This window comes from Mercenaria mercenaria, chromosome 9, assembly GCF_021730395.1.
Source record: "Mercenaria mercenaria strain notata chromosome 9, MADL_Memer_1, whole genome shotgun sequence".
NCBI classification, from domain to species: domain Eukaryota; kingdom Metazoa; phylum Mollusca; class Bivalvia; order Venerida; family Veneridae; genus Mercenaria; species Mercenaria mercenaria.
In genome coordinates, this window is record NC_069369.1 from 20,204,539 (window position 1) to 20,276,627 (window position 72,089).

The following is a 72,089-nucleotide window of genomic DNA, read 5'->3' on the forward strand; positions in this document are numbered from 1 at the left end:
AAACGGTCCCTTTTGGTTTTAACCAAGTTTTGGCCCTATAAAGCAACCAAATCCAAAATGAGGTCAAGTCAAGAAAAGGAGGTCGGTGTTTAAGATGGAATGGTCCGGGTTACTCTGCATTAGATCATCTTTTGTAAGGGATTTTGATGCTAACAAACGGCCCCCTTTTGGTTAACCTCGTACGGACGACGGACGAACAACGAACAGAAAAAGGGACGGCACAAAATCACTAATGCCCCGCTTCATAGTTTTGCCGGGGGCATAAACCCCTTCCCAAAAGGGTTGTCAAATACACCAAAATATCAGGTCCCATCCGTTGTACACGAAATGGTTGGGTTTTTCCCCCTGGGCCCCAAAAAAAAAAAATCAAATAGCCATTTATATAACATAAAAAAATTATTCTTTTTTTTTTATGAAAGTGAACAAAAAGGGATCTGCCAAAATAAAACACGGCAAAAAAAAATTTACCACACAAATCATATTGACTTTTAAACCCCTAGTGTGACCTTTCCTTAGGGAGTCATCAAAACGTGCGCTCTGCATGTCGTTTCGGAAGGGTAAATTTTTTTTCCAATTTTCTTTAAAATCCTTTAAAGGTTAAAGAGTTAAAGAGGGGACCCTGATTACCTTTAAATCCTGTCCCTTTGCCCTTGAAGTGAGTCCAAAAAACCTCTGCCACGTCCGGTGGGAATTTTTGGGAAAATTTTTTTTGAAACCCTTCAAGCAGTTAAGATTGAGCGGACAAAACAATTATTTTTAAAAGCATATTAGTTTTCCTCATTATGGTACAGTTTCGAGTGGTTTTCCGGGTTTTGAAATTTTAATAATTTTTGCTTTGAAATTTGGGTTTTTAAAACTATTAAAACAAACAGTTTCAACATCACCGTTTCGGTTCATTACATTCAATTTTATCGGGTTTTAATTCATTTTTTATTTCGAAAATTTAAAATCTTTTGAAATTTCTAAAACTGAGATGTCTAAATATTTTAAAAAAAAAAAGTTCGACTGATTGGCCCATCAGCAAGTTTTCACAAGCGAGCAAAGGGGGATTCTCAAAAAAAATTCGAAAAAATTTGCACAGGATGCCCCAATTTCCCCCAACAATGCCCCATTTGTTTTTTTTTAAACGCCTTTATTCACGTTTTCAGTCATTAACGCGAGCATTTTAACCAAACCACTTTTCTGGATTCTGTACCAGTAAAAACCTGTTTTCCGCAAGAATGCCAACTTTCCCACATAAATCAAGGTGGGGGGAAATGATTTCGACCAATTCGTTTTTTTATACAGTCACGGAAAACATACCCCCCCCGGGGTCGAATCCGTGTTTTTTTTTTCCGGGAAAAGGTTGGTCCGGATAATTGGGAAAAATGCGATTTTTTTTATTCAGTTTGGGAATTTTTTTATTATAATAAATCATTTAGAAGCTTTTTCCCTTTAAATTACAGGAAAATCTAAACCCTTTTTTAAAAAGGGTTTAATCAGGGTAAAGAAAGAAACAAGTTTCCTTCTCTATCTCAAAATGAAAATTAAAATTTTGGTCATTTGGGGAATTTTGGATGATTTTTGGGAAAAAGATTGCATTTTTAAATTGGGAGAAAGTCCTTTGGGGTTTTTTAAAAAAAGGAAAAAAATTTTTGCGAACTTACGACCCGCGCCCTTTAACCCGACGCTCACCTCTACTAAGCGGGGGGCCCTTGCCGAACAAGCCATATCAAAGCTGAACTGTTTGATTTTAACCACTACCTCAAAATTTTTAGATCACTGCGGGCATTAAACCTCATATGAATTTCATGATCCGGCCCGGGGGCTTTCCGAGTTATTGCCCGGGAAAAAAGTTTAAATGCCCTTTTGCCCTTTTGGGAACCCCAAAAATAATTACGGGTCTGCCAACCTCCCTTTAAATTTCGGATCCTGGGCCAAGCGTTGTAAAGTTTTTGTCCAAAAACCCGTTTATTTGGTCCTGATTTGACCCTAGACTGTGACCTCAAAATCATTAGGTCACCTGGGGGCAAAACCCAACCCCCTATAAATTTTTTATGATCCTGGGCCCCAACTTCTAAATTTTTCACCGGAAAACCGTTTAACTTTTCCGTCCTGTGCCCTTTGCCTTTTGACCACGCCCCCAAAGTCGCTTGATATTTTTTTTGATTTTAAAACCCCTGGTACCAAAAATTATGTCATAGGCCCAACGTTCCATTTCACCAAAATTGTTTAACTTTCGGGGCACTGGGGGTCACCTGAAAGAGTCAGTGAAAACCGTGTCTTAACACTATCTATCCCTCGGGCGGTAATAGTTCTTTTAAATTTAAGGGCTGCCCCCCTCGTAAAGTTTGACGCCCGCTATACCGCCCATATGAAAATAGGTTAAAACCTCTTTTGCTGTAATTTATTTTTTAAAAATTCTACATCAACCATACAGTCAATTTTGATTCAATTTTAAAAAATACACATATCAAATAACTAAATGTTTTTTCCCCGAAAAACGCGCTCAAATTTATTTCTAAGTCTTAAAATAGTCATTATATACAAAATTACAGCAACAATTCAGATAATAAAGAGGGCGAAAAGGAAAGTCTGTCCTTAAAATATTAAATGTTCCGTTTGATTTTAAATAATAAAATTAATAATTATCTTATTCTTTCACCAAATTATTCAATCAAGCTCTTTGAAACAGTAACTTTAATTTCAAAAAAAATCCTTGTTTTTCAATTAAAAACTGCAAAAAAAATTGTGCAAGAAAATTTTTTAAAAACACGTTAAACGTAGACATATTATGAAGCTTTAGAAAAAAAATTAATTCCATTAGTGGCAGCTTATAACAAAAAGTTTGTTTCGGGGAGTTCGTTTAGGTTTAACAGTAGAAAGATCTTTGTGTTCGGGAACGCGACTCATTTAAATGATTTTATGAGAAAACTGTAGTAATCTGAAATTTATAGGAAATCCCTTTTTTACATTTGTACATAGAAATAAAATTTGTTTCACCTTTTTTAAAAAGTTTAAATTTCTTAAAAGGGTGACAAATTTTCCCAACCTAAACACAAAAATAAATCACCTGCGTACTGTAAATTTAAGAATACCCCGTAATGCACTCGGCAATTTTTTATGTGATAGGGTAAACATCAAGGGGCCGACGCTCGACCCCAAACGATTTTGACGGTCTTTTCCAAAATATCGCTATAGGACCGCAAAAAGCTTTTCAAGGGCCCGGAAAATAAACTTTCCATTTTTTTGATTTGCCATTTTTTGTAAGTAAAAGCACTACCACTTCACACAAAAAACGTAACAGTAAAATCGCGGGATTTAAAAAAAATCAATTCAGGAAAAAAATCAAGTTTTTTTTTACTTAACCTTTGCGTATTTTGCCAGAAGTATAAAAAAACCCCAAATAACGACATCATTACATTAATAAAATAGTAACATTCTTTCTTTACCCTATTTGTTTTTCACACCGTGGGGCCTAAATGAAAGCATCAAATCGTTTTAGACTCGAAATTTGAAAACAACGGACTGCCGATCATTTCAAAACGTACGTAAATAAAAACTTTTTTTTGGAGTTGTTCATTTAGATTATTTCGTTTTTTAAAAATATTTTTTTAATTTGCAAACATTTATAGAAAAAGAGCTTCTTCAGACTGTCAGTGCTCGCTATTCGAAAAAATTTTCCCAAAGTAGAAAAATTTTCCCAATGTTAAAAAACTAAAGTTTAAAACCCGTACTGCATTTTGTGTTGGTAACTTTCTTTCAAAACTTTAAACCCGCTTTTAAATTCGAAAGGGGACATAAAAAGAATTGCCCTTGGGGTTTAATGATTGTTCTTTCCGAAAAACAAAAAGTTGTGCATCAATAAAATTCCCCACAATTTTTTTGGTTTGTTTAAATTAAAAAAAAAATGTTTAATTTTTGTTGATTTTTTTTTGCCCCCCAAGGGGATATTTAGATTAATTAACCCTTTTTCGGGCCCCTAAAAATTAAAAAAAACATGATTTGATTTAAAAGAAATTTTAAAGTATTTTTATTAACCCAATACCGCATTATTTAGCAATGTGACTTCTTTTCCTTTTTTTATTTAAGAAGGGTATGTCTTTTTTTTTGGGGTTGGGTAAAATTTTGGTAAATAATACAACAGAAACGATTAAATTTTTGTTTTTTTTTGTTAGTTCAAACAGAACATGTTGTGTAGAATTTTAATGCAAAATTTTATATAATGTTTAACCCCGGCCCCAAAATGAAAGGATTGGAAAAACGCGCAATAGGTTTCCAGAGACTTATCAAGGGAAAAGAAGCATTTTAAAACCTGTTTATTACACTAGGGAATCGTAACTAGGCAATCGAAAAATCTAAAATCGAAGTACTGGGGGGAAACCCGGGTTCAATCTTGACCAGACAGCGCTCCAGTGGTTTTTTATATTAGTTACCTTTACCGGGTACCGTCGATCCGCCCTTGTTTAAATTATTTTTATTTTATCTAAAAAAATAATAAAAAAGAATCTATATTTTAACCATTTAAATAGTCCCCTTTTTTTTAATCTGTTCTTACAAATTTCACATTGTTTTTCTTAAAAGCTTTTAAGCATACATTAACTGCGGATCAAACCATTTTGACTCACGAGCAAACCCCCGGGCTCAAGGCAAACCCTACCTTTCGATTTACTTACTTTCTTTTAAATTTTAAAAAAATTTCATATGTTTGTACGTCGTATTTTATAGACTAAGTAACGGGCATCGTGCATTAAGTCAAACTTAACTTAACAAACAGAACAGAAAAAAATTTTTTAAAAGTATCAATAATGTTTTTGTTTTTTTTTTGGGTTTAACGCCGTTTTTCAACAATACATGTACTTGTTAATACAACATGAAATTTTACTATAATACAAAACCTGAAAAGGGAAAATCACTTTTTTGGTTTTTGGGAATGAAAAATCTGATTTAACCATCGTAATCACAAGAATATCGACATATCACAAAGAAAAAAATATCAATTTGTTTTTCAGTATACAAAAAAAAATGCTAAAAATAATCTGCATTTACGAATTCAGAAATATGGTTTTTAATATAAACTGAATGGCAGATATTTAATTTTTTAATTAATGTCAACACAAACAAACTTTCAAACATTTCCAAAACACGATTTAAAATTTCCCTTTCAAAAAATTCTTTCTTTATTATAACTAATGTTTATATTTTCCAAATTTAAATAGAATAGATTATTACTTGACTGTAGCAATTCTAGATTTAAAAATACTTTTATGAGTATAGAAATAACTTTTTTGAGCTTTGCACTAACTTTACAAATTTAAACCCGGGTTTAAGAAAAAAATGAAAACCCCACGCATGCCCAAATTTTCCCAAAAGTGTCACGTATTTGATCTCTGGATAATTTTTTCGAAATTATACAGATCGCATTAATACGCCGTTCCATAATTAGCACTAAAAAACGTGCTCGTTGAAAACGACCCAAAAACGAATCGTGTAATTCACGTCATTATATCATACCTTACTTACTTTTCGGGAAACTAGTGCATTTACCCGGTTCTTGGGCCATTGACCCGGGGTTTTTCGGCGGTAGGCGTATATTGATTTTTTTAAAAACTGTTTTTTTTCGAATTAGAAAATGTTTTTTGAATTTTAACCAATGAAAATGAAAAGGGAATTTTGTTTTTTTTACTCGGAGCGTTCTATATAGCTCCGGAAAGGTAGGACTTTTGAATTTTTCTTTTCCCAGTTCTTTTTTTGGTGATTTTTATCAAAGTTTATTTTTTTTACCAAGACAATGACGCTCGGGGACTTATTCCGCCGGGGAAAAAAATGCCAGTTTGACTGATCGGAAAAAGCAAAAAACATTTTTTTCAGTCTGCTGTCCTTTAAAAAGTATTCAAAATGCGAGTATTTCCCTGGGCTTAACGCAACAATTAACACATCATTTACTATAACGATTCAAACTTATTAAAAAAATAAAAACTAAAAAAAAAAAACACAAGAATTTTTTAATATTAAAAACTTTGTTTTTAATTGGGAGTGCGACATTTATGTTGTTTTTTCACATTAACGGGGACAAAAAAGAATTTTTTTTTTTAAAAGAATTGGGAAAAATATGAACATTAACACTCTGTTGTATTTTGGATTAGAATGTTGTTTTATTTACAAAAATTGTGTACTATAGTCCTTCTTATTCCACATAGAAAATATGTCCCCCCATTCAGAACGGCTTCAGGGAAAATTCTTTGAATGAGACTGAGACCTTTGATGGGGAGTGGATGGGCAGATGAAAGACATAAGGTGGCAAAAAGGAAAATATGCAAGTTATACACATTGTTTTTGTTCCCCAATAACCCCTATTTTCTGTTCAATTAATTCAGATATTTTCTGAAAAATTTTTTGTACCGGTGTAAGAAAACAAAAATACCTTCAAAGATAAAAAGGTTTCCCGTTATTCCACAAAGGCTACATCAATCTTGGGTACTGGGTATTTTTCCACGCCCCAAAATGTAACTGTGACAAAGAAGTTTGGAAAGTCTGAAGTTGTTTTTTTTTTCTGTCTTTTTAATTAAAAATGTGTCAATACGTCCCCAGTTCGGTTTTTAGGTTTCTTTTTCAAAAAAAAAGACTATACAATCTTTAGAAAAATTCCTTTTGTATTCAAGTTTTTGCGGGGTAGGGTTTCAACTAAAATTTTTCCCCCCTTTTCCTAACAAAATTTTCCCCTTTATTTTTTTTTTAATCTGAAGATGCCGAGGAATTTTAATTTAACCCCAGTCCTGGGGGCCAAAAGGCAAAGAGGCGTGAGGGAAAAACACCCCCACCCCCCCCCATCCCCCAAGGAGTTTTAAAATAATTTGCTCTCTCAAACGGTTTACAACTTCTGACCGATTAAAAAATGCAACTTATTTTTCTGGATTTTTAACCCTTAAATATTCTAAAATCACAACGCGGGTTCATTTTTTTTAATTTTCGTATTCCCGAACATAGCCCCGATAAATTATGTTTATCCACAGTACTGGCCCCAAATTTTACGAAAAACTTAAATAAATACTTATTAAGTCGTTTTTTAAAAGCCGCCATTGCTTTTAATTATTGTTATTTAATGGATATTTTTCTACAAAAATGTATTTAAGAAATTAACTTGGTTTGTAGTATTTGTCTCAAAACTTATTTTGGTCTGCAAATAAATTTCTATTTAAACAAATATATTGAACTTAAGATTTGCTTAAATATATTCTTTTTCTTACCTTTTGTTTTAAGTAAATTCGAAAAGTTGTGTTTTGTTCTTTAAATATCAATACGGTCCCGTTAAGATGAAAAAATCAAAATTGAAAAAACATAAAGGGCAAAAAAAGCTTTGAAATACAGACTTGTTAAGCAAAAACTAAGTATTCGGAAATCGGCCTGTTAAATTTAATAACAATCAGGCTTGAAACCAAAAAAAAAGAAGGATAAAATTCAACCTATAAAATTTGTAACTGCGAAGTAATTTTTAGGCGAATGCAAACTTGTCCTTTCTTGATAAAAAAAAACAACAGTTTACAGACAGTAAATCCCCCCCCCTAGTACGAATGAAAGGGTAACCTTTGGGCCCTTTATGTGCCTTGACCTTAATGACATGGGGGACCCATAAAATTTGCACCGTTAGAGAGGTATCTTTGTCCAAATTTCATGAAATCCTAAAAGGGGGTTAGGGATACAGAGCAAAACCCTTTTACCTTTTTGACATGGCTGACTCATGAGTTCTTGTTAGGGGACAATTGACCCAAGTTTAAAGTAAAACCCTTCAGGGGTTTAGGAGATACAGAATAAAACCCAAAAAGGAAGGTTCAACCTTGACTCTAAGTTTTGACCTTGACCTTGACCCCGGCGGAGGACCATCAATTCTGCACTCGTCTTGATGGTGCATTTGACCAAGTTGAGAAATCCCTTTAAGGGGTTTAGGGGATACAGAGGGACACAAAATGGAAACTCAAACCTTTGACCTTGACCCTTTACCGACAGGTGACTCTTTAATTGCACATCGTCTTGATAGGTTATAATTTTAAACCCAAATTTTATAAATTCCTTCAAGGGTTTAAAATACGAGCGGACCGAAATGGTAGCCTAAACTTGAACTGATTTTGACCTTGACCTTGGGCCCAATGGCTGACCTGGTTTGCCACTCTTGATGAGGGATCATTTATTAAAAGTTTTGATTATCCTTTAAAGGGGTTTTTGGGATCGACGGGAAAGAAAGAAGGCCAACTTTGACCTTGATTGTGACCTTGCCTTGAGCCAACAGGCTGACTCGGGTTCTCACATTTTTATGAGGTGCATTTTACCCAAATTTCATGAAAATCCTTTAAGGGATTTAGGAGAACAGACGGACACGAAAGTTACGGAGGACGGACGGGAACCCTCCTTTAACCCCCCCAAATTGTGGGGGGGGATTAAATTTCGGACCCAGGGGTAAGGAGTTTTTGGGAAAAGCTAGGGGTTTTTTGAAGTGGAATATCGACAGTATAAATATAGCTGAAGTATTCAAAACTCTTTTTCGAGAATATTTTCGCAAATATCAAAAAACTACTCATTTTTCCCCTTATTTCTTTAAAAATCAAATTTTTTTTACGCGTCAAGGTCCAATTACCTTCAGAAATTTTAAATACGTTGCCATGTAGGGTAGACATTTTAAAAATCTTTTTTCTTTATCGTTTATAATTTTTTAAAAAGTGTGTCTGTAGCTAAATAATGTTAAAAAATTTGTTTGATATATGTGGCCCACGGAATGAAAAAAAACGATACTGTGGGATTTTCCCGCCAAAAAAAGCCGTCGATTATTTTTTTTTTTCGTTTTATATATCGACAAAATGTACAAACATGTCCAAAAAATTCATTTTCAATTCGGGCTTTTGAAATTCAATATATAATATGATGAATGTTATCATTTGAGCTATTTTTTTAGAGATAACGGACGCTTTTTCCGGGTTATAACGTCTACATCAGGAATATGTTTTGACAAAATGTGTTGGTTTATGAATTTTTCAACATTACATCAGGAATATAAAATACCTATTTTTATTTAGGGGCACAGCCTGTCAAAGAGAAAAACATCATTCGACCTTATTTTTTCAATGTTGAAGTATGAATTCTGTCTCATTAAATCCGTTTACTTGAGGCACCATAGAAAAAAATGATATTGACATTTTTATTTTGTGTTTTATAATTGTTTACCAATAGTTTGATGTTTCTTCTATTGAAATTAATGGTAAAATGTGTTCTCTGCAAACGTTTTGGATAGTGGCTATCACTTTGAAATTTGTCTCTACTTGAGCTTGAGGAGATACCATAAGTTATTCAAAATTTATAAAAAACGACATGGTAAAAGTTGTTTAAAATTTGCAAAATAGTGCAAAACACGGTTAACTTTCAGCATATACCAAGCAAAGGCCATTTTGTAAACATTACTATTAGTGACCAAATACCTTAAAGAATTATTGTTATAATAGTAAAATGTAATGTGATGACGTGGTCAACCTATCATACGAAGAAGCGAATTTTAATAAAATATGATAGTATTCCCCATATATTTCTAAACAATGATGCTCTATATTATAATTTGTATACAATGCTTTTAACACCCCTGTATTGTATTATGATAACCATTTTATGCTCGAAATTGAATATTGAATAAAAGTATTACAACTCTAGGATTTGCTGACTTCTTTTCCAGAGCAGATCTGTCTCTGTTACGTAATTAGTAGATGTGAGTAATTTGGGTACGACTTCACGGCATTAAATATGTGTATTAAGTGTAATGTTTATCATGCACACATCTATGCAATCACTGATAGTGGGTTTTTGTTCGAGGGGGAGGGGGGTTCTTTCTTCGAACGTAGCTTTTCTTTGAATAGTCGTTCTTGAGATTTCTATGTCTAGCCTCATGCTCTAAAAATACTCTTGAAAAGTATACTCTTTAGGACTGTCTAAGCATGACCTTTGTTACATGAGCATATGGCGCCTGTGTAGTAATTCATTTAACTACAACCTTTTGTACATGCGTTTTTGATTCCTATGGTTTGCCTTCTATATAAACTTACTAGAGCATTTTTGCGTTTTACATACCATGCCATTTTGTTGCCATTGCATTAGGAATTCAACCGGCAGGGATTCCTTTTATTTACATTTACCTGTAATGTCTGAACATGGTGCGAGTGGGAATGAGGTAAGGTGCGCACCACAAACCGGTTTAAGCTCCCCAGTGATGGTTTTGTCACTGACCGTTCCATGGCAATGCCCAACTGTGATCCTTTGCTATGTATGCGAGCGTGTGTGTGTATTTGTATATGTGTACTTGTCGCTTATGCGTCCACGTGCTGTTGGTAGGGAGGCAGCGTTCTTAGAACATGGCATTACCTTTTCGATATTCATCATTTGTTTCTTTCTAATTGCTAGACCTTTTTGCCTGAAAAATGTTGGTGATCATATTTGTTTAAATGACCCTATGAAAAAATTCTTTAAAAAGTTCTAAGAGAAAACCAATTAATATTAAAGATTCTTTTCGAGGATTTTAGGCTAAACTTTTATTAGAATTACGCCATTTTAACAATTTTTATTGGTTAGAATTCATGAGTTATGGAGCGAACAAAAATGAATGAAAATTCTGTGAAATGTTTGAACTGAAGTCAGATCATAGTATCTTCTTTCAAACTGACTTTATTTAGGAGTCTGTAGGATAAGACAATTATTGGAATAGTTATTGCGACTTAAGCAAATATTTTTGGAGTTTCTGGAAATAAGACCAGACTATTAATTTACTTTAATGCTGAGACCAGAATATCTATTTACCTTCTCTTTCACCCTGAAAATAAACAAACAACATGAACGATTTTTACATTCAACGAGTGCACCAAGACTAGCCGGACAGGGTGCAATCTGCCGATTCTGTGCAGTCAACCATAATTATGATACCAACCGATTTTCTAAGTAATAAAATCTGTAATTATTATCTTTATTTTCTTTCTTATCTTTAGCAAAAAAAAAAAAACAACAAAAAAAAGCCCAACAAAAACAACAACAACAACCGCCCCTAAACACACACACACACACACACACACACACACACACACACACACAGAGGCTCAGAGTGCTTCAGGGGCTGGCATATCTTTAACAACATACTGGGTTTGGTTTGGTTTCGGTGGTTTCAAACCGGTTCACAACAAACAGTTTGGTTTGATGTACAATTTTCATGAAATTTGAATAACAAGCTTCGTCGAACAAATCATTTATGCAGTGCACTGGTGGTGATTTGCTGCAAAATGAAAAAATACACACTTGAAATGTTATTGGGGAAGTAAATTAGAAAAGCAGGTAAGTATTTATCAAACATCCAACCACTTAACTTTGCAAACGCTTGCAGGATTGTTTGTTTAAGATGAACCAATGTGTTATTATTTTTATTTGCAATGTAATATTTATCAAATATCCAGCCACTCAGACTCAGACATGTTTGTCGAAGATGACTCTGCTTTTTTATTTGTTATCCACAATTGTATCTTCTACCATATATTATCAATTAAAGCATCAAACTATCCACAGAAGAAGAAAAAACGGAACATAAATTTAAGGATTTGAAAGCGAGTCCTGCTGTTATTGTGCCATTGATGGCTTCGGGTGTTAAAGGACGTGAGTTTGATCCCTGGCCGCGTAATACAAAAGACGTGAAAAGGGTATCAGAAGCCCCCTTACTTGGCACTCAACACTAAGTAGAAAACTGGCTTTTTTCTCGTATCCGCATGGTGATGTATTCTATCAGGAATGAGTTGTTGAATTTTAGAGGTATTGAGTGTGATTACAGATTGCAGAACTTGTTTACAGTCTCCTCAAAATAATATTAAGCACCAAGAAGTACTGTATAACTACATTGTATTTTTTAAAAAAATATCTGATATTGTATTGACAACAGATGTATACTTTGGTGTTTCAAGATTTATCTCTGGCCTTCCACTATTTTCTGTTAGTTGATTAAACAAAAATAAAAGAAATAAGAAACTTGCCGTGTTTAGAATACATCCTACTAACCACAGCTTATATGTGCTTATAGTATTCTGTGCATGATATTATCTGTATAGCTGACTCTTTATTTAAGAATTATATGAAAACTCCACTAGTCCTGCAGTAAATTAATGTCCACACATATTTTTATTATCATGAAGTAAGTTTCACAAGTTATTTTTATTGACGAAACCACGAGTGATACAACTGTCATTATTAATCGGTCTAACTAACCCCACATAACCTAGTCAGCGTTGTTAATTGATGTATGGAGCTTATGTTACAAAACAATATCACATGTGTGAATTTAACTTTAATAAAAAACGGGAGCAGTCTGTAATTTATAAATATATTAAGAATCGAAAATGCGACAGGCAATCTTTTCGAGATTTTATCAAAATTTATATTCAAAAGGAAGTTATTCAATAAAGATTAAATTACATACTTTAAATTGATATTATAAATAATATTATAAAAATTTATAAATTAAATTATGCGATCGCGGGTCTTCCCCAGTCCGAACAGTAGGGTACCGGTTCCCCTCCAAGAGCCACCGACCGTGGTTCCCGATGCGACGGCCTTGAGGACGGAAGACGTGACAGGCGATTCCGGTTTAAAGAGATTTCAAATGTAACATAAATCTAAACCTACATGTACTCTGGTTCTAAATTTAACTTTATAAACAGTAGGCTCAACTTACGTACCTTATGCGAAAGTGAATATAGATTTAAGTCCATTTTCTGAATGGACGAATCGGGGAATCCGGTCTTACGAACCAGTGGTAACGGGAAGTCAAAACCGATTTAAATCTGGATTTAAACTCTTTGGAACGAGAATATTACCATTCAAGACCCGCCACAAAATAACTATTCTCTTGTGTCTCAATGATGGTAACAATATATAATTTGCATCTAAAGATGGAGAAATGAAATAACCAGGGCCTGCATATATTCATCAACGTTTAAAGTTTTAAATTTAGACTTGCACTCTGAAATGCCATAATTTTCATTTTGCTCTGTCGTTGTTGAGTTATAACATATTGTAATGGAACTTTGCACGAATGAGCATTTTGAATACACAAGCTGCGAAATTACATTAGTATACATTCTTATGATAAAATCAATATTTATTACTTATTTCAGACTTTAAACATTGACTGATACGGGCCCAGTTTGTTTTTACAGCGACATTTATTAAAATGCAAAAGGAAAATGTGCAATGAAAGAACCATATTATATAATCAATAGTATTTCCAAAATGACACACAATGTATGCAGGCATATTGTCAAACAATTTAAGGTATATTGTTAAAGGCTGAACACCACTAAATCCAGCTGTTCTTTATTTCATATAAAATCCACTCACTTCATAACGGTGTTTTGACATTTTCTAGCATATCAGATTTTCAGACACTTATATTCCCATAAAGAACTAGATCGCTACTTTAGAAAAACAAAAAGAAAAGCGGGTGTTAACTTTTATATAAGAAAACTACAGTTCGTTAAATACAACCCGCTGAATTTACTACTTTTCGCTTCTTTCAATTTCTCTTTTCGTGACATTAAATTCTTACGCCGCCATTTTTATCTAGCATGCGATAGGAACATGCCGATTTCATTAGAATGCAAAGTGATACATACTGAAACGCGGTAGGGTAAAAGTAAGCACGTTGCTGCCGAGAAAATGCACTAGGAAAGGAAAAAAGATTAATACTATTTATATTTGGACTACTTGTGACTAGACCTGCGGAGGCTTACATTCTATTTGGTAGTGATCAGCCTATTAGAGAAAACTTTTGTTTGATTTTTCCATGAATTTGCATTCATTCTCAAGGTACACCTATTTCACAATGATTCTGCTTTGTTTTGGTGCAAAATATTGAGAAAATATAGAGAAATGACAATTCATTACAGGTCACCCCCATCCTCAAAAATATGCAAAATTTAGCCCTGTGCAAGCAATATTTCAATAAATTTTACCTTATTCGTGGAATTTACATTTAACATCCATTTAATCGTTACGATGTTTGTCATTTTCATTCAGAAACATGCTAATTTCAATATTATTTAGACAACTGAAGTGCTAAAATGCGAGAAAAGACATTTACTAGGTCCTAAAACGAACCAAAATAGTGCCACCTGGTCGAAAATTCGATCTAAATTCCAAAAACACAAGAAATTTAAGCGTTTTCAGCCATTTGTTACCGTTTTACATCATAAAGAATAGATTAATGGCATTTCCATTCATTTTCGAGAGGTTTCAGAAAATAACATGTATTGCCCCTTATAGGCTGAACACCACTAAATCCAGCTGTTCTTTATTTCATATAAAATCCACTCACTTCATAACGGTGTTTTGACATTTTCTAGCATATCAGATTTTCAGACACTTATATTCCCATAAAGAACTAGATCGCTACTTTAGAAAAACAAAAAGAAAAGCGGGTGTCAACTTTTATATAAGAAAACTACAGTTCGTTAAATACAACTCGCTGAATTTACTACTTTTCGCTTCTTTCAATTTCTCTTTTCGTGACATTAAATTCTTACGCCGCCATTTTTATCTAGCATGCGATAGAAACATGCCGATTTCATTAGAATGCAAAGTGATACATACTGAAACGCAGTAGGGTAAAAGTAAGCACGTTGCTGCCGAGAAAATGCACTAGGAAAGGAAAAAAGATTAGTACTTTTTATATTTGGACTACTTGTGACTAGACCTGCGGAGGCTTACATTCTATTTGGTAGTGATCAGCCTAAACAATTTACTGCACCGATTATCCGATAAGGGGAGGTAACACTGTGTTTGAATCCTACTGAAGGAGATTTAAGGGGAACAACCCTTAATTGACAATAGACTCCAGCCAACATAAAAAGTGATGGACCCTTTCCAAACACAAAATATGATCTAAATTCATTTAATACTCTTTTGGCCAACTTTACAATTCAGCTCAGGTTTGGTCAAGATCTGGTGCCAAGAGAACTGGTGCACTCGTGAATATGACTAAGTTTGTCAAACGTTGTCTGACATACATGTATGTCATTGTAAATGTCTGCGAATACTAATATCGATAATAAATTTCTTTTACATGTTGGCACAGGAAATTCAAAAGTAGCTTTGACCTAAACGTCTTATGCTATACTTGTCCCTGCCCTACACCATGACCGAGACAAGTTGATTCCATAATAAATTTCACTTTTGGCAAGATTAACTGTCAACTGTCAACTTCGAGCCAGTAACCCGGTCGAAGAATGTCCTTGCTACCTATGGATGATTGTTCCATGCACCGGAGTATATGACGGCAACGCTAATGTATGCATTTCAGTCGTCTAGACGAGATATCAACATCTTTATAAGCCGCTTAACGTAGCTTACTCCTCATAAAATAAACAAACGTGTTTGTAAGCATGGACGGTTTCAAACTGAAGGGGAAGAAGCATTACATCACCGATCCATGCTAAAAACTAATACAATACATATCGAATATCCATAGCCCTGACCAACCTGTAAACCGTACCAGTTTATTTTACAAGTACAACATCACTGTTTGCCCATTTAAACGAGGAGAAGTTATAATGACATAACTTTCTATTGATATAAGCAATCGGGCGTAACTAAGACTATTGTCAGTACGTGGAACGTGAATCCTTTTAGAAGATCACATATTGTCACGTAGTTTGTTTTTCCAATCTTAATACATTTATTGTGAAAAAGTCTGTTTTTTTGGTCACTGAGTTCACTCTACGATAATTGCACACATTTTGTTTTGGCGCAAGAATACCAGGTAAACTGAGACACAGTTGGTTTAAAAGATTCGTTCGGGATTAATGTTTTTAATCTGGTTAAGAGTCTTCTACAGTAACACTTTTGAAAATTTTATCAATCCTTGTGGAATATCAGGAAATAAATGCTAATACTTGAACATCAACTATTTCATTTTTCCGTTTTTGATGATTCCAGGTGGTCTAGTTTTCAGAATGTCAAAATTTTAAACCTTTGATGGACCAGGATGAGACTTTTCAATGTTGCATAGTCTGACTCATCGTGTGGACCAGAATTAAGAAATATCAATAGTTTACACAAAAACTTAAACTTATATCTGTCAAAACACATTTTTGTTATGTAAATATGACACACAATTGTGTTTCTGCTTACGTCTCCCAGGAGTATTTATAACATAATTCAAATCACCTTCTTTTATGTCAATGGTAAAGTGTCGTGCCAGTAGTGTCTATACAGGTATAGGAAAAAGATAAAGGACCATTCATCCAGGTTTAAAACTTCCTCATTACCTTGATTAGAACGAACTACCTCGCACGCATTTGACAACTTACATCTGAAGTAACGCACGTACTTAAGTAAATTTGAATAACTAATCGTCACACAAAAAAATCTCTTTAAGAAGTTTTAAAGGTCCTCTTACAGACTGTCACAACACTGATTCAAGTGGGCTGAAATTCCGTGATAGATATATGCCTAGTGACCTAGTGAGGCTACTTCTCTGACTGTTTCTGTTTCAAACAATAATGTTATGATCTTATCATATTTTCAAATAACTTGCGAACTCTTTCTAAGGCACCTTGACTCTCTCCGAGACAGGCAGAAGACCTTATAGTGTTAGCTCACCGGAGCACGAAGTGCTCAAGAGTGAGCTTTTGTGGCCAGTGATTGTTCGGCGTGCGTCGTCCGTCGTTCGTCAACACCTCCCAGCCTAAACCACCAGTCCACTTTTGATGAAACTTTACAAGATTGGTCCTTGCATAACACCTCATTAAAATTAGTCAAAGAAATGAATTCCATACAGAAAGGAAAAACTTAAAAAATCTTCTTGTCCAAAACCGCAGTAGCTAGGGCTTTGATATTTTGTTTATAACATCATCTAAAGGTCCTCTACCAAGATTGTTGAAATAAGGGTTAAATATGACTCCGCCCCGGGGGTCACATAGTTTATATAGACCTATATAGGGATTTTTTTTTCAAAAAAATATCTTCTTGTCCAAAATCTGTTTGGTATTTAGCAACATTTAATAGTCCTCTACAAGTCTGTTCGAATTACCCCCTAGGGCCAAATCTGGCCCCTCCCTGGAGGTCACATGGTTAATATAGACTTATATAGGGAAAATCTTCTTGTCTTTGATATTTTGTATGTGGCATTGTCAAGTGATCCTCTACCAATATTGTTCAAAATATTCCCCTAGGGTCAAATATGGCCCCGCCCAGGCCCGGGTCACATGGTTTATATAGACTAGTAGAGAAAAACTTTAAAAATCTTCTTGTCTGAAACTGTAAGGCCCACGCTTTTCATATTTGGTATGTTGCATTGCCTAGAGGTCTTCTACCAAGCTTATTCAAATAATGCCCCTTAGTTGAAAAGAGGCTCCGCCTAGGGGGTCCCAAGTTTATCATGGACTTATATAGGATTTTAAAAAAAAACAACTCTTATTTGAATGTTCGAGGTCTAGGCCTTTGATATTTGGTATGCATCATTTCCTAGTTGCTCTCTAACAAGATTGTTCGAATTATAGGGTGAAATGAGGACCGCCCAGGGCGTCATTTGTTATATGTATAATTCACAAGTTATTTACGAAAAATACTTAAAAATATCAGATCATATTTCCTAGACTGTTTCATTATATTTACCTGATGATCCCAAGTAATTAGAGGTCACTTTACCTTGACCTATTGACCTATTTTCTATTTTTTAAAATACAGGCTTGAAATCTGGATGACATGTACATTTTTGTACACCGATTTTAAACTTACTTTCAGTGACCATGAATGTGACCTACTGACCTACTTTCTTGTTTTTTTCTAAGATACGGCCATGAAATTTGGAAGGCATGTACAATTATGCACACCGATCTGAAAACTGATTTTCAGTGACGTCGAATGTGTCCTACTGACCCACTTCCTTGTTTTTTAAGATACAGCTTTGAAATTGTTTAAGATACAGCTTTGAAATTTGGTTGACGTGTACAGTTTTGCACACAGATCTTAATACTGACTTTCAGCGATCATGAATGTGACCTACTGAGCAACTTCCTTGTTTTTGAAGCTTTAGCAAAAACATTAGTTCAAGCAAGCAACTAAACTCAGGTGAGCGATTTAGGGTCATCATGGCCCTCTTGTTTAATCCCTGACTAACATGCTTGAAATGCCAAAGATAAAATTTGAACTTTAATCAGACTGGACTGATTTTGTAAACAAATGTGAAGAATGTCACATGAGCTTTAATGATAATTTTGGCCTTTATATTCCTTAAAGCATTGACTTCTCGGAAGCGTATCGCAGTACACATGAATACCAAAGGGTACACAGAAACTGATTAAGTTCGAGGTAAAGGACCAACGCAGTCTATAATGATCGCACTAAAAGCTTTCTCAAAAGCAAGGCTAGGCTGTTAACAAGTTTTACGTATTGTCTGGTAGTTTTCCCTTCTATCTGACAAGTACGTCCAGATTAATTATTCCTAGAAACATCTGCCTAAAGGTCATTCCAGCAAAATTGATAAGTACTTTATGAAAGAGTTTTTACCACTTAAATATCCTATCATGACATGTGCGTTTCGTCGAATAAAATGAGTATTTCTTGGTGAAACGATTTTGAGACCAAATGTTTGATGTTCAGTCCTTCTCTGAATGTGAGAAGGAATTTCAGGCGGTGTAAATCACGTTCTTTTCTTAGTTTCGGACTTGGCATTGAAAAAGGATAGAAATCTTAGAATTATTTTGTTGATCCTGGATAAGCTGTAACCTTGACAACATATCATCACCTTGACTTTGTGATCTTTGTGTAGAATTGTCATACTGGATTTCATTTAGATGAGATGAAAGATACAGCATGAGTTTTGTTGAAAGAGTCCTCTTACAATAACAATAGAATAACAGTAAAGGTGAGTATATCCGTGCAAAACAGTCTTTTAAAGGTCATACGTTTAAATATAGGGTTTTCGAGGCCATGCACTTGCAAGTGAAAAAATTATATCGACTGTTCCTTTTTATGCACTTCCCAGTATATGAGAGACATTTGTGAATAAAAAACAAGGCATACAAGTATTCATAGCTAACAATTCGGATACTACTGCTTCTGTTTTAGATTTACATCTCGCTGTTTATGACAATATTATTCATACCCTTTATAACAAGAGAGATGATTTTAACTTTAGTAAAAGATGTTAATTTCCCTCGTTTGGACGGGAATGTACCCAAGGCAACATCTTATTTAATATATATTTCTCTATTTATCCGGTGCACCAAAGCGTGTAGTCCTGAGGATTTCATCATTTCAGAGAACAAAATCTGTATATTACAATAACACGTCTTCAACAAGGCTATATCTTTATCATAAATTACGAAATATTTTGCAACATTTAACTATGGCAATTCAGATGCTTTTAAAATTCATTAGTAAATTATTTTACGACACTTCAGCAAGGCGGTACATCAAAACCGACACAATTCAATAGTCATATGGTGACTTTCCAGCTTTGATGGTGGAGAAGGACTCCCGGTGCCCCTACATGCATTATTTCATCACGGGCGGGCGCCTTGGTAGAATCACCGACCTGCCGTAAGCCAGCTGGATGGCTTCCTCACATGAAGAATTCAACGCCCTGAGTGAGGCTAGAACCCCACATCGGTGAGGGGCAAGTGAATCAAAGTTACCGATCTTAACCACACGGGAGAGGACTCTATGGTAGGTATTTTTTAAGTCCCACCGCCCAAGTTATTCGCCCACAGTTTGGGTGAAATTTTTCAACATGTTTTTTCCATAAAATTTGAAATAACATGTATATATGACGGGTGGAAATGAAAGTTGGTAAAAATGCAAGAAGAGCGTAAATTTAAAGTGTTACAACGGTTTACTACCTTCTGCACAATATTTTTGGTCATTTATAAGAATATCTTGCAAACATCTTATTAGGCAGTTAGCTAACAGGGAAAAGAGGCTTGGATAATAAATCCGTAGACATTGTTTAGTACAATATGGTATCATACCTCAAAACGTTTGTTATTGTTTCTTCTATTCAACCAGGGTGGAAACCAGGCTCAACATTCCATTTTTATTTTTTTTTGAAAGGCCCCTAAAGGGGACAATTAGTTCTTTTTTCTCCATTTTAAGGCAAATTAAAGAAAATTGTCATTTTTATCATTATTTGATGAAATGTATATCTGCTTTAGATTAAATCTATTGTAATATGAATAACCAAGTTCGTCACACTAATTAATTTTGAAATTGAGACCCCTACATGTTTTTTTTTTTTTAAAAATATTTTGGAATTTTAGATAGGTAACGCATAATTTATAACTATATTGTTTTAACACTATTTTTGAAATCTCCACGGTAAAAAGGTTGGGTATTTAAGGTTCAGGTGAGTAACAGGCGTTCTTCTGCACAATATAATAGAAAATGCATCACTATGGGGACATGTTTTTATAGAATAATTGATTAGAAAATTTTTAAGTCTGTCGCAAATTTTTGGTAAATTGCCTTCTTTTTTTCATATGTAATAAATCATAAAATATACCAGCTAGAATAGTTTTTTCGGCAATTAAATATTTCTACTTACTAGGTAGTTATTTCTACGAAAGAAAAACTATTTTGAGGTTCCAAATGGGGTTAAATTACATATTTTTCATGAACATTTAAATGAAAAAGTACGTGTAGTTATTAGTGAACCGAATCATTGCCGAAATAGATTTTAATTAGTATATGACGATTTATGAGTCATCATTTTATACATACTGGGATATTCGCATCTTTTTAATCAGGTGTAAGGGGAACATTAATTGATAATGTCATAGTATGAATATTGTTCAATGACCAGACTAATCTTAAATGTGTCTCTTCTTGATATAGGAAGTTTATAGTCATAGCAATCACACCTATCACCACCAAGCTCTTGTAACATTTCATTGGAATATACCCTAGGCAGCAATCAGATCAATTGAGAAGTTATTTCTTTTTAATCAAATTAAATAAGTTATTTGGTATCAGGGGAGCGGTTGTCAAGTATTTAAGGTTTCTTTCGCCTATCCTTGAGGTCAGCTGATTTTAAAACCACATCTCATATGACACCAGTACTGTGGTATGGTGTGTCCTCTTCAGTAAATATCACAGTGACATTGCACATCTGATACGTACATAATATTATTACTTGAAAATAATCACTAATGTTCATTTGATCACGTAGCGCCTATTTTCCCAACCAGTTACGTTTTTTGGCAGATGGAGGTAATGAAGGATAGAAAATTATAATACTTTCAAAAACGATGTAGGCAGCAGTATGCTTCATTTTGGGTCTTGCAGCAACAGATAAAATGTAAATATCGGCTCTTCTACAATAAAAAAAGACAGTTTTGATCCGAACAATTTTGTTAATAGAATAAGTATTTTACTATTTCATTTTGTCATTCGTTATCAATAATGATTATACTTATAAGGATTCCTGAGAATAAGATTTTTTAGGTAAAAATAAATGTGTGGAATTTCCCTGGTCCCTAAGTCAAGGCATTAAAGTCAACCTGAGGCCCCTCCACTTAGGTTAAGCTTAACTTTTAAAAGAACGCAATTAGTCATTGTGTTTTCATTTTTAGGCTTATTTTGCTCTGGTTAAAAGAATTGAGTACATGTATTTATACTTGTTAGGCTTATTACTTTGTATATAAATTTACAGAAACATTTTGTATTGTACATTTTTGCAACTCTGAAAAATAGGAGGAAGGTTTACTACACTTTTAAATGGTTTTATTTCCCCAGTGGTGTTTTTGCAACTGACGATTCCAAATGTGTGTTCCTTTTTGTGTGTCCGTTCCTTCCTCGTTGTCTATATATTTTACTTTGTTTATGTATAATGCCCCATATTTTGTTGCATAATTCTTATAACTCATATTAAATAATGTGTAGTTAATACTCATATGTCACAGAACATATAAGTTACAATTTCAATTACTTTATACAATTTTCAATTATATATTTATAATTTTTAATTGTTGTATAAAGTTTTTTTCATTTCATCATTTAAAAATGTAGAAAAAAATGTATAAAAAACCATAATAATAAATCTATAGCATTTCTGTGTTTCAACAACATTTTAGTTGTTTGTATGAAGATATATTTTTCAAACGTTGGATTATGACACTTTGTACTAAGCTGTACTACTTATAATTTTGAATGTAAAGCTAAATTAAGAAATCAAACTAAGTATTTGACTTTCAAAACTGTCTAGCACCTTTTTGTCTAGAGCATATGCTTTATGACAGCTCTTATTAAAATGCATTTAAGAAAGCATACATTTTAAAGAAGTTTGTTAACAACAGAAGAAAAATTAAACGTAAATGAAACTACAAATAGCTTTATAATAGCTGTATCAATAACCCTGACATTATGTTATTCTTAAATGTACCAACGTAGATATTTAGGACAGTCTGTAAACAATTGTTCCATCTCTTGTTCACTGTAAATAGACTGTTTTAAAGTTTCAAATGGCACTGCTTAAGTACTTTTATGTCTAATTCCTAGAATTTAGATAATAATGATAGAATGTTTAATTAATGATAATACCGGTAATAGTAAATAAGAGTATGTTTTAAAATTACGTCTGGCTTTTTATAGTAGAAGTCAATTTTATCTGTTGCACTCTTATAATTCATATATGAATGACATTGTACATTGTATTAATGTTTTTATGATCTATGTTGTATATTGATGTACAGTGAAGAGACTATAATAAAGAATAAAGTGTATGAAAACATACAAATTGATAGCTTGTGAATAAAATGTGTGTCATCAAGGTGTTTGCAGAACAACTGCAAATGTCCTCTTATTGGTGACAAATTTTTAGCTGCTTCAAAAGAATATTTGTTTTCAAGATTTTAGCACCTAATCCCTGAGATTCTTATTTTTGCATATAAAAGTTAAGCAAACATAGAGTCTCGATAGCCTAGTGGTAGAGCGTCCGCTTCGAGTGCGGGAGGTCGTGGGTTCGATCCCCGGCCGCGTCATACCAAAGACGTGAAAAATGGTACCAGTAGCTCCCTTGCTTGGCGCTCAGCATTAAAAGGGAAACTGGCCTCTTCTCTCATACCCTCGTGGCGATGGATTCCATCAGGAATGAGGTGTCGAGAGTGATTAATATAAGTTGTAGAACTTCCTCTACAATCGACCTAAAATAAATTATGTATAAACTAAACCTAGAGCCCAGCATTACTCATTTGATATGCTCGAAATTGACTTGTTAGTAAAAGTATTACAACTCTAGGATTTCTGACTTCTTTTCCATATATGTTGAATTAAAATTATTATTGTCATTTCTAATTCTTTTCCATGAATGTTGTAAGAAAATATACAGTTTCAGTTGGTATCAACTCTTTATGTTATTTAAAAGAAAATGCTTACACTATTATTAGAAATTAAGTAAAATCAGTTCAGATGAATTGCCATTACTAGTTATTGTAGATGTCATGCTCTCAAAAAGTATGACTGCAACACCCATTCTTTAGGACAGTCTAAGCATGACCTTTGTTACATGAGCATATGGCGCCTGTGTTGTAATTCATTTAACTACAGATCAGCTCACGCGGAAAACCCACTTTCCGTTTTTCCTCGAAGGAAAAATCTTACATAGCGAGGAATTTCTCCGAGTACTGCCTAATTCTGACTCGGAGTACCGACTGTTATAGTTTTATTACTTTAGCGGAATTTCGTCGAGTCACTCCGAGAAATCACTTGACGGAACTCCGAGTCGAAAATATACAGGTAACACGTAATGATTTCCGGTATTTTATGGCCACTCCGCGCGACTCCGAGTCTGTAATAAACAATAAATCGGTCATTTCGAGTGCCGCGAGATGATTTGACGAAACTTCGAGGCAGTATTTCCTTACTTACGGATTGTTTTTACATAATTAGCTTGTTTCTTTTTCTTTTATTTGAATGTATGAAACTGTTGTGAATTTTGATATTGAAATAGTTTCTGACCATGCGAATTAGATTAAGAAGTTTATTTATTTATGATAAACTAAATTATTAATCATACGAAATTAAACAAACTTTGAAATCATCGCCGTTAAAGGAATGTGTTTTTATTTTTTTAATTTTGATATTTAAATAATTTCTGACTTAAATTTAGAAAAAAAGTCGTTTATAATTTATGCACTAAATTAAAAATAATTTATAACTAGATAAACTTAAGAATAATACCCGCTGAAAGTAAATTGTTTAGTATGATATTGAAATACATGCGAATTAGATTTAGAAGTAATTTTATGTAGAACGGAATAAATTATTAACGAAATATAATTAAACAAATTTCCAAATGAGTGCCGTGAAAGGAAACTGCTTTTTTGTATGATGATATAGAAATAATTTCTGACATTGCGAATTGAATTTTGAAATAAAGTAATAAAAATGCACTAAATTATGAATACCTTATAACTAGATAAACTTTAAAATTACGCCCGCTAGAAAAGTAAATTAAAAGTAAACAAAATTTCAAATAACTGCCGTTAACGAATAGTGATTTGTTAAATATAATATTGAAATGGTTTCTGACAGTACAAATTAAATTTAGAAATAAATTGATGTAAAATGGAATAAATTAGAAACTATATGATACTAGACAAACGTTAAGATAATGACCGTGAAAGAAAAGTGACTTTTATTAATTAATGAAAATTATAGGAACAATGATTAATTTCAATCATGCAAGTGGTCTTTCTTTTATTCATTTGGAAAGAATTTTAAATAGGATAAAAATACTACTGCCGTATCTACTCAAAAAGAAATAAAATATCATAAGTAAACAGAACAAATTTGGTTTATCTTAAAGTAAGATACATACTTCAGTATTATTTTTATTTACAATTCAATATTATTTTTACTCGAAGGCTCATTTAAATTTGTATAGGTAATTAATTATTCGTCTCGGAGTCACTCGAAGGAATTCCGTCAAGTGACTCGGAAACAAAAGAAACCAATATACAAATGTATGTGTGTATTCCACTAATTGGATTTCATCTCGAGTCACTTCGAGGATTTCCTTCGAGTTACTTCGCATTAATCCTCGGAGTCAGATAGCGAAATTCCTTGACGGAAAATGGCTGACTCGAAGAAACTTCGAGTCTGAGCCTTGGTACTCGTTTTGGCCATCCTCCGAGGATCGAGTAGAATGGGTTTTCCGCGTGAGCTGATCTGTACAACCTTTTGTACATACAGTTTTGATTCATATGCTTTGTCTTCTATATAAACTTACTAGAGCATTTGTGCATTTTACATACCATGCCATTTTGTTGCCATTGCATTAAGGATTCAACTGGTAGGGATTCCTTAGATTTACACTTACCTGTTACGTCTGAACATGGTGCGAGTGGGAATGAGGTTAGGTGCGCACCATAAACCGGTTTAAGCTCCCCAAGGTGATGCCCAGCTGTGTTCCTTTGCTTACTATGCGAGCGTGCGTGTGTGTCTGTATATGTGTGCTTGTCGCGTACACGTTCACGGGCTGTTGGTACGGAAGCTGCGTTCTAGGAACGTGACATTACCTGTTCGATATTCATCATTGTCTTTTTTAACTGCTAGACCTTTTTGCCTGAAATAATGTTGGTTGTCATATTTGTTTAAATGATCCTTAGAACCTTAAGTATGAAAAAAATTCTAGAATGAATTCTAAGAGCAAACCAATAAATATTAAAGATTCTTTTCGAGGATTTTAGGATAAACTTTTTGGTACTGACGCCATTATAATGTATTGGTTAGTGTTTGTGGGATATGGAACAAACAAAAATGAATGACAATTCTATGACATATTTTAACTGAAAAAAGATAATAGGTAAGGGTAGATTTCTCGGAAGCACAGAGCACCAAAAACACAGCCCCAGAGCCACGCATTTGCCAACAACAAAAATAAGCTGTAATGGAAAAATATTTCAGACGGGTTGCTTTAAACATCCAACAAGTACATATTAATTCAGGCTAAATATTGATGGAGGGGAGGGAAATGGTAAAAGGCGAAAAGGGGTCGTGGGGGGGGGGGGGGGGAGGGGGAGTGTTTTGGAGGAACCGGAAGGGGAAAGTTGAACATAGACTCATAGACTCACAAGCATACAAACGCACAAGTAGGAAAAAACAATGAAGTACCGTCTTAGGATTCGGCTGTCAAAACAAAGGGGAGCCACGAAAACTTACTAAAGGGGGAGGGGATGCAAAAAGTAGCGTAAATGCTAGGGAAAGGAGCGGGCAATAAGGGGAGTGAGGCGGAGGAAAAACGCTTACAAGAAACATACGCAACAGACAATACAACACAGACAAAACAACCAGTTGAAAATAGGGGCACCGCCTTGGAACGGTCAGTAATCTAAAAAAGGAAACTGGGGGTTTAAACGCTTTTAGGGCATGCCAACCTCGCACTTACCCTTTTTTCAACAAGTTATGCAAGACAATGTTAATTAAATGCTAACAATAAACAATATTACATACTCAACACAAAATACAACACGGACAGTTAAATGCAAGCATCAAACAAGACAACATACGCAATATAAAATATCAGACAGAGTGAAAACAAGTTGGAAATAGGGGCACCGTCTTGGAACGGTCAGTTACCTATATAAAAGTAACTGGAGGTTTAAACGCGTTTAGGACATGCCAACCTCGCATTTACCCTCGCACTTACCCTATTTTCAACAAGTTAAACAACACAATGTTAATAAAATCCCCGCAGAGAAAGGCTCTAACATTAGTGTAAAAATAACAGATAAATAAAGCTAAACATAAAATTAAGGTAAATTTAAGGTATATTTACACCAATGTACTCAACAACTTGTCTGAAGTCAGAGCAACAAGAGCCTAACTTTTTAGGGCACGACTAAGAAAACTGTAAGACAAAAATCATTTCCCTCTGTCCGTTGTATGTAGGAGAAAAATCATAATATCTTCTTTCAAACTCACTTTATTTAGGAGACTGTAGGATATGACAATTATTGACCTTTGCAAATATTTTTGAAGTTTCTACGGTGCCATTTCTGGAAATAAGACCAGACCATTTGTTTACTTTAATGCTGAGGTCAGAATATTTATTTACTTTCTCTTCCTGCCTGAAAATAAGCCAAGCCCATAAACGATTTTTACTGTGAGTGCATCAAAATCAATCGGACAGGATGCAATCTGCCGATCCTCTGCAGTCAACCATAGTTTTGATACCATCCGACTTTCTAAGTAATAAAATCTGTAATTATTATCTTTATTTTCTTATCTTTGGCAAAAAATTGAGAGGCTCAGTATGCCTCAGGGGCTGGCATATCTTTAGCAACACACCAGGTTTGGTTTGGTATTTGGTGGTTTCAAACCGGTTCAGAAACAGTTTGATGTACAATTTTCCTGAAATACGAATAATATGGTGGCATATTTCTGCATACGATAACCAGATAAGTTTCGCGAAAATGTATCGAGTTTTCAAGAAAAACATAAAAAAATTCGCGAAAACATATAAGCTTTTCGCGAAAACATAAAAGCTTTTCTCGAAAGGAACTGCAAATATTAAGTAGATAAATTTGTGTTAGTGTCCACTTCTGCATAAGAAAACCAGATAAGTTTCGCGAAAATGGACCAAATTTCCATGAAAAACGATAAAGTTTTCTCGAAAATAAAATATTATTTTCGCGAAAACATTTTATTTTCACGAAAACTTTACCGTTTTTCGTGAAAGTTTAGTCCATTTTTGCGAAACTTATCTGGTTTTCCTATGCAGTAGTGGGCACTAACGCAATCTTTTTCCATTTAATATTTGCAGTTCTTTTCGTGAAAAGCTTTTATGTTTTCACGAACAAATTTCTGTTTTTCGTGAAAACTCGATATATTTTCGCGAAACTTATCTGGCTATCGTATGCAGAAATATGCCACCATAGAATAACAAGCTACATCGAACAAATCATTTATATACTGCACCGGTGGTGTTTTGCTGCCGAATGAAAAGTGACATACTTGAAAGGTTGTTATCACACCGTCAACTTTGATCAATAACTTCCACAGAAAAGCTGGTCAGTATCTATCAAATATCCAGTCACTGAACTTAGCAAACGCTTGCAGGATTGTTTGTTTAAGATGAATCAATGTGTTATTATTTTTATTTGCAATGTAATATTTATCAAATATGCAGCCACTCAACTAACTTTGCAAATGATGGCAGACATGTTTGCCGAAAAGGACTCACTGCTTTTTTTGTTATTCGCAATGTGTTCAATTATCAAACTATCGACAGAAGAAAAAACAAACGGAACGTAGATTTAATGATTTGAAAGTGATTTCTGATAATATTTGTGTCATTGATGGCTCGTGGTGTTGGAAGCCGTGATTTTGATCACTAGCCGCGTAATACAAAACACGTGACAAGGATATCAGTAACTCCCTTACTTGTCACTTAACATTAAATGGGAAACTTGCGTCTATTCTATGGTGATGTATTCTATCAGAAATGAGTTGTCGAATTTTAGATTAGAGGTGTCGAATGTGATTTATACAAGTTGCAGAACTTGTTCACAATCGACTCGGAATATATTAGTATAAACTAACAGCATGACTCTAGAGTCTTGAAGACATCCAGTTTGCACCCTCTTTACAAAAGTAACAAAGACAAACAAAATGCATCTGATAGGAGATGGGGCGTATTCCCTGTAGACTGCGATTTGTTTCTACTCAGATGGTGAAAACGCGGCTTTCATGAAATATGTTTAGGAGATGATGATATATATGTTTAAGACGCTATTTGCAACATGCAGTTAACAATTGCCACTGTATTTTTTGAGAAAGCAGGAACGCTGAAAGCATCATCGGCTTGTTGGCAAATTATATGCACCAGTTTACAATATTCTATGTCATGTTTTAGTTGATAAAATGCTTTTCCGTTGATTCTCAAACTTGACTAGCATTTTATCAATTTAAAACAATTCAAAAGGCGACGGCCTTCTGGAGGGACGACGGGACAGGCGATTCCGGTTTAATTTTGTTTGTTTTGGGTTTAACGCCGTTTTTCAACAGTATTTCAGTCATGTAACGGCGGGCAGTTAACCTAACCAGTATTCCTGGATTCTGTACCAGTACAAACCTGTTCTCCGCAAGTAACTGCCAACTTCCCCACATGAATCAGAGGTGGAGGACTAATGATTTCAGACACAATGTCGTTTATCAAATAGTCACGGAGAACATACGCCCAGCCCGAGGATCGAACTCGCGACCCCGAGATCCGTAGACCAACGCTCTTACCTACTGAGCTAAGCGGGCGGGCTTATTCCGGTTTAAAGAGATAAAAACAACACCGTTATAGAGTAAACACTTTTCAAATGTAACATAAATCTAAACCTACTCTGGTTCTAAATTCAACTGTATTAACAGCATTTTAGGCTCAACTTACGTACCTTACGCGAAAGTGAATTTAGATTTAAGTCCATTTTCTGAGTTGACGATCTGGGGAATACGGTCTTTAATATGAAAAAGTGGTAAAGGAAAAGTCAAGATCGAGTTAAATCTGGATTTAAACTCTTTGCAACGAGAAATTTACTATGTTAAAATGCAAAAGGAGAATATGCAGAACCGAATTGTATATACAATAGTACTTCAAAAATGAAACGCGATCTTTAGCAACCTCCATGCAGGAATATTGTCAAACAATTTACTGTACCGATTCCTACTATAGAAGATGTAAGGGGAACAACTCCTAATTGACACTAGACTCAAGTCAACATAAAAGTAAAGGCCCTTTTCCAAACACAAAAATATGATTCATTTAAATCTCTTACATCTTAACTCAGGTTTTGTCAAAATCTGATGCCAAGAGAATAATCGATAATAAATTTGTTTTACATGTTGGCAGTAGCTTTGACCTAAACTTCTGTATGCTGTACTTAAACCTGTCCCACACCACGGCCGAAACAAGTTAATCCCATGACAAAATTCACTTTAAAGCAAGATTTACTGTCAACTTTGAGTCAGTGAGTCGGTCGAAGAATGTCCTTGCTACCTATGGATGATTGTTCCATATGACGGCCATGCTAATGTATACATTAAAGCCGACTAGACCAGATAATATACCAGATATCAACATCTTTATAAACCGCTTAACGTAGCTAACTAGTTATTTGTCCAACATGGCATAACTTTGCATTGGTATAAGCAATCGGGCGTAACTAAAGCTATTGTCTGTTTCGCATTGTCAGTACGTGGAACGTGCAGAATCCTTTTAGAAGATCAAATTTCGTCACATAGTTTACTTTTCGAATCTTGTCTATACATTCATTTGAAAAAGGTTTGCTTTTGGTCACAGAGTTCACTCTACGATATTTGTGCACATTTTGTTTTGGCGCAAGAATACCCGATGAACTGTAATTACTCTGGCTTGGTTCAACAAACTTATTGTCTAACAAATATTTCACTTCATCGCTGAGACAAAGTTGGTTTAAAAGATTCGTTCGAGATGAATGTTGTTCAACTGGTTAAGAGTCTTCTACAGTAACACTTCTGAAAATTTTATCAATCCTTGTGGAATATCAAGTGTTTCATTTTTCCGTTTTTTGATGGTTCCAGGTGGTCTAGTGTTTCAGAATGTCAAAGTTTTAAACCTTTGATGGACCAGGATAAGACTTTTCAATGTTGCATAGTCTGACTCATCGTGTGGACCAGAATGAAGAAATATCACTGGTTTAGACAAATACTTATCTCTGTCAAAACACATTTTTGTTATGTAAATATGACACATATGTTTCTGCTTACGTCTCCCAGGAGTATTTATAACATAATTCAAATCGCCTTCTTTTATGTCAATGGTAAAGTGTCGTGTCTGTAGAGGCTATCTAGGGATATGAAAAAGAGAAATGACCGTTTATCCAGGTTTAAAAATTTTTCATTACCTTGATTAAAACGAACTACCTCGCGCGCATTTGACAACTCACTTCTGAAGTAACGCACGTACTTACGTAAATTTGAATAAGTGTAATCGTCACAAAAAATCTCTTTAAGAAGTTTTAATGGTCCTCTAACAGACTGTCCAAACACTAACTCAAGTGGGTTGAAATTAAGAGACTCATGAACAGATTCTCTGACATCAAAACAGCAATAGATGTATGCCTATTGGCCTAGTGAGGCTACTTCTGTGACAGTTTCTGTGTCAAAGCAATAATACATGTATTATGACCTTATCTTATTTAACAATATCTTGCGAACTCTTTCCAAGGCATCTTGACTCTCTTGGTGATAGACCTTATATTGTTTAATCCCTGAATAGTTCCATTAAATGAGAAATCTGGTTGCCATGGTACACGAAAGAATAATATGTTTAAAAATTTTCATGTGTGAAACAGAAAGGCCTAAAAATTATATATATGATGTGTGGCATTACCTAGCGGTCTTCTAGTACTAGAAGTATTCAAATTATGCCACTGGATTCAAAATTGATCCCATCCGAGGGACAATGCTTTCAACGGACTTATAAAAAGGAAAACCTTTTTAATATCTTTTTAGCCAGTGCTTTAGCAACAGGCTATTGCTCTCAATCAACTACCAAGTTTCACATCGCCTCGTTTGAGTTTTCCTTCTATTTCTATGTGACACACAAATATTCTGGACGTGTAAAATTAGTACCATATTTATCTTTTCATAATCTTGATATTGTGTGAGCAACTAATAACTACTATTTTAAATAACAAAAGCAGAAAAAAAAGGTAACGAATTCTAGAATAATTAGGAACTTTATATTAACTCCGAATCACTCCGCCCTAGGGTTAGTTTTATTTCAGGTTGATTGTGAAACAAGTTCTACAACTTATAGTAATCACTCTCGACACCTCATTCTTGATGGAATCCATCGTTCGGTATGAGAGAAGAGGCCAGTTTCCTTTTACATGCTGAGCGCCAAGCAAGGGAGCAACTGGTACTATTTTTCGAGCATATCAAATGAGTAATGCTGGGCTCTAGGTTTAGTTTATACATAATTTATTTTAGGTCGATTGTAGAGGAAGTTCTACAACTTATATTAATCACTCTCGACACCTCATTCCTGATGGAATCCATCGCCACGAGGTTATGAGAGAAGAGGCCAGTTTCCCTTTTAATGCTGAGCGCCAAGCAAGGGAGCTACTGGTACCATTTTTCACGTCTTTGGTATGACGCGGCCGGGGATCGAACCCTCGACTTCCCGCACTCGAAGCGGACGCTCTACCACTAGGCTATCGAGGCGGTTATGGGTTTAAGGTTAGGATAAGGGTTGAAATTGGCCCAAACCTGTTTTACATAGAGTTGTAGAGGGAAAACCTTTAAATATCTTCTTGTCCTGAACCAAAATGCACAGAGCTTAGATATTTGGCATGTAGCATTGTCTAGTGGATCTCTACCAATATTGTTCAAATCATGACAGGTCTATGCACAATGAAATGCTGATTCTTCAGGTGTATCGGTTGAAATATCACTCAATAAGCTCTGGCAATCAGTCCTTTCATGGCTTTGATTCTCTTAAAGTATACTATAATCTACTATATTCATTCAAATTATACCTTTGGAGTCTGCCTTCGGAGTCAAATGTAACTCATCCATAATCATTATACTTCATTATGTCCAATCTCGGTAATTCGAGATTGTTTTAAAAAATAGAAAAAAAATGCCGAAAAGGACTTCACACTTTAAATTTCACACTTCAGACTTCACACTTTAAACTTCAGACTTCACACTTAAGACTTCACACTTCACATTTCAAACTTCACACTTCAAATTTCCGACTTCATACTTCACACATCAAACTTCACATTCCAAATTTCACACTTCAAACTTCAGACCTCAAACTTTACACTTCAGACCACAGGTGGCAGTAACATACGGAAGAGCATTAGTACTAGGTGTATGTTATTTATTAACTCGAATTTTCGAGTTAATTATCATGAAATTTTGAGTTACTAAGTCGAAATTTTGAGTTAATTTCTCGAAATTTCGAGTTACGTATCTTGAAATTTCGAGATACTTAGTCGAAATTTCGAGTTACTAATTACAATTGTTTACGTTGATGTATAGGTCCAGGCCAAGATTAAGTACCTGGTGTATCTATTGGGTAGCCCTACAGGGTCATATGGCAGAGTTTGCTCATAGAAAATAGTTTTATTTAAACCATGAATTTGTTGGGTGTAACGTTGCACCGACACAGGCGACTTCTCAGCTTTTATGTTTGAGGTAGACCTCGGGTGCCTAAACCATGCTTAAGTCTGGAAGGTTTTCGACCTAGTTTGAGCCCATATGTCAATGAAATATAGACATACCTAAATGAAAGTGTAGTTATGAATCTAACAAAGATTTGGTACCGGGACATATCTAGATTTTGAGGAGAGGTCATAGAAGGGGACCGGGAAGTATTCAAACTTAGAATATTACACTATTTTGACCATATCTGGAAGGTTTTCGACCTAGTTCGAGCCCCTAACACATGAACATATTATACATGTAAATGAGGGTATATATCCTGGATACAGTTTGAAATCTGGAGTAGCTCTAGAGGCTATGGTAGGTCATACATTGATGTATGGTAGTATATGTTCAAGTCCCTACATGTTCGGTACAATATATAGATGTGTATATAGATGATTCCACTTTGAAGAGTCAAAAGTCGTCCATTACATTTTTGGCCTTTGACAGACGGACGGACGTTCAAATTTTGCGAATAAAGGGCAAGATAGTAACTCGAAATTTCGAGTTACGCAAGTCGATAATTCGAGTTAGTAACTAGAAATTTCGAGTTAATAAGTCCAAATTTCGGGCTAGTAACTCGAAAATTCGACTTACGTAACTTAGGTAATTTCGAGATCTACGTTAGTCGAAATTTCGAGTTAATACAAAAACGCACCTGGCACTAATGCTCTTCCATAGTAACGTACCTAAGATACAGCATGGGTCCATGAGCCATTTACACTTCAATATAATACAATTATAATGTTTTCTCAGAAAAAAAAACTAAAAGAAAGTTATTTTGAAAATATTTTGCCCCTGTGACCATGAGCCATTAGAAAGGTGTTTATGAGCATTTTGACATGTGCATTGTTACGCTATTTTTAACTGGCACGGTGTACTTGATGTGTTTTAGGGGGAAGACGTTTGTGCAAAAAATGTGTGAGATCTATCCAGGTAGAGCGAAAACTACCATTTGTACGCCGTTGATCGCTCGTTGTGCGTAAACGGTTTGGAACTGGGTTATGAAGTAAGATTTTTCTGAAAGAATATTCACTTGCCTAAATGACGGCCAAACATTGATACAGAAATATTTTGGAAAAAAAAATAACGGACTTGGAAGCAATGCACATGTCCAATTGCTCATAAATACCTTTCTAATGGCTCATTGCCACAGGGGCAAAAAAAATTTAAAATTATTTTTTGGCATTTTTTTTTCTAAGAAAACATTATACATGTAATTGTAATATATTGAAGTGTGTATGGCTCATGGACCCATACTGTATCCTAGGTACGATACTGCCACCTATGCTTCAGACTTCACACTTTCCTATTATTTGTATGTGTATTAAGCATTGTATCCTCGTTCACCCGCGATTCGCGACCATAAGACTTTGTCTCCATAAAAAGGAATAAAATATAATGTAGGAACTTATATGTGTACTTACCAATGAAAATCAATCCATTTTCCACTGATTTGTTATAAGATTTATCAAACTTATGGCTTCATAATCAATAAGTATGTCAATTGTTTACTGGTATCACAGGTGGCCGCCATTTTTTCCTTACTATCATTCATTTCGAGGCTTACATCTACCCATAATTCCTTGCTAAAAGTTACAGTTAGGCCATATCAAAAGTCTATTAATAGGTTCTGGTGCACTGTAAGTCAAATTTACTTAAGATAAGAACATGAGAAAGTTTATAAAAACAAGTAACAGTCTAAAAAGTTGAACTCCATAACTTATGTACAATTGTTTTAAATGTTTATTCATTTTTCTTCCTTGTAATGTGGGTAAAGGAACTTATATCCTCTTCTGACCACACTTACTTCTGTGCAGAAGGCAAGATGAGTCCAGTGCAGACATGGCCTTCCGTTAATCATACCATCACACTGGGCCCACTTAGTGAAAATAAGAGATGTGGCACCAGACACTTCCTTTGGTGTGAATAAGTTGCAAACACAACACTCGTCACTTTCATCATCATCTTCATCTGAAGAGGTAGAACTACTACTGGCAAGATTTATATGGGAAGGGCCAGGTTATGGTTCTATAGTTGGTTTCACAGTCTGTGCAGTAAGTTTCATTTTTTTTTCCAGTGGCACTTGACTTTTTTGCAGGTTTTGGCATAGATTTTTCATTTTCATATGCAGCTAATTTTGCATGAACAGTGCTGTCAGTAATTTCTTTGCCAGCTACAATGTTACTTACATTTCTCCTGTTAGTTTTCTTTGCAGTAGACTTTGCTTTGTTCATTTTAAGGTCATTTTCCTTACCTGCAAACATGCTATACCCATCTGCTACATCCACACAAATACCACCTTCAACAGTTGCATCAGAGTCAGTATCACTAGTGTAAAGTTCTGCTGGAATCAAGTCCTGTCTTGGTACAGCTTCCTTATTAAGTGGATAAATACCAGCACGCTTAAAGCCAGACTGCAAATTTTCTGGTTTCAAGGCCTGGTGATATACCTTACAAGCAATTGCACAAATATTGTATCTTGTAATAGCTGCAGCTGTTTCGCGCATTAACTTGTGACATGCATAATTGTAAATATGCTGAAAAGAGCCATAACAAGCTAAATCCAAGGGTTGTAGCAGGTGGCTTGTGTGTGCAGGGAGTATGAAAAGAATAATATTGTTATCTTTAGCCCAGTCAACCAATCCTACTGATATATGAGAACGGTGGCCATCCAATGTAAGTAGGACCTTCTCATCCGAACGACCTGGAATATATTTCAGAGAGTGATTTTCCATAAAATCTCGGAAAATTGCAGAATTGGACCAACCGGTCTCGCTCATAGTTCCTGTTGCCCCCGGACTGCTGCCTTCAAGTAAGTCTGGAAGAAGTCTTTTACCTGGGAAGATAAGGTATGGTGGCAAAGCATAACCGCTAGCACTGCCACATCCAATAAGCGTGACAGTCTGAATTTTGCCAGATGTGACAGCTGGAGGGTAATGGTCTGCCCTTGCAATAACAGGAGGGGGCTTATGATCACAGGTAAGGCCTTTCTCGTTCACATTAAAAATAAGATGTGGCTTGTCGAGCAGGTCATGTTTCCTTAAACACTGCTCTAAGTTGTCGAAGTAGTTATTCACAACAGATTCTTTTGCCATTTAAGCCCGTGCATATTCTAATGACCTGGGATTCAGCTTTTTCATTTCTGGCCACCTACTTCTAAAACCCTCTAACCAATGAAATGATAACGTCTGAGTCTTGGTCCTTTTGCCAAGGGTTACTGCAAAGTCACTTGCAATATCAATACATTCTTGACAAGTGTAGCCATATCCATATTCAGCCATGGTTTGAAAGTGTTTTACCAAAAAGGCCTCCTCAAGCTGGCTAAACAAAGGATTGGAACCCGTTACAAAATTTTCAGGATCAATTTTTCCTACAACTCTGTCCCTTAAAGTATTTTCTGGCACACCATATATTTTTGAGGCTCTTAATACTGATACACCTTCCTCCCGAACACATTTGTAGGCATTGGTCAAAGCTGTTGGTGAATATAGCCTGTATTTTTTCCTAACTGGCTGTGGGGTGGCCTTAAAATAGAAAAAAAAATCAATAAGAATTGATAAAAATATAGGGATTGAAAATTTAACAATAGAAATTTGCTTGGCCTAATTCATTATAGGTGGCGCCACTGTAAGTAGGTCAGTTTTACTACGAATGCAGACGAAGGAGAATAGTGGGAGAATCTTGATTTTTTAGCTTTAAAATGGATTTTAAAAATAAGGAAATTTTGGGAATAAGGAAATAAGGTAATTTTATAGAAAAAATAGTTTTTTTACTCTTACCTGCTTAAACCGCATGATTTTTGTCAATATTTATGCCGTCACAGTAGAGTAACCTCTAACCAAAACATTCCCACGGTCGCGCATGTGCAAACAACGATTACTTTGGAGATCACGTGAAATTAAAGATGGCCGCGAATCGATGATAGTCGCAAACTGCGGGGAGTTGACGATATGTGAAGTATGAAGTTCGAAGTCACCACCGGTCTTTCGTAACTTATAGGTGAAGATATTATTTTTTCATATTAAATCAGATTTTGTTTAAGCCATTTTGATACTGATCAGTTCCTGAAACAAGAGAACGTGCATTTAAACTTTCTGTGTACACGAATCTTTAATCCTTAAACTGAAAACAAAAAAACCCCAAAAAATCAGCATGTTGGCCCACATTTTCCCGTACTTTGAAACCATATTACCGTGAAGAACGACCGTTTTGATATTTATCTTCAAAGTAGCTGTATGTATTTTACATGCAGTGACAAATAGATGTACCTAATTAACTATAAAAAGCCAAGACATTGACGAATAATAAATCTTAAATTACCTCAACCAGAGAATATAATATGCAAACAGTGCATTGTTATTCTCTGCCTTTTCTGCACTTTGAAATATAGACTATTCCTGTTTATGGGGGTGTTCTGTAACGTAAGAAAAATGCATTAAGGAGGAAGTATACCTAGTTACCAGGGTAAATTCAAATTAGTTGAACGTAGCATTTTATTTATTTCGTATAACCTAATGTTTTAGCTGCTACAGTCTCAAGTTCGTTTATCTCTGTCCCTTCAAGAACAATTTCATCCAGGTTTGGAGTAATAACTCTCCAAAGGTATTCTATATTGAAAGAAGAAGGGAAATACGGATAAAGAGTTTAAATTGCGGCTGCCACATTTTCAGTTCTGAACATAAAATACATCGATTTCTTATTAATGTTAAATCCTATTACTTTATTTAATATTTGTCAAAGGTTTGAATATTGCTGAATATACTAGAATGTTTTATTGAGTCTATTGTTTTTATTACCTCCCCTTATAACAGTTCATTTACAATATGAAAAGTTGCGCCTTTCTATTCATGTAAGTATGCACAATATCTATTTGGAAAGCTGCTTCATCTGCTTTATATATAAAAAGAAATTAAGCAATGTAGACCTTTAACACTTTTCAATGTATTATCAATTTGTTATCAGTCTCCATGGCAACATTAATTTAATTAAAACATCACAATTTAAGAATATAGTTTTCTAAGTACCAAATTATCAATGGAAACGGAAAAATAGATATTACAAATCAAACTGCGCAATTTTTATTTGAAAATGTTCGGAATAAGTAACCTTTCACCATACTATATTCCCAATAACGTCAGTTACCATCAACCATTTTCTTACATTCCGCATAATGGTTTCAATACAGCTACATAAAAGCCGCAAAATATTGATCATTATTCAAAACGAAAGAGTCATTAAAAAATTTCGGCAAATAATCGCTGTTTAAAAATAGTTCAAATAAAAAAAATGCTCAGAATTACGTACATTCAAAATAAAATCTGTTAACTTTGCGCGGTAACCACGACGTCGTTTTTAGCGTGTCGGCGGTAATTTAATCGCGAGTGGTATAATAATACGCATTTTAACGACAAACAATGATTTTATGCATGGTTATATCACTGTTTTAGATATATTAATTCGGTTCTAATACGTTATCTAGGCATAGGAAATAGAGATCAATATAATTGCACCTTTACTAATCCTACCAGGTGTTCTGTATTACAAAAGTGGATCTATTGTGACATTTTGATACAAGCAAAACTGTATTATCTGCACTATTATTTACCTACTGGTACTTCGTTTTATTATTGGCTTGTTAAAAGTTAATTTTTTACCATATGTAAGTTGACAGAATCATAGGAACCATGTCTTGAGGGGTAAATCAAACACAAATTAAATAAATCCGTAATGATTTTGTTGTGCAAAAAAGTATGATATTGTGTCTTAAACAGTTTTCATTTTCCACTCAATTGTGTAATTGCAAGGGAAGTAAACTAATAGATCTCTACTTATAAGTACTAGCCTAAGGCAAGAGTTGTCATTCTTTGCGGATCACAACTTTAAATTAAAAATTAAAACTTCTGTTATTGATATTAACAAAACTATCATAAACTTCACATTTGTGAAATCATTTTTGGTTATTTCAAGGACTTGGAAATTAATTTCTAGACTTTATTTAATGTAATTCTATCATTGAAAATTTTAGGGCCTATCTCTACGTTATCAGGGATTTGTATGTACGTCCTTGACGATATCGATCAAATATGTGCTTGATTTCTGGTGATATCTTTTCCAGCGCACCGTTATGCCGTCTAGCGTCAGTCATGGGAACATGGGACCGAAACAATTTATCCCGAGTACCTTTAGCAAAAAAACAAAGACAAATGAAGGCCAAAGACTGTTTAAAGGATGCATTTATCTATTAATATATCCAGCCCTTTATTTGAATAAGCACTTAGCATTAAGCAACCGGCATTAATTGTTTCGCATTTCGCAATTAGCAATTAGCTTTTATTATTTGACAATACTCTTTTTGCAGTCAATATTTTACTTTAAGCGTTAAGCAAATATCATTTTGCATTTAGCATGGCGCACCGGCCTTCCATAGCTTATTCAATAAATACCGTGCTATCCCTCCAAAAATAAACTTGTCCAAGGTCGGGGACTAACTATAACTGAAATTGCGAGTGTGGGACAAACACTGCAGGAATAAAGATCAAATTATGGGTAAGTTTGTTTTGTTTTTATTACAAACTGAAAACAAAAATACAAATTTAAAATAAGTTTATGTTCATAACAATTTAATGAATAAAACGAAATTTTGTATTCAGATTACTTTAATTCATTGCAAACAAGGACCAAAACATTAACAATGAAACTTGTTTTTTTGTAAGTGGTACAGCTTGTACAGAATAAACCTGTTCATATAATGTTTATTTCCCCGATGTCGAAGACCTGGGAAGCATACAGTGTTTGAACCGTCCGTCCGCCCGTCTGTCCTGTCCATCAAAGACTATATAATGATTCTTAAAAAGTCCTAATAATGTGGGATGGAGTTACTGATGTTTGCATTGTTATTAAAAACACAGAGGAGACTATTTGTTCATATTTTTGGTTGAATTAAGCATCATCATTGTCAGTTGTGAGTTCATAATAAATTTTTATAAATGATTAATGAGAAATCAAACTATTTCGTTAAAAATATTATTTAAGCTGTTACATAACATTAAATCTTAACTAACTTACTAAGCGAACACACTGTTCATTAATTTTGAATGACAATTTTTTAACTCGTAGGGCCAAACCAGACTATGTTTGGTTCCTGGTCCCTTTGTCGAAAAATTACATTACAGTCAGTAGGTAGGCCAATCAGAATAAATCAAAGCGGTCACCTGGTTATTATTGTGACTGTTAATGTATGCATTATGATCAAAATGAAATTTGTTATTTTCTAGTCTGTCTTTTACACGTAATTAGCATTTTCGGGATTGCTGTCACCATAATGAAAAGAAGGTAAAAATCCGGGGCATTAGATTTTAATCATGTTAGAACTTTTTCAACAAGTTTTTGTTTCTTTATTCAATAATTGTTAATATGTTGGTATGTTTTCAAATGTTTTTATTTACAAACATATACGGTATACCAGCAAAATCATTTTTTAACTTTTACCGAAGTGCCATGTTACTAAAAATAGTAACCGATCGGTTTGTTAAAAAATTTGTTTGATTTCACTAAGGCGAAACACCTTATTTTACGCCAAAATTTTCTTTGGATCATTAAAAATGCATTTCAGTTGGTAATTTTCTTATTGTTTTGGGTACTTTTTTCTTGGAATTGTGAAAATAGAGTCAATATAGCATTGGTAACAGAGCCGATATTTGGTCCCGTGGGACAGCTAGAAGAACCCCGGTCGACGATTTTTCTTTCTTGTTTACGGACTAGATATGTCGCTAAGCAATGTAAAGAAACGGAAAACATGGTTTAAATACCGTCATTTCGGATTTTGTGGCTAGGTATAATTTTCGTTCAAAAATTTCGATCGTCACCAAACAAAAATTTAACTAAGGTAGGTCGGGAGACTGGAAACATACCTACTTATTTTTGTGCCTTCCAGCTAGTATCTATTTCTTACGGCGTAATTTCTTTTATCTTCCTGGTGCGCGCGCGCAATTATTGATTGGAGTGTAAAAACATGTCTCGTATTTCAAGTCAATTTACTATTATTTTATTTATTGTAAATTTAAAGCCATTTATGCACTGTAGGAGGAAGGTAAAATGCTTAAAGAGACATTAACAACATTTGTAGCTGAAGATAAGGCTGACTTTTTCACCAGATACAGATACTACCATCAAAGTGTTAAACTTTTTACATTTTTATACATTTCTTGAATGTATAATGCCTCATTAGTCACTTCGGAATTTTCAACTTTGATTAAAAAATGCCACATTACTAGTATAATAAATAGCACTGAATTCTGCCTTTAAGCAAATTACAAATTTATCAATCTTGTTGCATTTCTAATCACCTGAGCACGCTGTGTCCGTCATGCGTGCGTGCGTGCGTCCTTTCGTCGTCAATAATTTCTTTAAACGACATCTCAACCGAAACCACTAAATGCATTTTAATCAGATTTTGGCTGGATATTCCTTGTGTGGTTCTCTATCAAAGTTGTTCCAACGGTACCACCTGGCTGAACATAGGGGCCACCAGAGCTAAAAATAGAAGAATCTTCAAACGACATCTCCTCCTAAACCGCTGGTTTGGTTTTGAAATAATTTCACACAGATGGTCCTTATGTAACCTACTACCAAGATTCTTCAAATTATTTCGATTTGTCAAAAGACATGGCCGCCAGGAGGCGTGGTCATTTTTCCTTATATATATAAGTAGTCATAACTTAAAAGAATTCTTGTGTGATACACAAACGGTCCTTGTGCGACCAAGATTGTTCAAATTATTCCGATTTATTTAACAAGAGGGTCATGATGACCCTGGAACGCTCACCTGAGTAATATGAGCTACATGTTTCAAATGTCAAACTGATGCTAAAATATTTAAAAAATAGGTCAGTAGGTCACATGAATGGTCACCGAAAGCCACATTTTAAACAAAGGCATTATGAGCCTTTATATATAATACGGCTTCAGTATATCTTACCAAACTAAACGACCGTATAATTTGCTGGATAAGAAATGTCTTTAAAGGGAAATATTAAAGAGATGAAATAGTAGCCATTAATGTATGAGAGTTAACTGTCAATCGTTTTTAGTTTCTGTTGTTTTTTTTTTGTTGGGTGACATGGGGTGGGAGAGAAGGGGACACATGCATACCGGCACATGCATATACCTGCAAAAGCCTTTGTCCCACTGATGGTGTAGTGATGTTTACTGTTTACATAGTACATTTGTAGAAGATACTCTAACTTTATTTTTTATTTTATTTTTTTATGATATGACATACCAATTTATAGATGCGAAACTTCTTGCTATCATGCAAATACACGTAATATCATCTTGGCTATAGATGTATGTTTACTATTTTGTCATTGTTTCACAGACCTACGCATAGAAAAGTATGTCGAAGGACATTTAACGAGATCTGATATTGTGAGATGTCTAAAAAATTGTTTGATATTAGGTCCAAGGAAGACAGCTAAAATGTTCAGACACCACAACAACAATTTAAAGTAGAGCATTATAAGTTTGTTACTGTCAGAGGTTTGAAACTGTATATGTTCATTCTCGTTTTGTGCAGTCAGATAGGGTTTCGTCCTTGAATACAGGTTGCAAAACTTTAAATGAATTGTGATACCAAAACATATCATTTTAGATATGAATTTTATAAACATTTAAATTTTGAAAACAGAACAATTACATACTTGTGCGTACAATGATGCTTTTTTCCAGTTCATTTTCTGTGACTCTCCATCTCGGAAACATTGTATGTGTAACATCTAATAGGAAGCCATCCTGATACAAATAAATTGTTACATCCCAAATCCCCAACTTGCACGAAAATAGAGCATGTTTAATTTAATAAGGACTAAAAGCAGCATTTAAATGGTATCATTTAAACGTAATTTAAGAAATTCGTTTTAAAATGGCACCATCTTGATAAAACTAGAAATCTCTTGAAACAAATTGTTAACGTGGTTTAATCAAAAAATGAGATGATTTCTTTTGCAGCAATAAATATTTGGACAGCTGTATCTCATCCGTACTTATTTTGGATGACAATTTTGAAAATGACGGCTATTTATATCAGAGTTATGTGAATAACCAAGTGCTTCATTTCTTTGAAATGTAACTTATTAAAATAAATATCATTTGACTTTTTTACAATAATGAATAAAATATAGCTGTAGCTCATCAACACTTGTAATATATATATAATATATATATATATATCCTGTAATCAAAGATAATTTTTAAATCCACTATGTTTATGTAAATCCTTCAATTATCATATGTCCAAACTGGTAATAATTTATTATACAGGGATTTTTTTTTTCAATAAGATCTATCTGTAGGTTCTACCCTGTTCTCAGGGAGCTTCATATTTAAAGCATCATTGGAGGTTCCTGCACTTTCATGTTAAACCAAGAACAAATAGAAGAGTCTGGAAATCCACAATAACCCAGACTTTAAAATAGTGTAATCACCCTGTTTATGGAACCGTATAGAGGGACATATGTTTGGGTAATCATTATATTGTCTCTTGATGATTAACTCGTGTCAGTTATACTGACTTTAATTTTGCTTTATACAGTCAACACCATGCTCAATTTTGAACCGATATTAAATTTAAATTTTGTAAGCCGACCTTCACACATCTCTTTGAAATCATCCCTTTGGGCTGACCTTACATGTCAAGTTACATAATTTTGTCTTATTATTATTAAATATGTTTTAAAAAAACTTGGTTAAAGTGTTTCATGCAAGTAGATTTCTCAAAAGCTACTGGACAAAATGCTTTCATACTTCACACAAGTCATATTTGTTGCATCAAGAGAATCCCTCTCAACAAGTTAATTCTAGTTTTTATTTTGGCAAAATTTGTCCCTTTTTAACAGATATATGAGCGTTTTGTTGCAGATGAGTAAGTTACTCAGAAACTACTAGACTAATATTAACACTTTCAAATTCTACACACATCTTTGGCATCATTAGATGCAGGTTTAATAAATCGGGGTAACATTTTAGCAATATTAAATCCCGTTTTCGCGCAAAAAGGTGAAAATAAAACAAGTATGCAAATTTTCCTGAAACTACGGTATTAAATACATGTGTACTTTAAAACTATCCATAAGTCTTCGTTATCATGAAGTAACTATTTTGAGCCAGGTTTACTATTATAAGGTGGAATTGCTTCAAATAACCGAGCGCGCTGTCATTAGACAGCTAATTATTTATTTCTGCTTATATTTTTGTAAAAACGGTATGCAGGAAAATAATTTATCGCCGGATGTAATTCTGGGTGGAAATTACTGACTCTCGTGTAACTGTTTTGCGGTAACTCAGCAAAGCATCGTTACCGCTCCACGGCACCTACGAGCAGTGAAAAAATTAAATCCTAACATAAACAGCGTTAACTTTCATATTCCATGAAAATATTTGCATATTGTTGTGGTAAGTGAACAACGTTAATTTACATATTCCATGCTGCTGCGGTTAGGGATCAGAATTAACTTTAGTATTCCATGTTGCTGTGATAAGGGACCAGCGTTAACTTTCACATTCCATGTGCCGTGGTTAGGGATCAGCGTTAACTTTCATATTCCATGCGCCGTGGTTAGGGACCAGCGATAACTTTCACATTCCATGTGCCGTGGTTAGGGACCAGCGTTAACTTTCATATTCCATGTGCCGTGGTTAGGGATCAGCGTTAACTTTCATATTCCATGTTGCTGTTGTTAGGGACTTGCGTTTACTTTCATATTCCATGTTGCTGTGATAAGGGACCAGAGTTAACTTTCATATTCCATGCGCCGTGGTTAGGGACCAGCGATAACTTTCACATTCCATGTGCCGTGGTTAGGGACCAGCGTTAACTTTCATATTCCATGTGCCGTGGTTAGGGATCAGCGTTAACTTTCAAATTCCATGTTGCTGTTGTTAGGGACTAGCGTTTACTTTCATATTCCATGTTGCTGTGATAAGGGACCAGAGTTAACTTTCATATTCCATTTGCCGTGGTTAGGGACCAGCGTTAACTTTCATACCCCATGTTCTTGTGATTAGGGACCACCGTTAACTTTCATACCCCATGTTCTTGTGATTAGGGACCAGCGTTAACTTTCATATTCCATGTTGCTGTTGTTAGGGACCAGCGTTAACTTTCATATTCCATGTTGCTGTGATAAGGGACCAGCGTTAACTTTCATATTCCATGTTGCTGTGGTTAGGGACCAGCGTTAAGTTTCATATTCCATGTTGCTGTGATAAGGGACCAGCGTTAACTTTCATATTCCATGTTGCTGTGGTTAGGGATCAGCGTTAACTTTCATATTCCATGTTGCTGTGGTTAGGGACCAGCGTTAACTTTCATATTCCATGTTGCTGTGGTTAGGGATCAGCTTTTACTTTCATATTCCATGTTGCTGTGGTTAGGGATCAGCGTTAAGTTTCATATTCCATGTTGCTGTGGTTAGGAACCAGCATTTACTTTCATATTCCATGTTGCTGTGATAAGGGACCAGCATTTACTTTCATATTCCATTTGCCTTGGTTAGAGACCAGCGTTAACTTCCATACCCCATGTGCCGTGGTTAGGAACCAGCGTTAACTTTCATAGTTCATGTTGCTGTTGTTAGGGACCAGCGTTAACTTTCAGATTCCACGTATATGTTATATTCTATTTATATATTTGCAGCTTGTTGTGGTAAGGGACCAGGCTATGCCTCGCCTATGGACGCCATGAAGAACGGCCCGAGAGAAGAGATAGTCTACATACCGTGCATTATTCCTCCCCAGACCGAAAATCCAAGACCAGATTATCTTGCTACAGTTAACGTTGATCCTAAATCTGAAAATTATTCAAAGGTAATAATTCAAGCTTACTATACCGAAATTTTGACCATTTTTCTTACTATCTTATAGCAAATATTTCACCATGTTTTAAACATGTCTTTTAGTGGATTTATATCCAACATAACTAGGAGAAATTAAAGACTACTATATGTTAGTGTAGCGGTACAAGTCACAAATGTCATGTTAGCATACAACATTTGTTTGAAAATACAAACTGTCGGCAGTGTGGCGATCGGATTAAAAGAATTTTATTCAGAATTTCAAATTTACAGCCTGCTTTTTGTTGTAACATACATCGTTAAACATTACAATAAGAACTGTAGCTTCATATACTGATATGATTTTCTGAGGGTTACATGGCCACGATTGTTTTTGTTTTTTTAATTTTAAATCATTCGGGGTAGTAAAAACATTATGAATAATATTATTAATGAAATATTTGGTACTGAAAATAGAACACTAGATTTAGATCAGTTAATATTGAGAGCTACCCTGTCTCGTGAATTCTGACATAGTCCCTGTCATAGAAATCCTATGATTTCCCTTTCCCTACGACACCACTTTTGCTTATTTATAATAAGAATATAGTCCATTGGACTGCGATAGATGTATACAGTAAACCCTGCCTCCGCGATTACATGTATTGGACTGTGATTGAGGTATACAGTAAACCCTGCCTTCGCGATCACCTGTATTGGGCTGCGAAAGAGGTATACAGTAAACCCTGCCTTCGCGATCACCTGTATTGGACTGCGATAGAGGTATGCAGTAAACCCCGCCTTCGCGATCCTCTGTATTGGACTGCGATAGAGGTATGCTGTAAACCCCGCCTTTGCGATCGCCTGTGTTGGACTGCGATAGAGGTATGCAGTAAACCCCACCTTCGCGATCGCTTGTATTGGACTGCGATAGAGGTATACCGTAAACCCTGCCTTCGCGATCACCTGTATTGGACTGCGATAGAGGTATGCAGTAAACCCCGCCTTCGCGACCGCCTGTATTGGACTGCGATAGAGGTATACCGTAAATCCCACCTTCGCGGTCGCCTGTATTGGACTGCAATAGAGGTATACCGTAAACCCCGTCTTCGCGATCGCCTGTATTGGACTGCGATAGAGATATACCGTAAACCCCGCCTTCGCGATCACCTGTATTGGACTGCGACATAGGTATACCATAAACCCTGCCTTCGCTACTGCCTGTATTGGACTGCGATAGAGGTATACCGTAAACCCCGCCTTCGGGGTCGCCTGTATTGGACTGCGATAGAGGTATACCGTAAACCCCGCCTTCGCGATTGCCTGTATTGGACTGCGATAGAGGTATACCGTAAACCGCGCCTTCGCCATCGCCTGTATTGGACTGCGATAGAGGTATACAGTAAACCCCGCCTTCCCGATTGTCTGTATTGGACTGCAATAGAGGTATACCGTAAACCCCGCCTTCGCGATCACCTGTATTGGACTGCGAAAGAGGTATACCGTAAACCCTGCCTTCGCGACCACATGAAGTGGACTGCGATAGAGGTATACAGTAAACCCCGCCTTCGCGACCACCTGTATTGGACTGCGATAGAGGTATACAGTAAACCCCGACTTCGCGATCACCTGTATTAAGCAGTCACTTGTATTAAGTAGCGAAAGTTTGTATTTGTTATCTACAATGCATGACATAATTATTTGACACAAATATTATGGATATATTTAAAGTTGAAAAACTTAAAGCGCACTACAAGTATATATAATCGTCAATTTTGTATTCGTATAAAAAACTTTAATTATGTCGTGTGTAATATAACAGTGGTAAATGTAAACATCTAACAGAGAGTCTTGAGTCACCATTGGTTTCAACACGTCTGACCGAAAGATTTTTGACGGGAAACTCAATCTGCTACTCTTCGCGAACTGCAACACGACGCTGTTTTTCCTGCAGCCTTTTGAATTTTTATATCTAAAAAGCTAAACTTTCATTACATTTACACTATTGAGGCTGTCTGCTTATATTATCCGGACGCAGTTATCTAGTCTTTTTCCGTTTTGTTTCACATCTATGATGACACTACAAATTATGTCCATATATTATCAAGTAATAAAATCCTAGCAAATACAAAATAAAACAACAGGGACTAACTTGTGGCGTTCTATATAAATTTTAAAATCAGTTTCGTGGGATCATTTTCCACGGTTTTTTAGATACTTTTTGCATTGAGTTGTATTTAAGTTACGATGCCAGCGCATGTGATTACATTTTTTTTGGTTGGATTTAACGTCGCGCCGACACATGATAGGTCATATGACGACTTTCCAGCTTTAATGGTGGAGGAAGACCCCAGGTGCCCCTCCGTGCATTATTTCATCACGAGCGGGCACCTGGGTAGAACCACCGACCTTCCGTAAGCCAGCTAGATGGCTTCCTCACATTAAGAATTTAATGCCCCGAGTGAGGCTCGAACCCACATCGATGTGATTTGAAGCATGTGATTACATGGACTGTTAAATCTATACAGTAATTTGAACAGCAAACAAAACTTGATTAAGGGGACGCATATTGCTACATTCACAGTTCATACAGCAATGCGGAAGGGGTGCATATTCAAGTAATCGATGGTGGGAAAACAAAAACATATTCCTAAACTGATAATTACTAATGGACACCTGTAATATTCAGTATTTGTGATAAGGATGTGGTACTATGAATGTATAGGAAAACAGAGGTCTTTGTGAAAGTACATCAACACAAAATATTAAGCTTTTGTATAAGGATAAACAGGTTTTTTACAATAACAGTGTTCCAAATAGTTTGAGGGATGAGATTTTCTTTCTAACACACCTGGATGCTTTAAACATGTAAAATTTAATGCCACGTCTGTTCATCTCGGGATGGACGCCATATTTTCATTGATAAAAAATTGTAAATAAAAAATCAGAGTGGGATTGGATTGCAGTGGCATAACAAACATCTTCACACATGAATACCTTTGAACAGATATCTAAGATTGCTACACAGGTCAGGCGGTTAAATGCATAATGTCGACACTTGAATTCATCTTGAAAAGGTGGTATTTTAGTTTGTTTACATGGTTTTTAATTTTCCCACGACTTCCGGCGATTAACTGCAATGTATACTGCGCCGGACGAAGGTAACTCTAATAACAACGGGAGACAACTGTAGGTGTCAGCACGTGTACGATTTTAAAAAACATGTCGATGATTATAATTTCTTATCAAATAATGATTCCTATTAGATATTCGTCTTTAATATTCGGAAATTATAATTTTCTGTGGACATTTGTCAAAAATATTACTTACAGTGGAACTACTTGCGCATCAAACTGGTTTCCGCTTCAGTTGTGAGGCACTTTCCGTTATACTTTTTGACAACAAATACAAAACACAAAATGAATCAATTAAAGTAAACTTAAAACGACTGCTACTTAAATCAGTTAAGTAAAGTTGTTGTTACAACATTATACATGTTCGTTACGTTTGAATAAAGTTTTCTGTGAACTGCATAATCCATTAATTACGGTTTAGATGACATTGATTTACAAACTTATTGACCCCGTTTTTACGTGAAATGACGCATTTCGTGCAAACAGTTTGAAAGTATGGTGGAGAATTCAAGGACAAATTATAAATGACATTAAAGTGAGGTAACTGTATATTCGTCCAGTTTGATCATTGACATCTGCTGTCTTTTGTTACTTTTGTGAACAAAATTAGAATGATGCTTTTGCAATATACACATTGATTGGACCAATCAAACCCAAATTTCATACCTTATTTTAGGGATTTTTAAGGCAATACATTTTCAAAAGTTTGTTGAATGTGTTTTGATATTTAAGTGCATTGTAGTTCATGAATACCAAGTTAAATTAATAATGGCAACATTTCTAGGCCTTATTGTAAGCCACTAGACTCTGTAACGATAAATGTTTAATGTATTAAGGGGAATATACCCCTTTAAGGGGACGCATACTTTGAAATTAGAAAAAGTGGGGCAGGGATTATAAAATTTACCGTGCAAAAAAGGTTTGGTAAATGAAATGAATACTGTTTCAACTGTTATAAGTACACAAAGGATTGTCCTAAAATAAAATGAGTAAAACTGAACAAGAAAGTTATTGGTTGAATACATAAGACTTATTGTGTACATTCAAAGTCAACATTAAGGACTTTTTGGTGCGAAAAAATAGTGCTTCATTTGTCCAAACATTTATCAATGTCCTACATGATTCTAATTTAAGAAAGAATGTGAAATAAGTTCACTGTCTTGCTTTCATTTGGCAAATGTGAGCTAAAACACATATTTAGTTTGTTACAAAAGTAAGTTTCATAAGTAAAGTAACGGTGGTTCAAGAATGCCACATTACAAAACTAAAAGAGTATATTCCACTTAATACATTAAACATTTATCATTACAGAAGTCTAGTGGCTTAAAAAAGGCCTAGAATGTTGCCTTTATTAATTTTTAACTTGGTATTCATGAATTCAATGCACTAAATATCAAACACATTCAACAAATTTGAAATGTACTGTCATTAAAATCCCTGAAATAAGGTATTAATTTGGTTCAGGTCCAATCATGTTATATGTGCAAAAGCAACTTCTAATCTTGTTCACAAAAGTTACTTAATACACAGCAGGAATGTCAATGATCAAAACTGGACGAATATAATTATCCTCATTTTAATGTCATTTATAATTTGTCTTGAATTTCCACCATACTTTTCATACTCTGTTTGCACAAGTTGCACGAATGCTGTCATTCACGTAAAAAATGGGGTCAAATAAGTTGTAAATGATATTTTATGTAAACGTAGTAATGGATTATGCAGTCAAGATAAACTATTTCATAACGTAACGAACATGTATAAGTTGTAACAACAAACTTTACTTACATGATTTAAGTAAGCAGTCGGTTATATGACTTATTGATCATTTTGTTGTTTGTTATTGTTGTCAAAAGTATAACGGAAGTGCCTCACAACTGAAGGGAAACAGTTTGATGCGCAAAGTATGTCAATGTAAGGTAATATTTTTTGACAAATGTCCACAGAAATTATATTTCTAATATTAAGACGAATTCTGAATAGGATTCAATTTTGAAAAAATTATAATCACGACATGTTTTTTAAAAATCGATACACGTGCTGACACCTAAGTTGTCTCCCGTTGTTTATTAGGTTACTTTCGTCGGCGCATAATACATTTGCAGTGAATCGCCGAGAAGTCGTGGAAAATTAAAACCATGTAAACAAACTAAAATTAACCACCTTTTCAAGATGCAATTTAATGTGATCGACTTTATGCATTAACCCGCCTGACCTGTTAGCATTTAGATATCTTTCTAAGTATTCATTGTGTAGAATGTATGTTTGCCTTGCCAATGCTAATCCACTCTGATTTTTTTGTTTAACATTATTTATCAATGAGAATATGGCGTCCATCCGAGATGAACTGAACTGGCGTTAATTTTACATGTTTAAGCAAACTGTGATGTGTTAGAAAGAAATCTCATCTTCAAATTATTGGAACAGTTATTGTAAAAACCTGTTTTTTACCTTATACAAAAGCTTAATATTTTGTGTTGAATGTACTTCACAAACACCTCTGTTTTCCTATTACATTCATAGTACCACATCCTTATCACAAAATACTGATTATTTAAGGGGGTCAATCAGTTATTATATCAGTTTAGGAATATGTTTTTATTTTCCACCATCGATTTCTTGAATATGCCCCTTCCGCATTGCTGTATGAACTGTGAATGTAGCAATATGCGTCCCCTTAAGTATTATAAGATGACTTAAATTTTTCAGTCAAAATTTTCTGATGTAGCATTCTTTTGTTGTAATTGTGGTAAAACATTTGTGTTACGATACTATAAACAGATGATACCATTCTGGCGATAATTCTACTGAGTCTGCAGTAGCTATCAACATATAACTGACAATATTGTGAAATATTTACTAAGCTGGCCTAATTTATTAATCTTCATGTTTAGAAAATTTTACCGTGGCGCAGTGGTCTAGTTCGTTTAGCCCAAGTTACCTTCTGTGCTGTGGAACAGATGGTGTGTTTCAGCTCCCGATCAGGGCCTATTAATTTGTAATAAAAAGTCATTTTGATGCCTTAGGGTCAAGGTCAAGGTCACAGTTGCTAAAACAGATTTTTTTTCACTATCTTCATGATAAAGTAGTTTCCGGTCCATAAAATTAATTAGGATTGCCAAAGAAAATGCTGGCGTGCTGCAAAGTTTTCTTGGAATATCTACGGTTCATGTTAGACTTTGATTTCAAATGTTACTCAGCAGAGTAACTTAGTATGCCACAATACGCGCCTGACATAATTCAAAGCAATACACTAACTAAGATTAATGCGATAATTCCTTCTATACATGAAATACTTGAATGCAGAGACACCCTGCATTCACGTGATATTTTTGTATTTCATTTCCAGATAATACACAGAATGCCCTTAAAATATAACCAGGACGAGGTACACCACACCGGGTGGAATGCTTGTTCCAGCTGTCACGATGACGCATCTAAGTCTCGTAACCGACTGATTATGCCGTGTTTGGGAAGCAGTAGGGTCTATATTGTTGACGTCGGAACGGACAAGTATGCGCCAAAAATACACCATGTAAATAATTTATACCTGTTTTGTTTACACATACAATCTGTAGACCTGAAAAAGACCCTCTCATGCTCTTCTGCTACTATCGGGTAGTTTCCGAAGTCAGGAATTGGTGTCACCACCATCAATGTGTTTTGATGATATAGGCCTATTAGTATTTTCTGCTACAAAACTAAGAGTATAGCAAAAGTATAAATAGCTGAATGGATAAACCGCAGTATAAAATTCCATCTTTATAGATAATCGTTGTTAGAAATCTTAATCAATAAAAGCTGAATGAAATAATGATCCATCTTTATTGAAGATAGATCCTTGACACTAAATGGCTGAATTCTTTGTCAGTTAAGTAAGTAATTATATGGCCCCCATGGCCAAGTGGTTAAGGTCGCCGGCTTCGAACAACTTGCCCCTCACCTATGTGGGTTCGAGCCTCACGTGGAGCATTGAATTTTTCATGTTAGGAAGGCATCAAGTTGGCTTAGGAAAGGTCGGTGTTTCTAACCTGATGAAATAATGTACGGAGAGCACTTGGGGTCTTCCTCCACTAACAAAACTGGAAAGTCACCATATGACCTATAATTGTGTCGGTGCGACGTTAAACCCAACAAAACAAAACAAAATGTAAGTATTTTTGCGTTAACATATATTTTTCATTATACACTTGTATACCATATTAACTACGAAACAATGATTATCCATTTTCTTTCTTCAATTTTCATACCTTAAAGTTCAGTGAGCATGGCCCTTGTTTTTGTCAGGCTTTATCAGTCCAGCTGTATGAAAAAATAATGTCTTTATTTTGCAACAAACATGATAATACTACCTGCCAAAATAGAGCAACAACCCATGACAATGATATTTGTGTAATGTCGTTTTGTGAATAAATGACCCGCCGTATCATTTTATGGATTATTTTAGGCAAGCAAGCAAAGTTGCGTATCATTGTACTGGCAATGCCATTGAAAAGTAAAATATACCCAAGACCTATCGCCGCATCATATTGCAAATTCAGCGAAGCACGCAGTCGAATCCAAACATATAAGAAACATATAAGAAATTGCTATTAAACTATTTTGCTAACTGATCAGTATGCCATCTTGTGAAAATGTTATGTCATACTGTTGTGTGTTTTTGTACATATTCCCCATTTAGTTTGTATTTATTACATACTAAACTTTACGCTACATGTAATTGCGTTGCAAGAGATACGGGTCGTGGGTTTTATTTACCTGGCTGGGGATAGGGTGTCGGAGTGGTGTAAATAAGAAGAAATATTCAGATATTTTGCATTATAATTACATTTTAAACATTTACCTTCAGTTTAGAAACGACTGATGGAATATTTGAATACAGAAAAAAGATTGATCATTGTAAATTCATTGGCAAAATTTACTTACTTTTAAGACAAATAAAGAAAAAGCATGTACAGTTTCTTAGTGACTGCATTTGTGACTGACATTGATATTAGGAGACAAACTCTTTGTGTCATCAATTACTAAAAAGAAAAGGAAACGTTTTTAAAATCATGTTTACTTGAGTCATGGATTCTGACTGGCTTGTTATGGTTAGTAAAACCTTCCAACATTTTTGCTATTGACTAGCAAAAAGTGGTTTAGTACTAGTTATGACCCTTGCATTAGAATTAAGGCATCATGTATGAAATATTTTGACACTATCTGGTCTTTTAAAGACGCGACATAACGAAATGTCCTAAATACGCTACGTTGTCCATATTGCATAAAAACACGGAGGAGCTATATACCTAACAAAGCTACAGGTGTTCCGTTTATAGTTCCAGTTTTAACAAGGGAGCTATATACGAAAAGGTGCCCCGAATATAGCTCCCGGAGGAGCTATATGCGAAGGAAGCTGTATAGGATGTGACAACGCATGCCTCTTTTTTAGTTAAAAAAACGTTTGCCGAGAGGGTCGCTGTGCCAACCATACAAATATTGATTCCAAAGGAACAATCTCTATCAGTTTTATTTTGGAAAACATGTTTTTTGTTAATTACAGGTGGTAGAACCCAGTGAAATGCGCGACAAAGCTGGTTTGACGGTCCCTCATTCAACACATTGTTTGGCTAGCGGAGAAATTATGATCAGTTGTATGGGTGATTCTGACGGCAACAATAAAGGTTCGTGCAAGCAATAAAAAATCTGAAATTATTTCATCTGAGTAGGCCATTGTTTATATATTAAATTTTAGTACAAAATAAGATAAACAAATATCTTTATTACCATTTAATGTCGTTGTCATTTCAGCATCGTCATCAATAAAAGGAATGGCATCTTGATAATTTTTACCAACGAGAAAAAGCGTCATGAACAGAACAACGGGAGCATCATCATCATCATTATCATCATCTTCGTCATAATCTTCATCATCATCATCTTCGTCTTCATCATCATCATCATCATCATCATCATCTTCTTCTTCTTCTTTTTCTTCTACTTCTTCTTCATCGTCATCATCATCATTATCATCATCATAAACAACAGCAGCATCTTTAAGTCGATTTTAACATGATTACTAATAACTCAAAACATATTGTTTTTGCTTAGAAATACGTACATTATAACAAAAGCTGCAACCGTTTTCAGGTGGGTTTGTCGTCCTTGATGGAGAAACATTTGAGATGAAAGGAAAATGGGAAAGGGGAGAAGAAGCTGAGTTTGGATATGATTACTGGTACCAGCCGTATTTCAACATCATGGTTAGCACTGGTTGGGCTGCTCCAAAGACGTTCAAACAAGGGTTCAATCCAGCGGATGTTGAGAAAGGTATGATATAAATGTTGCATTTTAACCCTTACCCTGCTGAATTTCTATAATGAACTTGTCCACCTTTCATTTTAGACAGTACCATTAACTGTTAAAAGGGGTGCATACCAAAAATATACTGATTGAATGGCGAACAGTGCAGATCATGATCAGACTGCACGGATGTGCAGGCTGATCATGATCTACACTGGTCGCAAAGGCAGAGTAAAACGAGTTCAGCATGATGAGGGTTAAACATGATAGTACAAATTAGGATTAAATTTACTGTTATTACTTACATATGATATAAAAACATAAACTAGACGTCAAAGTTAGAAGTTCGATGACATTCTTAACATTTTTTTGCGAACAAGTATAATAGAAAATATTCGCCGTATTAAAATAGTTGCAGCTCGTATACAGTTGTACTGGACAAATAAAAAGTTGTTTTAATTGTCCACTGTACACGTGACATATAAGCCTCGTGGTGAGAAAATCAACCTTGGTTTGCGACCAGCATGGATCCAGATTCGCGTAGGCTGGTCAGGATCCATGCTATTCGCTTATAGTTTCTCTAATTGCTATATATAGGCTTTGAAAGCGAACAGCATGGATCCTGACCAGACTGTGCGGATGCGCAGGCTGGTCTGGATCCATGCTGGTCGCAAACCCATTATGTTGATTTTCTCATGGCGCGGCTCATATAGTGTCAATGGCAGAAGGAGCCACCGTGACCGAGTGAATAATGAAGCTGATTTCGAATCACTTACGCTTCAAGGCTGTGGGCTCGAAACCTAGCTTTTGATATTCTTTCATGTGGGGAGGTGTCCAGCCGGCATGTGGAAGAAATGTGCCGTAAATAAAGCTTGAATGGGCACTAGGGTATTCCTCCGTATGCCGTATGATATATAACTGTGGTCGATGTGACGTTAAACATAACTAATGTTATTATATTATATTAGAAATGAGAAAAGCTGCATGTGCAGACGTTTTTTATCAATGACAACATAAATAGGTGTTCTGTATGATTTTTACACATATTTAAATCATTTCTTCCCTAGTCAAAGTTTGTATTTATAAAAATATTCACAAACTTTCAGTTGCACAATAGTCTGTTTCTTTTAAACAATGTTACATGCAGACTCATACTTTGATAGATATGGCATAAAGATAAACAAGTAAGTCTTTTTTGTCGATCGTGAAAGAAGAAATATAGATATATATCTTATTAGCGGCATCCATTTCAGTGTATTCCAGTTTAGAAGTACGTTTTTCTTTTTTTCCGTAAATAATCGTGATTTTTTCTAGAAACTACTTTTAAAACAAAGTTTAAACATCTCCTGGTGTTCCCTTTATATCTTGACGATTCAAAACTGTTTTCGTTTTATGTAAGAATTAATGCCGGTTAAAGAGTATGTCATGCTCGCATATTCTTCATAGAATATCACCTTCTCAGTGTCAATAGCTTTCGGGTCCTTTTTACAGGTTTATATGGCAATTCATTGTATTTCTGGGACTGGAAGAACCGACAATTAAAACAGACGCTTCCACTTGGTTCTGATGGTTTGATCCCATTGGAAATTCGATTCATGCATGACCCCGAGAAAGCAATTGGATTTGTAGGATGCGCTCTCAGTTCAACTATCAAAATGTTCTCCCAAAAGGAGGTAAGTTATCACAGTTTTGTCCAAAGTTCAGGTTCTAAGGTTATAAAACAAAGTATGGAGGTCTTTCTCTCAGAGAAAATTTGACCTTGACCAATGCCAAAGTAGGTTTTCTGACACAAGCCTCTAAATTCAGTTTTATAAACTTGGAGCCCGACTTTGATATAACATCGAGAATTACATGAACATTCAACCTAAAGTATAAAGTCAGTGATATAAAATTATTCATACCGATGTAACAGACAGCTTTTTCATCATCAAAGAAAAAACAACCGTTTTTTCCTTTCTCCGGGCCAAACAAACCTTACGGTTTGGTCCCTACTTTTGTTCATAAAATGAGAGAAAAAAACTGATTATAGTGGTATAACTTGGTTTATAGGTGGCTTGGATGCAAGAATCAAGATCAAGGTCACGAAACAAGTATCTACAAACCTCAAAATTTATAAACAGTGAAGGGGAAAGAAATTTACTAGTTGTTGTTACCTCCATTCCGCCACACCTCGGCTAGTATGTGTGTTGGTACGTATACCTGAATGAAGGGGAAATGAACTGACAAGTTCGGTTTTCCCCTGAAGTATGAGTGTGAATAGGTATCGTTCAGGCGTTAAAGGGGACATAACTCTATTTTGTTCTGATATATAATCTACATACACGAGCAATGGTAGACGATGGTGGGGAAGACCCGGGTGCCATGGGAAAACCAACATAGTGGCTTTGCGACCAGCATGGATCCAGACCAGCCTGCGCATCCGCGCAGTCTGGTCAGGATCCATGCTGTTCGCTAACGGTTTCTCTAATTGCAATAGACTTTGACAAGGAATGTTTATATTTATCAAAAGTTGAACAAGGACGAATATACAAGGGAATGCCATGTTCTTTAGAAACAGTCGCACTACAACGTAAACCCGCAATAGCGCAGACACTCATGTACCAAACATACAACTACGATCAACTGAATAACGTAGAAAAACGAACAAGCAACACATAGGAAAACAGTAGGGCACCGTTATAGACTCACAAGCATACAAACGCATACACACAAGTAGGAAAAAACAATGAAGTACCGTCTTAGAATTCGGCTGCCAAAACAAAGGGGAGCCACGAAAACTTACTAAAACTAAAGGGGGAGGGGATGCAAAAAGTAGCGTAAATGCAAGGGAAAGGAGCGGGCAATAAGGGGAGTGAGGCGGAGGAAAAACGCTTACAAGAAACAAGAAAACATACGCAACAGACAATACAAGACAGACAAAACAACCAGTTGAAAATAGGGGCACCGCCTTGGAACGGTCAGTAACCTATAAAAAGGAAACTGGGGGTTTAAACGCTTTTAGGGCATGCAAACCTCGCACTTACCCTATTTTCAACAAGTTATGCAAGACAATGTTAATTAAATGCTAACAATAAACAATATTACACACTCAACACAAAATACAACACGGACAGTTAAATGCAAGCATCAAACAAGACAACATACGTAATATAAAATATGAGACAGAGTGAAAACAAGTTGGAAATAGGGGCACCGTCTTGGAACGGTCAGTTACCTATATAAAGGTAACTGGAGGTTTAAACGCGTTTAGGACATGCCAACCTCGCACTTACCCTATTTTCAACAAGTTAAACAACACAATGTTAATAAAATCCCCGCTGAGAAAGGCTCTAACATTAGTGTAAAAATAACAGATAAATAAAGCTAAACATAAAATTAAGGTATATTTACACCAATGTACTCAACAACTTGTCTGAAGTCAGAGCAACAAGAGCCTAACTTTTTAGGGCACGACTAAGAAAACTGTAAGACAAAAATCATTTCCCTCTGTCCGTTGTATGTAGGAGAAAAATCAGGTCATAATATCTTCTTTCAACTGACTTTATTTAGGAGACTGTAGGATATGACAATTATTGACCTTTGCAAATATTTTTGAAGTTTCTACGGTACCATTTCTGGAAATAAGACCAGACCATTTGTTTACTTTAATGCTGAGGTCAGAATATTTATTTACTTTCTCTTCCTGCCTGAAAATAAGCCAAGCCCATAAACGATTTTTACTGTGAGTGCATTAAAATCAATCGGACAGGATGCAATCTGCCGATCCTCTGCAGTCAACCATAGTTATGATACCATCCGACTTTCTAAGTAATAAAATCTGTAATTATTATCTTTATTTTCTTATCTTTGGCAAAAAACTGGGAGGCTCAGTATACCTCAGGGGCTGGCATATCTTTAGCAACACACCAGGTTTGGTTTGGTATTTGGTGGTTTCAAACCGGTTCACAAACAGTTTGGTTTGATGCACAATTTTCTTGAAATACGAATAACAAGCTACATCGAACAAATCATTTATGTATTGCACTGGTGGTGATTTGCTGCAGAATGAAAAATGACATATTGTGAAATCATTAATATTCGTGGGGGACTAATTTTCGTCGATTTCGTGGTTTACTCAATCCACGAAATTTAATCCCAACGAACAAGTAAAATTCCCATTCATTCTATGTTCAGAAGTTGAAATCCACGAATTCATATCCCTACGAAATTGCCGTTTTGACCAAAACAACGAAATTTCATGGCCACGAAATTAAATGATTTTACAGTACTTGAAATGTTGTCATCACACCGTCATCTTTGATCAATAACTTCCCCAGAAAAGCTGGTCAGTATCTATCAAATATCCAGTCACTGAACTTAGCAAACGCTTGCAGGATTGTTTGTTTAAGATGAATCAATGTGTTACTATTTTTATTTGCAATGTAATATTTATCAAATATGCAGCCACTCAACTAACTTTGCAAATGATGGCAGACATGTTTGCCGAAAATGACTCACTGCTTTTTTTGTTATTCGCAATGTGTTCAATTAAAGTATCAAACTATCGACAGAAGAAAAAACAAACGGAACGTAGATTTAATTATTTGAAAGTGATTTCTGATAATATTTGTGTCATTGATTGCTCGTGGTGTTGGAAGCCGTGATTTTGATCACTAGCCGCGTAATACAAAACACGTGAAAAGGATATCAGTAACTCCCTTACTTGTCACTTAACATTAAATGGGAAACTTGCGTCTATTCTATGGTGATGTATTCTATCAGGAATGAGTTGTCGAATTTTAGATTAGAGGTGTCGAATGTGATTAATACAAGTTGCAGAACTTGTTCACAATCGACTCGGAATATATTAGTATAAACTAACAGCATGACTCTAGAGTCTTGAAGACATCCAGTTTGCACCCTCTTTACAAAAGTAACAAAGACAAACAAAATGCATCTGATAGGAGATGGGGCGTATTCCCTGTAGACTGCGATTTGTTTCTACTCAGATGGTGACAAAACGCGCCTTTCATGAAATATGTTTAGGAGATGATGATATATATGTTTAAGACGCTATTTGCAACATGCAGTCAACAATTGCCACTGTATTTTTTGAGAAAGCAGGAACGCTGAAAGCATCATCGGTTTGTTGGCAAATTATATGCACCAGTTTACAATATTCTATGTCATGTTTTAGTTAATAAAATGCTTTTCCGTTGATTCTCAAACTTGACTAGCATTTTATCAATTTTATTCAACGAGTTTAATAAAGTCAGTGTGGAAAGTCACAAATGTGATATTCTTTTTACCACATGTTAGCCTTTTTTGCCGAAACATCAAAAATTCAACTTTCTTTACCTATAATATAAGAAGTCAAATTGACCAAGGTCTCCTATACTTCGCGATCGCGGGTCTTCCCAGCCGCCCGAGACAGTCCGAACAGCTTGGTACCGGGAACCGACCGGGGTTCCCGCGGCGACGGCCTTCTGGACGGACGACGGGACAGGCGATTCCGGTTTAAAGAGATAAAAACAACACCGTTATAGAGTAAACACTTTTCAAATGTAACATAAATCTAAACCTACTCTGGTTCTAAATTCAACTGTATTAACAGCATTTTAGGCTCAACTTACGTACCTTACGCGAAAGTGAATTTAGAATCAAGTCCATTTTCTGAGTTGACGATCTGGGGAATACGGTCTTATGAAAAAGTGGTAAAGGAAAAGTCAAGATCGAGTTAAATCTGGATTTAAACTCTTTGCAACGAGAAATTTACTATGTTAAAATGCAAAAGGAGAATATGCAGAACCGAATTGTATATACAATAGTACTTCAAAAATGAAACGCGATCTTTAGCAACCTCCATGCAGGAATATTGTCAAACAATTTACTGTACCGATTCCTACTATAGAAGATGTAAGGGGAACAACTCCTAATTGACACTAGACTCAAGTCAACATAAAAGTAAAGGCCCTTTTCCAAACACAAAAATATGATTCATTTAAATCTCTTATATCTTAACTCAGGTTTTGTCAAAATCTGATGCCAAGAGAATAATCGATAATAAATTTGTTTTACATGTTGGCAGTAGCTTTGACCTAAACTTCTGTATGCTGTACTTAAACCTGTCCCACACCACGGCCGAAACAAGTTAATCCCATGACAAAATTCACTTTAAAGCAAGATTTACTGTCAACTTTGAGTCAGTGAGTCGGTCGAAGAATGTCCTTGCTACCTATTGATGATTGTTCCATATGACGGCCATGCTAATGTATACATTACAGCCGACTAGACCAGATAATGTACCAGATATCAACATTAACGTAGCTGACTAGTTATTTGTCCAACATGGCATAACTTTGCATTGGTATAAGCAATCGGGCGTAACTAAAGCTATTGTCTGTTTCGCATTGTCAGTACGTGGAACGTGCCAGAATCCTTTTAGAAGATCAAATTTCGTCACATAGTTTACTTTTCGAATCTTGTCTATACATTCATTTGAAAAAGGTTTGCTTTTGGTCACAGAGTTCACTCTACGATATTTGTGCACATTTTGTTTTGGCGCAAGAATACCCGATGAACTGTAATTACTCTGGCTTGGTTCAACAAACTTATTGTCTAACAAATATTTCACTTCATCGCTGAGACAAAGTTGGTTTAAAAGATTCGTTCGAGATGAATGTTGTTCAACTGGTTAAGAGTCTTCTACAGTAACACTTTTGAAAATTTTATCAATCCTTGTGGAATATCAGGTGTTTCATTTTTCCGTTTTTTGATGGTTCCATGTGGTCTAGTGTTTCAGAATGTCAAATTTTTAAACCTTTGATGGACCAGGATAAGACTTTTCAAAGTTGTATAGTCTGACTCATCGTGTGGACCAGAATGAAGAAATACCAATAGTTTAGACAAAGACATATCTCTGTCAAAACACATTTTATTATGTACATATGACACATTATGTTTCTGCTTACGTCTCCCAGAAGTATTTATAACATAATTCAAATCACCTTCTTTTATGTCAATGGTAAAGTGTCGTGCCAGTAGTGTCTATCCAGGGATAGGAAAAGAGAAAAGACCATTTATCCAGGTTTAAAACTTCTTCATTACCTTGATTAGAACGAACTACCTCACACGCATTTGACAACTTACTTCTGAAGTAAGGCACGTACTTAAGTAAATTTGAATAAGTGTAATCGTCACACAAAAAAATGCTCTTTAAGAAATTTTAAAGGTCCTCTAACAGACTGTCCAAACACTAATTCAAGTGGGCTGAAATTAAGAGATTCATGAACAGATTCTCTGACAACAAAATAGCAATAGATGTATGCCAAGTGGCCTAGTGAGGCTACTTCTCTGACAGTTCCTGTGTCAAAGCAATAATACATGTATTATGACCTTATCTTATTTTACAATATCTTGGGAACTCTTTCCAAGGCATCTTGACTCTCTTGGTGATAGGCCTTATATTGTTTAATCCCTGACTAGTTCCATTAAATGAGAAATCTGGTTGCCATGGTATACGAAAGGAAAAATATGTTTAAAAATCTTCATGTGTAAAACAGAAAGGCCTAGGAATTAGATATATGGTGTGTGGCATTACCTAGCGGTCTTCTAGTATAAGAGGTATTCAAATTATGCCACTGGATTCAAAATTGATCCCGTCCGAGGGACAATGCTTTCAAACGGACTTATAAAAGGAAACCCTTTTTAATATCTTTTCAGCCAATGCTTTAGCAACTGGCTATAGCTCTAAATCAACTACCAAGTTTCAACATCGCCTCGTTTGAGTTTTCCTTCTATTTCTATGTGACACACAAATATTCTGGACGTGTAAAATAGTACCATATTTATTTTTTATAATATTGATATTGTGTGAGCAACTAAGGACTACTATTTTTAAATAACGAATTCTAGAATAATTAGGAACTTTATATTCACATTCGAAAATTCGGAATCACTCCGCTCTATAGCTAGGGTTAGTTTTATTTCAGGTTGATTGTGAAACAAGTTCTACAACTTGTATTAATCACTCTCGACACCTCATTCCTGATGGAATCCATCGTTCGGTATGAGAGAAGAGGCCAGTTTCCTTTTTCATGCTGAGCGCCAAGCAAGGGAGCAGCTGGTACTATTTTTCACGTCTTTGGTATGACGCGACCGGGATCGAACCCACGACCTCCTGCACTCGAAGCGGACGCTCTACCACTAGGCTATCGGGGCGGTTATGAGTAAAGGTTAGGATAAGGGTTGAAACTGGCCCAAATCTGTTTTACATAGAGTTGTATAGGGAAACCCTTTAAATATCTTCTTGTCTTGAACCACAATGCACAGAGCTAAGATATTTGGCATGTAGCATTGTCTAGTGGACCTCTACCAACATTGTTCAAATCATGACAGGTCTATGCACAATGAAATGTTGATTCTTCAGGTGTATCGGTTGATATTATATATATTATACTCTACTATATTCATTCAAATTATGCCTCCGGAGTCAAATGTAACTCAGCCATAATCATTATACTTCATCATGTCCAATCTCGGTAATTCGAGATTGTTTTAAAGATAGAAAACAACGCCGAAAAGGATTTCACACTTTAAATTTCACACTTCAGTTTTCACACTTTAAACTTCAGACTTCACACTTCACATTTCAAACTTCACACTTCAAATTTCCGACTTCATACTTCATACTTCACACATCAAACTTCACATTCCAAACTTCACACTTCAAACTTCAGACTTCACATTTCAGACTTCAAACTTTACACTTCAGACCACAGGTGGCAGTAACGTTCGGAAGAGCATTAGTGCCAGGTGTATGTTATTAATTAACTCGAAATTTGGAGTTACTAAGTCGAAATTTCGAGTTAATATCTCGAAATTTCGAGTTACTTATCCTGAAATTTAGAGTTACTAAGTCGAAATTTCGAGTTACTAACTACAACTGTTTACGTTGATGTATAGGTCCTGGCCAAGATTAAGTACCTTGTGTATCCATTGGGTAGCCCTACAGGGTCATATGGCAGCGTTTGCTCATAGAAAATATCATTATTTAAACCATGTTTCTTTATTTATTGATTTTGTTTGGTGTAACGTTGCACCGACACAGACGACTTCCCAGCTTTTATGTTGGAGGAAGGCCTCAGGTGCCTAAACCATGCTTAAGTCTAGAAGGTTTTCGACCTAGTTTGAGCCCATATGTCAATGAAATATAGACATACCTAAATGAAAGTGTAGTTATGAGTCTAACCAAGATTTGGTACCGGAACAGATCTAGATTTTGAGGAGAGGTCATAGAAGGTGACCGGGAAGTATTCAAACTTAGAATATTACACTATTTTGACCATATCTGGAAGGTTTTCGACCTAGTTCGAGCCCCTAACACATGATCATATCATACATGTAAATGAGGGTATATATCCTGGAGACAGTTTGAAATCTGGAGTAGCTCTAAAGGCTATGGTAGGTTATACATTGATGTATGGTAGCATAAGTTCAAGTCCCTACATGTTCGGTACAATATATTGATGTGTATATAGATGATTCCACTTTGAAGAGTCAAAAGTCGTCTATTACATTTTTGGCCTTTGACAGACGGACGGATGTTCAAATTCTGCGGATAAAAGGGCAAGATGGTAACTCGAAATTTCGAGTTAATAATTCGAAATTTCGGGTTAGTAACTCGAAAATTCGACTTACGTAACTCGAAATTTCGAGTTACGTAATAACTCGAAATTTCGAGTTAATAAAAAAACGCACCTGGCACTAATGCTCTTCCGTAGTAACGTACCTAAGATACAGTATGAGTCCATGAGCCATATACACTTCTATATAATACAATTATAATGTTTTCTGCGAAAAGAAATGAAAGAAAGTTATTTTGAAAATTTTTTGCCCCTGTGACTATGAGCCATTAGAAAAGTGTTTATGAGCATTTTGACATGTGCATTGTTACGCTATTTTTAACTGGCACGGTGTACTTGATGGGTTTTAGGGGGGAGACGTTTGTGCAAAAAATGTGTGAGATTTATTCAGGTAGAGCGAAAACTACCGTTTGTACGCCGTTGCTTATGGAAGCCCTGGAGGGACAATTGATTTCCGTACAAAGCGACAGTTACACCAGTATCAAGAATCTCACCGTGGGTGCTGTGTATCAGACACAATGGCTGAGGTATAGTGCTATATACGCCGCACCTTGACCTTTAACGGAGTGACCCAAAAAACAATATGGATCATTTTCATCTGCATGAACCAATCACCCTACGAAGTTACCAACATTCTGGGACGAGTGTTCTCAAGTTAACTGACCGAAACGGATTTTCCATGTTCAGTCCCGGTACCTTGGCATTGTAAATAGAGTGACCCCCAAAATTAATTGGAGTCATTTACTCTGCAAGTCCAATTTATCCAATGAAGTTTTTAACATTCTTGGTCAAGAGTTTCTCAAGTATAGATCGGAACGTTTTCCATGTTCAGGCCCCTGAGACCTTGATCCTTTTCCAAAGTGACCCCTAAAATCACTAGGGTCATCTACTAAGCATGACCAATCATCCTATTAAGTTTCAACATTCTGATCAGGGTTCTCAAGTAACTGATCAGAAACGGTTTTCCATGTTCAGCCCCCTGTGACCTTAGACCTATCACGATGTGACTCCAACACGATAGGGGATCATCTACTTTGCATGTACAATCATCCTATGAAGTTTCACAACTTGGATCGAGTAAGTTCTCAAGTTCTGACACGGAAACGTTTTCATGTTTCAGGTCCCAGTTACCGTTGAACCTTATAATAAGTGACCCCAACATTAAAATGAGTCATATACTCAGCAGTCCAACAATTCTATGAAGTTTTAAACATACCTGGGTCAAGAGGATCTCAAGTTAATAGATCGGGAAAACGGTTTTTCCATGTTCAGGCCTCTGATGACCTTGACCTTTAACAAAGTTACTGACATAAAATCGAAAAGGGTCATCTACAGTGTATGATCAATCACCATTCAGTTTCAAAATTCTTGGTCAAGTGGTTCGGAAATTGTTTTACATGTTCAGGATCCTGTGACCTTGACCTTTAACAGAGTGACCCCAAAAACTACTTTGCATGTTAAATCATCCATGAAGTTTCAACATTCTGGTCAAGGTGTAATCGAGTAATGATCGGAAATGGTTTTCAAACTTCAGCCCCTGTTACCAAGACCTTTTAACGTGAGTAACCGCCCCCCCCCCACCCCACCAAAAAAAAATAGGGTAAACTACTCTACAGACCAAACATTCCTTGAAGTACAACATCTTGGTCAAGTGTATCTCTATTAAAGATCGGAAATGTTTTCCAATGTTCAGGCCCAGGGACCTTGACCTTTAATGGAGTAACTCCAAAAAACAATACGGGTCGTCTACTCCAGCAGCCCAACAACCCTAAGACAGATTGAAGGTTCTAGATCAAAAGTTCACCATATATTGACCGGAAATGAAATGTGACTTACGGACGGATGAACAGGCAAAAACAATATTTCTTCCACCACAGGGGGAGGAAGGGGGTGGGTTGGGGGAGGGGAGACATTACAGGGCAAAGCTTGTCAACCACCAGATATGACAACAAACCTTTAGAACTATCCCCACAATGGTTGCTTCCAAATCATTTAGACGTCCTTACCTATCCGGTAACCGTTTTTGATAAATATAAACATTCTGCCTGTATGATATTATACAGTTGACTCTGTCCGTAAAGACAGCCATTTGGAAATTAAAACAGATGATCTTTGTCGACAGATGATCGCTTAATGCAGGTAAATTTACACTTTCTTTATAAGGGAATAGAAAATATGTGCCTTCATAGTAGATTTTGTAGTGGTGGCTACTATTTTAAGGGGACCTTTGGCACAGATTTGTCTACTTTTATACTATTCGTCTACACCGTTTTCAGGAATACCATGGTACAGCACAGACTGGTATAAAGCTTTTAAATCAGTTTTGGTTTTCAATAAAAATGTGAAATAAATACTTCCATGATTTTAATTTTGATTTGTGAAATAACTGTGTACGTATTTAAGGTTAAAACTATAAACGTTTTGTTGCTGCTGGTTTACTAATATTTATACATTTTCTATATACGATCTAAGTCATGCATTTATGTACATGTATAATGCGATGAAAATACAGAAAGTTATATTATGTTAACAGCACGATGAAGAAATAAATAGATACTTCCTTTTCAATAATCAAGATAGTTTGACTCAACTATAACAAAAATATATTTATAACACACAAGTGGTATAAAATGAAGATGAGAGATTACACTACTCAAAAAAGGGAGATTTTCCCGGAGTCACGAGAGCTACTGCCAAACCACAGCCATACAACCATACATCGCAAAGCAGTGCCATGGTAAATATAAAGAAACTTTGACGGAAAAATATAGCAGAGTTGCTTCAAAATCCAACAACAAGTACATTTTTAATAATATGCAAAATACAAAAACAGGTAACTAACAAAAGATGAAAAATATGAGTGTAATAAACAAATATAAATATTACCGATGTAACGGTATATTAATTGTTTTATTTCTTCTTTATCTTTCTCAGCGCACTTTGAAACAGGGATCTAGTAACCCATACACAGCTGTAATCTGATGTTAATTAATTAAAATACAAACGCAAGAAAAAGAAATAAGCTGCTATTTGACTGTCAGACAAATATTAGCATAATATTTAAATGAACTAGCGATAAAAGTGAAAACACAAAGTACAGCACTGTCGTAACGATGAAAGTCAGTGATAAAAAAACTTGCTCAACGTTTTCTCCGACTCTAATGGCCACTTCCCTCTTAGTTGGACGATGTTTCGTGTTTTTCGTCTTTTAGGAATTTTCTCAGAAGAATTATTCCTCTTGTCGGTCCTTAAATCGATTCTATAAAGGCAGCTGAAGTGACAAATTCATCAGTATTTTGATCATCGCAAACGCTATATTGTCTGAAACATAGCTGGCGCGTATTCTCAGTTGACCTTAACCGAGGATGTCGCAATTGACAATGGTGATGATAGAAGCAGAAGATGAAGATGTTCTTGTAGTTGGCTTCCCAGACTTCATCCTTTGTTGTCGTTCTTTCAGAAGTTTTATGGCAACAAACACGTACTGTACAAACATCAGAACTAACGAACAATGATGATGCCCCACTGAAGAGATCAAGCCCATTGGATACTCAGTTTGCATGAATGCTTCATCTTTTTTCGCACAGTAAAACGGTAATAGACTATTTCAGATATATATTTGTCTCCGAATGCAAAACCCCAAAAGAAACGGAGTCGTAATTGCAACACAAAAAGCAATAATAAATATATCACACTTAAAATATGGCCACTTGAGGCTTCAGATGCCAACCAAAAGGTCGACACCCTACCTGTAAAACGATCCAAAGCAATTGTCCACAAAACACAAAGCTCGGCGGTAAACGGAAAATTACGTTGAAGAACGACTTATTTTACACATTCTCGCGACGGGATACACGTACCAATAAAGCTGTGTAACTACCTCCCCTGACATTGTTGTCATACACATGTTATGTCAAGAATTCAGAACAAATGGACAAAGTAATCGGAAGTGCAAACTCGATAAAGAAACAGAAAACGTAGATCACGAAGCAAATTCCCGACGAAATCAAAAATAACTTCAATTCCAACAATAATAGGAGACTGGAAAAAAAGCCTGTGTAAAATTCATCGTTAAGTTGCTCTGCCAAAAATCAATGGTACCATTTTCCATATTTGATATATGTTGTTTTCTTTATACTTAAACAGATAATTTATCACTGACCCTTAGTTTTATAAAATACACACTGTTATTGCACATATAGCATATCTAAATTAACAACAGTCACCCTTATTATTCGTTATTGTCTGAAACCATGTAATTAATTTTCTTTCAATAACATGCTGAGCAATTCAACTGCATGATTATATACAACAAAACTACATGTAATAAAAATCCTACTACCCACCAAAGAAATATTATTGAGGGAAGTAAAACGAAAATAATAGGTCATCTAAAAAGGACCTACGCAAGTGAGGTGTTACAGTGACGAATATCAGCTCAAGGTTACTGTGGCTACTTATTCCGCAAGATGTAGATAAATTATATCACAATAGGCGGTTTGCGTAATAATTGTTTACTAAGAGGAGATGCAATGTGACTGAAAGGGATCTGCTTAAAATTATGAAACAGTATCAACCTTCTTCAAGTTACCATCAAACAATCTTGTACGAATTCTTAGTATTTTCCAAATTTACAAGACAGACAGGGTGATTTCTACTTACAATCTGTAACAAATTTGCAAATTGTTCTTAAAATACGTCAGGCAGATATCTTTCAATGATAGTGCATCTCCTCGTACAAACAATTATAGCGCGTCAGCACTTCCTCATAAACTATGAAATTTCTAAAACACGATAATTCCGTAGGTTGAAAAACATATATAAACTTCAAGATGGAAAACAAGAAAGTAGGAAGTATAAATGAGCCGTGCCTGGAAAAACCACCATCAGTGCTTGCGACCAGCAAGATCCAGACCAGCCAGCGCCATCCGCGCCAGTCTGGTACAGGAACCATGCAGATCGCTAACGGGTTTCTCAAATAGCCAAAGACTTTGACAGGAAACAGCATGGATCCAATACCAGACTGCGCGCGGATGGCGCAGGGCTGGTCAGGATCCCATGCTGGACGACAACCCACAATGTAGGTTTTCTCATGGCACGGCTCATATATAGATAAACTTAGAATATATCACATGCCATATACAATAAGACAGTATAAGATGTAGCAGCTATTGAGAATCAAAACTTACGACTTCCCATATAAGTCAAAGTATTTATTTGCTCTGTAGATCTTCACCTCTGTCAGATCTGGATAAACTGATTATCAACTCCTAAGTAATATTAAAACATTTGCACATTATCAATAAGGAAAAAAGAAAGCCGTAGAAATAAAATATAACGCTGAGATGGATAAACGTTCTGTACCATATTTAAGAATATACGCACAGGAGTTTGCAGCACTCTTGTCAATTTCAGGATTAGACAAAATAAATTGTCACAAACAGACATTCGGGTCTCATAGTATCTATAGTTTAAAGACAGGTATTGCATCATCTTTTGGTAAATTTTTGAGTTACATGTATTGAGTTAAATGTCAGATTTCACGCATAGAATACCTTTCATGATTTCTGCATTTGATAACTTAGATTTCCATGAAAGAATATAACAAACTTCGAGGAAACAATGTAGGATTTACTTGCATGGTGAACCCTGAATCCCTAATTATGAAGTAATTATTTCCATTCGGCTATCTTGCTGAAAATGTTTTTTTTTTCCACTTAATCGTAATGGAAACTGTTCTAGACTTCAGTTTAATGCAATTCAAATAAGTATGAATTGTTTTCAGCCAATAAGTTTCAGACAGTATCTCAGCAGCATGAACGCCGCATATGTCCTTACGTAGGGAACTGCATCTTGGGATGTAAACTTCCAAACATTGTCCTAATAATGAATAAAACGATCAACGGATACAGTAACCCAAGTAAAATTGTTGGCGTATATGACGAAACAGCGTCTTATTATGTTAACAAGAAATCTCTTTAAAAAAAGATAAATGGCGAATGTAAATTAAAGAAAACCCCACATAGATACTTATACATGCTCTTCTTGTCCGCCCTGTGCAGGCGTGCTTAAAACTGTTATATTTATTTTCAGGATTTCACCCGGGGTATTTGAGGCCCACTTCTTCAGTTGCGTCTTTACAATAAGGCCTTGCTTTTCTGTACATTTAGTTGGATAGTCACAACACAATACTCTGGTGGTGCGCTTTAATGTTATTTTAGCAGACTAGGCTAAAATCGTCCACGTCTTTAAAGACCCGCCACAACCTAGTGGCCTTCTTCTTTCTCGTACATGAACTTCGTGCAAATTATTTTGATTATACTGGTATAATACAGCTATTCTACAAAATGACAGGTGGACAATTTAGGCTACTCCTGAATTAATGAGTTTTCACAACTTCATCTTCAAACGTATTCAGTCAATCTTTTTTCAATATAGTTTTAAAAACATAAAATAATAACTACCTTACACTGTAGGAACAAAGTGTGTTCTTAACTCATCTTAATACATCAAGTACATCCATATTGCAACATTAATTTCAAAATATATCTAGACATTAATCACATCGTCTTGGCCTTATCTATGCCATTGTCAATTTGTAACCAGATACTTGTATTTCTCAGTTGTTTCATGCAAATAATGTATAATTACCAACATGGAAATACAAAAGAAATACAGTTATTTTGTGGCGCGTCCCTTTAATGAAAGTTTTATTTTGTGTCATTTAAGACAAATCACGAGTTATCGTGTTTAGAACCTGGTATGCCAAGTAAATTATGTAGTTTTTGCAATCTCTGCCTCGCTCTAATTCGGCAAAATATGTATTAAAGAAATAATAAAGTAACATTATTCTCGAGGATCAGTATTATGCAGATTCTAACAATAAATTAGCAACCACCCACTTTAATCTCTTGTTATTAAATATATCAGTTATTCAGAACTTAAGAAGAAATAGCCTTGCAAGTGAACCAAACATTTTTACATATGAAAGT

The 72,089-nt window shown here is 35.3% G+C and overlaps 2 protein-coding genes across 4 annotated transcripts; one reads left to right on the forward strand and one right to left on the reverse strand.

Moving 5' to 3' along the window:
* Nucleotides 1–34,975: 34,975 nt before the first annotated feature.
* Nucleotides 34,976–36,323, reverse strand: LOC123546012 (uncharacterized). The gene is made up of 2 exons (XM_045332200.2): nucleotides 35,483–36,323; nucleotides 34,976–35,199 (listed from the first exon to the last, which is right to left on the reverse strand). The coding sequence occupies exons 1-2, from the start codon at nucleotides 36,321–36,323 to the stop codon at nucleotides 34,976–34,978; spliced, it is 1,065 nt and encodes a 354-aa protein (XP_045188135.2).
* A 756-nt stretch (nucleotides 36,324–37,079) lies between these two features.
* Nucleotides 37,080–57,246, forward strand: LOC123546640 (methanethiol oxidase-like). 3 transcript variants are annotated; one of them, XM_053550958.1, is made up of 6 exons: nucleotides 37,080–37,227; nucleotides 45,920–46,089; nucleotides 52,539–52,724; nucleotides 54,735–54,855; nucleotides 55,322–55,501; nucleotides 56,966–57,246. In XM_053550958.1, the coding sequence occupies exons 2-6, from the start codon at nucleotides 45,955–45,957 to the stop codon at nucleotides 57,229–57,231; spliced, it is 888 nt and encodes a 295-aa protein (XP_053406933.1). In that variant the 5' UTR covers nucleotides 37,080–37,227; nucleotides 45,920–45,954; the 3' UTR covers nucleotides 57,232–57,246. The 3 variants fall into 3 exon arrangements, with proteins under 3 accessions (XP_053406933.1, XP_053406932.1, XP_053406934.1); XM_053550957.1 differs by lacking the exon at nucleotides 37,080–37,227 and adding an exon at nucleotides 39,633–39,774; XM_053550959.1 differs by lacking the exons at nucleotides 37,080–37,227; nucleotides 52,539–52,724 and adding an exon at nucleotides 39,633–39,774.
* The last annotated feature ends 14,843 nt before the right edge of the window (nucleotides 57,247–72,089 follow it).

What these genes read in the sequence shown, in the direction of transcription:
- LOC123546012 (XM_045332200.2), bottom strand. Translation starts at nt 36,323, where the DNA reads ATGGCAAAAGAATCTGTTGTGAATAACTACTTCGACAACTTAGAGCAG. An exon ending in TGGGTATAGCATGTTTGCAG is followed by an intron (nt 35,200 to 35,482) that starts GTAAGGAAAATG and finishes CTACCTCTTCAG; the next exon opens with ATGAAGATGATGATGAAAGT.
- LOC123546640 (XM_053550957.1), top strand. An exon ending in ATGCGCCAAAAATACACCAT is followed by an intron (nt 52,725 to 54,734) that starts GTAAATAATTTA and finishes TGTTAATTACAG; the next exon opens with GTGGTAGAACCCAGTGAAAT. An exon ending in TTCTGACGGCAACAATAAAG is followed by an intron (nt 54,856 to 55,321) that starts GTTCGTGCAAGC and finishes AACCGTTTTCAG; the next exon opens with GTGGGTTTGTCGTCCTTGAT.